Source organism: Saimiri boliviensis, chromosome 3, assembly GCF_048565385.1.
Source record: "Saimiri boliviensis isolate mSaiBol1 chromosome 3, mSaiBol1.pri, whole genome shotgun sequence".
NCBI lineage: Eukaryota > Metazoa > Chordata > Mammalia > Primates > Cebidae > Saimiri > Saimiri boliviensis.
The window spans coordinates 122,504,660-122,576,748 of NC_133451.1; positions in this window are offsets into that span (position 1 = coordinate 122,504,660).

Genomic DNA, 72,089 nt, shown 5'->3' on the forward strand with positions numbered 1-72,089 from the left:
TTGACAACCATTCTGCTAGATAGCTCCGTTTTGGTTTTAGAGCAAGGTATTTCTCTTTACAGCCTCTTCTCCCATCCACTCTGGATTGTCCAAGCGCAGCTTTTAGAAGAAACGTGTTTCTACCTCGCTGAATCTAAACATAGAAGCAACTTCCTAAAAGGAACCAACACACAGCAGATGAGTTTGTACGAAGCGGGTCATCTGTGTTTTAAACGCATTCTTACTGCTAATTCTCATATGAGTCTTTAGTGCTGGAAATGACTGTTTCTACATTCTCCAAAGAAAGGGTTTCTGAACTGCTACAAACACACAGCAGTTTATCTCTAGAAGTTGAATTCACAAATTGACGACCATTCTGCTAGATAGCTCCGTTTTGGTTTTAGAGCAAGGTATTTCTCTTTACAGCCTGTTCTCCCATCCACTCTGGAATGTCCAAACGCAGCTTTTAGAAGAAACGTGTTTCTACCTCGCTGAATCTAAACATATATGCAGCTTCCTAAAAGGAACCAACACACAGCAGATGAGTTTGTACGAAGCGGGTCTTCTGAGTTTTAAACATATTCTTACTGATAACTCTTATATGCACCTCTAGGGCTGGAAATGACTGTTTCTACATTCTCCAAAGAAAGGGTTTCTGAGCTGCTGCAAACACACATCAGTTTAACTCTGGAAGTTGAATACACACATTGAAAACCATTCTGCTAGATAGTTCCGTTTTGGTTTCAGAGCAAGGTATTTCTCTTTACAGCCTGTTCTGCCATCCACTCTGGAATGTCCAAGCGCAGCTTTTAGAAGAAACGTGTTTCTACCTCGCTGAATCTAAACATAGATGCAACTTCCAAAAATGAACCACCCCACAGAAGATGAGTTTGTATGAAGCGCACCTTCTGTGTTTTAAACGCATTCTTACTGCTAACTCTTACATGCGTCTCTGGGTTGTGGAAATGACTGTTTCTACATTCTCCAAAGAAAGGGTTTCTGAACTGCTGCAAGCACACATCTGTTTAACTCTGGAAGTTGAATACACAGATTGACAACCATTCTGCTAGAAAGCTCCGTTTTGGTTTTAGAGCAAGGTATTTCTCTTTACAGCCTCTTCTCCCATCCACTCTGGAATGTCCAAGCGCAGCTTTTAGAAGAAACGTGTTTCTACCTCGGTGAACCTAAACATAGATGCAACTTCCTAAATGGAACCAACACACAGCAGATGAGTTTGTACGAAGCGGGTATTCTGTGTTTTAAACACATTCTTACTGATAACTCTTATATGCGTCTCTAGGGCTGGAAATGACTCTCTCTACATTCTACAAAGAAAGGGTTTCTGAGCTGCTGGAAACACACATCAGTTTAACTCTGGAAGTTGAATACACACATTGACAACCATTCTGCTAGATAGCTCCGTTTTGGTTTTAGAGCAAGGTATTTCTCATTACAGCCTGTTCTCCCATCCACTCCGGAATGTGCAAACGCAGATTTTAGAAGAAAGGTGTTTCTACCTCGCTGAATCTAAACATAGATGCAACTTCCTAAAATGAACCACCCCACAGAAGATGAGCTTGTACGAAGCGGGTCTTCTGTGTTTTAAACGCATTCTTACTGCTAACTCTTATATGCGTCTTTACTGCTGGAAATGACTGTTTCTACATTCTCCAAATAAAGGGTTTCTGAGCTGCTGCAAACACACATCAGTTTAACTCTGGAATTTGAATACACACATTGACAGCAATTCTGCTAGATAGCTCCGTTTTGGTTTTAGAGCAAGGTATTTCTCTTTACAGCCTGTTCTCCCATCCACTCTGGAATGTCCAAACGCAGCTTTTAGAAGAAAGGTGTTTCTACCTCGCTGAATCTAAACATAGATGCAGCTTCCTAAAAGGAACCAACACACAGCAGATGAGTTTGTACGAAGCGGGTCTTCTGTGTTTTAAACGCATTCTTACTGCTAATTCTTACATGCGTCTCTAGGGGTGTAAATGACTGTTTCTACATTCTCCAAAGAAAGGGTTTCTGAACTGCTGCAAACCCACATCTGTTTAACTCTGGAAGTTGAATACACACATTGACAACCATTCTGCTAGATAGCTCCGTTTTGGTTTTAGAGCAAGGTATTTCTCTTTACAGCCTCTTCTCCCATCCACTCTGGATTGTCCAAGCGCAGCTTTTAGAAGAAACGTGTTTCTACCTCGCTGAATCTAAACATAGAAGCAACTTCCTAAAAGGAACCAACACACAGCAGATGAGTTTGTACGAAGCGGGTCATCTGTGTTTTAAACGCATTCTTACTGCTAATTCTCATATGAGTCTTTAGTGCTGGAAATGACTGTTTCTACATTCTCCAAAGAAAGGGTTTCTGAACTGCTACAAACACACAGCAGTTTATCTCTAGAAGTTGAATTCACAAATTGACGACCATTCTGCTAGATAGCTCCGTTTTGGTTTTAGAGCAAGGTATTTCTCTTTACAGCCTGTTCTCCCATCCACTCTGGAATGTCCAAACGCAGCTTTTAGAAGAAACGTGTTTCTACCTCGCTGAATCTAAACATATATGCAGCTTCCTAAAAGGAACCAACACACAGCAGATGAGTTTGTACGAAGCGGGTCTTCTGAGTTTTAAACATATTCTTACTGATAACTCTTATATGCACCTCTAGGGCTGGAAATGACTGTTTCTACATTCTCCAAAGAAAGGGTTTCTGAGCTGCTGCAAACACACATCAGTTTAACTCTGGAAGTTGAATACACACATTGAAAACCATTCTGCTAGATAGTTCCGTTTTGGTTTCAGAGCAAGGTATTTCTCTTTACAGCCTGTTCTGCCATCCACTCTGGAATGTCCAAGCGCAGCTTTTAGAAGAAACGTGTTTCTACCTCGCTGAATCTAAACATAGATGCAACTTCCAAAAATGAACCACCCCACAGAAGATGAGTTTGTATGAAGCGGACCTTCTGTGTTTTAAACGCATTCTTACTGCTAACTCTTACATGCGTCTCTGGGTTGTGGAAATGACTGTTTCTACATTCTCCAAAGAAAGGGTTTCTGAACTGCTGCAAGCACACATCTGTTTAACTCTGGAAGTTGAATACACAGATTGACAACCATTCTGCTAGAAAGCTCCGTTTTGGTTTTAGAGCAAGGTATTTCTCTTTACAGCCTCTTCTCCCATCCACTCTGGAATGTCCAAGCGCAGCTTTTAGAAGAAACGTGTTTCTACCTCGCTGAATCTAAAGATAGATGCAACTTCCTAAAAGGAACCAAGACACAGCAGATGAGTTTGTACGAAGCGGGTCTTCTGAGCTTTAAACATATTCTTACTGATAACTGCTATATGCACCTCTAGGGCTGGAAATGACTGTTTCTACATTCTCCAAAGAAAGGGTTTCTGAGCTGCTGCAAACGCACATTAGTTTAACTCTGGAAGCTGAATACACACATTGAAAACCATTCTGCTAGATAGTTCCGTTTTGGTTTCAGAGCAAGGTATTTCTCTTTAGAGCCTGTTCTACAATCCACTCTGGAATGTCCAAACGCAGCTTTTAGAAGAAACGTGTTTCTACCTCGGTGAACCTAAACATAGATGTAACTTCCTAAAAGGAACTAAAACTCAGTAGATGAGTTTGTACGAAGCGAGTCTTCTTTGTTTTAAACGCATTCTTACTGCTAATTCTTACATGCGTCTCTAGGGGTGGAAATGACTGTTTCTACATTCTCCAAAGAAAGGGTTTCTGAACTGCTACAAACACACAGCAGTTTAACTCTAGAAGTTGAATACACACATTGACGACCATTCTGCTAGATAGCTCCGTTTTGGTTTTAGAGCAAGGTATTTCTCTTTACAGCCTGTTCTCCCATCCACTCCGGAATGTGCAAACGCAGATTTTAGAAGAAAGGTGTTTCTACCTCGCTGAATCTAAACATAGATGCAACTTCCAAAAATGAACCACCCCACAGAAGATGAGTTTGTACGAAGCGGGTCTTCTGTGTTTTAAACGCATTCTTACTGCTAATTCTTACATGCGTCTCTAGGGGTGGAAATGACTGTTTCTACATTCTCCAAAGAAAGGGTTTCTGAACTGCTGGAAACACAAAGCAGTTTAACTCTAGAAGTTGAATACACACATTGACGAGCATTCTGCTAGATAGCTCCGTTTTGGTTTTAGAGCAAGCTATTTCTCTTTACAGCCTGTTCTCCCATCCTCTCCGGAATTTGCAAACGCCGATTTTAGAAGAAAGGTGATTCTACCTCGCTGAATATAAACATAGATGCAACTTCCTAAAAGGAACCACCCCACAGCAGATGAGATTGTATGAAGCTGGTCTTCTGTGTTTTAAACGCATTCTTACTGCTAACTCTTATATGCGTCTTTAGTGCTGGAAATGACGGTTTCTACATTCTCCAAATAAAGGGTTTCTGAGCTGCTGCAAACCCACATCTGTTTAACTCTGGAAGTTGAATACACACATTGACAACCATTCTGCTAGATAGCTCCGTTTTGGTTTTAGAGCAAGGTATTTCTCTTTACAGCCTCTTCTCCCATCCACTCTGGATTGTCCAAGCGCAGCTTTTAGAAGAAACGTGTTTCTACCTCGCTGAATCTAAACATAGAAGCAACTTCCTAAAAGGAACCAACACACAGCAGATGAGTTTGTACGAAGCGGGTCATCTGTGTTTTAAACGCATTCTTACTGCTAATTCTCATATGAGTCTTTAGTGCTGGAAATGACTGTTTCTACATTCTCCAAAGAAAGGGTTTCTGAACTGCTACAAACACACAGCAGTTTATCTCTAGAAGTTGAATTCACAAATTGACGACCATTCTGCTAGATAGCTCCGTTTTGGTTTTAGAGCAAGGTATTTCTCTTTACAGCCTGTTCTCCCATCCACTCTGGAATGTCCAAACGCAGCTTTTAGAAGAAACGTGTTTCTACCTCGCTGAATCTAAACATATATGCAGCTTCCTAAAAGGAACCAACACACAGCAGATGAGTTTGTACGAAGCGGGTCTTCTGAGTTTTAAACATATTCTTACTGATAACTCTTATATGCACCTCTAGGGCTGGAAATGACTGTTTCTACATTCTCCAAAGAAAGGGTTTCTGAGCTGCTGCAAACACACATCAGTTTAACTCTGGAAGTTGAATACACACATTGAAAACCATTCTGCTAGATAGTTCCGTTTTGGTTTCAGAGCAAGGTATTTCTCTTTACAGCCTGTTCTGCCATCCACTCTGGAATGTCCAAGCGCAGCTTTTAGAAGAAACGTGTTTCTACCTCGCTGAATCTAAACATAGATGCAACTTCCAAAAATGAACCACCCCACAGAAGATGAGTTTGTATGAAGCGGACCTTCTGTGTTTTAAACGCATTCTTACTGCTAACTCTTACATGCGTCTCTGGGTTGTGGAAATGACTGTTTCTACATTCTCCAAAGAAAGGGTTTCTGAACTGCTGCAAGCACACATCTGTTTAACTCTGGAAGTTGAATACACAGATTGACAACCATTCTGCTAGAAAGCTCCGTTTTGGTTTTAGAGCAAGGTATTTCTCTTTACAGCCTCTTCTCCCATCCACTCTGGAATGTCCAAGCGCAGCTTTTAGAAGAAACGTGTTTCTACCTCGGTGAACCTAAACATAGATGCAACTTCCTAAATGGAACCAACACACAGCAGATGAGTTTGTACGAAGCGGGTATTCTGTGTTTTAAACACATTCTTACTGATAACTCTTATATGCGTCTCTAGGGCTGGAAATGACTCTCTCTACATTCTACAAAGAAAGGGTTTCTGAGCTGCTGGAAACACACATCAGTTTAACTCTAGAAGTTGAATACACACATTGACGAGCATTCTGCTAGATAGCTCCGTTTTGGTTTTAGAGCAAGGTATTTCTCTTTACAGCCTGTTCTCCCATCCTCTCCGGAATTTGCAAACGCCGATTTTAGAAGAAAGGTGATTCTACCTCGCTGAATATAAACATAGATGCAACTTCCTAAAAGGAACCACCCCACAGCAGATGAGATTGTATGAAGCTGGTCTTCTGTGTTTTAAACGCATTCTTACTGCTAACTCTTATATGCGTCTTTAGTGCTGGAAATGACGGTTTCTACATTCTCCAAATAAAGGGTTTCTGAGCTGCTGCAAACCCACATCTGTTTAACTCTGGAAGTTGAATACACACATTGACAACCATTCTGCTAGATAGCTCCGTTTTGGTTTTAGAGCAAGGTATTTCTCTTTACAGCCTCTTCTCCCATCCACTCTGGATTGTCCAAGCGCAGCTTTTAGAATAAACGTGTTTCTACCTCGCTGAATCTAAACATAGAAGCAACTTCCTAAAAGGAACCAACACACAGCAGATGAGTTTGTACGAAGCGGGTCATCTGTGTTTTAAACGCATTCTTACTGCTAATTCTCATATGAGTCTTTAGTGCTGGAAATGACTGTTTCTACATTCTCCAAAGAAAGGGTTTCTGAACTGCTACAAACACACAGCAGTTTATCTCTAGAAGTTGAATTCACAAATTGACGACCATTCTGCTAGATAGCTCCGTTTTGGTTTTAGAGCAAGGTATTTCTCTTTACAGCCTGTTCTCCCATCCACTCTGGAATGTCCAAACGCAGCTTTTAGAAGAAACGTGTTTCTACCTCGCTGAATCTAAACATATATGCAGCTTCCTAAAAGGAACCAACACACAGCAGATGAGTTTGTACGAAGCGGGTCTTCTGAGTTTTAAACATATTCTTACTGATAACTCTTATATGCACCTCTAGGGCTGGAAATGACTGTTTCTACATTCTCCAAAGAAAGGGTTTCTGAGCTGCTGCAAACACACATCAGTTTAACTCTGGAAGTTGAATACACACATTGAAAACCATTCTGCTAGATAGTTCCGTTTTGGTTTCAGAGCAAGGTATTTCTCTTTACAGCCTGTTCTGCCATCCACTCTGGAATGTCCAAGCGCAGCTTTTAGAAGAAACGTGTTTCTACCTCGCTGAATCTAAACATAGATGCAACTTCCAAAAATGAACCACCCCACAGAAGATGAGTTTGTATGAAGCGGACCTTCTGTGTTTTAAACGCATTCTTACTGCTAACTCTTACATGCGTCTCTGGGTTGTGGAAATGACTGTTTCTACATTCTCCAAAGAAAGGGTTTCTGAACTGCTGCAAGCACACATCTGTTTAACTCTGGAAGTTGAATACACAGATTGACAACCATTCTGCTAGAAAGCTCCGTTTTGGTTTTAGAGCAAGGTATTTCTCTTTACAGCCTCTTCTCCCATCCACTCTGGAATGTCCAAGCGCAGCTTTTAGAAGAAACGTGTTTCTACCTCGGTGAACCTAAACATAGATGCAACTTCCTAAATGGAACCAACACACAGCAGATGAGTTTGTACGAAGCGGGTATTCTGTGTTTTAAACACATTCTTACTGATAACTCTTATATGCGTCTCTAGGGCTGGAAATGACTCTCTCTACATTCTACAAAGAAAGGGTTTCTGAGCTGCTGGAAACACACATCAGTTTAACTCTGGAAGTTGAATACACACATTGACAACCATTCTGCTAGATAGCTCCGTTTTGGTTTTAGAGCAAGGTATTTCTCATTACAGCCTGTTCTCCCATCCACTCCGGAATGTGCAAACGCAGATTTTAGAAGAAAGGTGTTTCTACCTCGCTGAATCTAAACATAGATGCAACTTCCTAAAATGAACCACCCCACAGAAGATGAGCTTGTACGAAGCGGGTCTTCTGTGTTTTAAACGCATTCTTACTGCTAACTCTTATATGCGTCTTTACTGCTGGAAATGACTGTTTCTACATTCTCCAAATAAAGGGTTTCTGAGCTGCTGCAAACACACATCAGTTTAACTCTGGAATTTGAATACACACATTGACAGCAATTCTGCTAGATAGCTCCGTTTTGGTTTTAGAGCAAGGTATTTCTCTTTACAGCCTGTTCTCCCATCCACTCTGGAATGTCCAAACGCAGCTTTTAGAAGAAAGGTGTTTCTACCTCGCTGAATCTAAACATAGATGCAGCTTCCTAAAAGGAACCAACACACAGCAGATGAGTTTGTACGAAGCGGGTCTTCTGTGTTTTAAACGCATTCTTACTGCTAATTCTTACATGCGTCTCTAGGGGTGTAAATGACTGTTTCTACATTCTCCAAAGAAAGGGTTTCTGAACTGCTGCAAACCCACATCTGTTTAACTCTGGAAGTTGAATACACACATTGACAACCATTCTGCTAGATAGCTCCGTTTTGGTTTTAGAGCAAGGTATTTCTCTTTACAGCCTCTTCTCCCATCCACTCTGGATTGTCCAAGCGCAGCTTTTAGAAGAAACGTGTTTCTACCTCGCTGAATCTAAACATAGAAGCAACTTCCTAAAAGGAACCAACACACAGCAGATGAGTTTGTACGAAGCGGGTCATCTGTGTTTTAAACGCATTCTTACTGCTAATTCTCATATGAGTCTTTAGTGCTGGAAATGACTGTTTCTACATTCTCCAAAGAAAGGGTTTCTGAACTGCTACAAACACACAGCAGTTTATCTCTAGAAGTTGAATTCACAAATTGACGACCATTCTGCTAGATAGCTCCGTTTTGGTTTTAGAGCAAGGTATTTCTCTTTACAGCCTGTTCTCCCATCCACTCTGGAATGTCCAAACGCAGCTTTTAGAAGAAACGTGTTTCTACCTCGCTGAATCTAAACATATATGCAGCTTCCTAAAAGGAACCAACACACAGCAGATGAGTTTGTACGAAGCGGGTCTTCTGAGTTTTAAACATATTCTTACTGATAACTCTTATATGCACCTCTAGGGCTGGAAATGACTGTTTCTACATTCTCCAAAGAAAGGGTTTCTGAGCTGCTGCAAACACACATCAGTTTAACTCTGGAAGTTGAATACACACATTGAAAACCATTCTGCTAGATAGTTCCATTTTGGTTTCAGAGCAAGGTATTTCTCTTTACAGCCTGTTCTGCCATCCACTCTGGAATGTCCAAGCGCAGCTTTTAGAAGAAACGTGTTTCTACCTCGCTGAATCTAAACATAGATGCAACTTCCAAAAATGAACCACCCCACAGAAGATGAGGTTGTACGAAGCGGGTCTTCTGTGTTTTAATCGCATTCTTACTGCTATTTCTTACATGCGTCTCTAGGGGTGGAAATGACTGTTTCTACATTCTCCAAAGAAAGGGTTTCTGAACTGCTGCAAACACACATCTGTTTAACTCTGGAAGTTGAATACACACATTGAGAACCATTCTGCTACATAGCTCCGTTTTGGTTTTAGAGCAAGGTATTTCTCTTTACAGCCTCTTCTCCCATCCACTCTGGAAAGTCCAAGCGCAGCTTTTAGAAGAAACGTGTTTCTACCTCGCTGAATCTAAACATAGATGCAACTTCCTAAAAGGAACCAAGACAAGGCAGATGAGTTTGTACGAGGCGGGTCTTCTGAGTTTTAAACATATTCTTACTGATAACTCTTATATGCACCTCTAGGACTGGAAATGACTGTTTCTACATTCTCCAAAGAAAGGGTTTCTGAGCTGCTGCAAACACACATCAGTTTAACTCTGGATGCTGAATACACACATTGAAAACCATTCTGCTAGATAGTTCCGTTTTGGTTTCAGAGCAAGGTATTTCTCTTTAGAGCCTGTTCTACATTCCACTCTGGAATGGCCAAACGCAGCTTTTAGAAGAATCGTGTTTCTACCTCGGTGAACCTAAACATAGATGTAACTTCCTAAAAGGAACTAACACTCAGCAGATGAGTTTGTACGAAGCGAGTCTTCTTTGTTTTAAACGCATTCTTACTGCTAATTCTTACATGCGTCTCTAGGGGTGGAAATGACTGTTTCTACATTCTTCAAAGAAAGGGTTTCTGAACTGCTGCAAACACACATCAGTTTAACTCTGGAAGTTGAATACACACATTGACAACCATTCTGCTAAATAGCTCCGTTTTGGTTTTAGAGCAAGGTATTTCTCTTTACAGCCTGCTCTCCCATGCACTCTGGAATGTCCAAACGCAGCTTTTAGAAGAAACGTGTTGCAACCTCGCTCTATCTAAACATAGATGCAACCTCCTAAAAGGAACCAACACACAGCAGATGAGTATGTACGAAGCGGGTCTTCTGTGTTTTAAACGCATTCTTACTGATAACACTTACATGCATCTCTAAGGCTAGAAATGACTGTTTCTACCTTCTCCTAAGAAAGGGTTTCTGAACTGCTGCAAACACAAAGCAGTTTAACTCTAGAAGTTGAATACACACATTTACGAGCATTCTGCTAGATAGCTCCGTTTTTGTTTTAGAGCAAGCTATTTCTCTTTACAGCCTGTTCTCCCATCGTCTCCAGAATGTGCAAATGCCGATTTTAGAAGAAAGGTGATTCAGCCTCGCTGAATCTAAACATAGATGCAACTTCATAAAAGGAACCACCCCACAGCAGATGAGTTTGTATGAAGCCGGTCTTCTGTGTTTTAAACGCATTTTTACAGCTAACTCTTATATGCGTCTTTAGTGCTGGAAATGACGGTATCTACATTCTCCAAATAAAGGGTTTCTGAGCTGCTGCAAACAGACATCACTTTAACTCTGGAAGTTGAATACACACATTGACAGCAATTCTGCTAGATAGCTCCGTTTTGGTTTTAGAGCAAGGTATTTCTCTTTACAGCCTGTTCTCCCATCCACTCTGGAATGTCCAAACGCAGCTTTTAGAAGAAATGTGTCTCTACCTCCCTGAATCTAAACATAGATGCAACTTCCTAAAAGGAACCAACACACAGCAGATGAGTTTGTACGAAGCGGGTCTTCTGTGTTTTAAACGCATTCTTACTGCTAACTCTTATATGCGTCTCTAGGGCTGGAAATGACTGTTTCTACATTCTCCAAAGAAAGGGTTTCTGATCTGCTGCAAACACACATCCCTTTAACTCTTTAAGTTGAATACACACATTGACAACCATTCTGCTAGATAGCTCCGTTTTGGTTTTAGAACAACATATTTCTCTTACAGCCTGTTCTCCCATCCACTCTGGAATGTCCATACGCAGCTTTTAGAAGTAACGTGTTTCTAACTCCCTGAATCTAAACATAGATGCAATTTCCTAAAAGGAACCAACACACAGCAGATGAGTTTGTACGAAGCGGGTATTCTGTGTTTTAAACGCATTCTTACTGATAACTCTTATATGCGTCTCTAGGGCTGGAAATGACTGTTTCTGCATTCTCCAAAGAAAGGGTTTCTGAGCTGCTGCAAACACACATCAGTTTAGCTCTGGAATTTGAATACACACATTGACAACCATTCTGCTAGATAGCTCTCTTTTGGTTTTAGAGCAAGGTATTTCTCTTTACAGCCTGTTCTCACATCCACTCTGGAATGTGCAAACGCAGTTTTTAGAAGAAACTTGTTGCAACCTCGCTGAATCTAAACATAGATGCAACTTCCTAAAAGGAACCACACAAAGCAGATGAGTTTGTACGAAGCGGGTCATCTGTGTTTTAAACGCATTCTTACTGATAACTCTTATATCCGTCTCTAGGGCTGGAAATGACTGTTTTTACATTCTCCAAAGAAAGGGTTTCTGAACTGCTGCAAACACACATCAGTTTAACTCTGGAAGTTGAAAACAAACACTGAAAAAGAATTTTGCTAGGTAGCTTCGTTTTGGTTTTAGAGCAAGGTATTTCTCTTTCCGGCCTGTTCTCCCATCCACTCTGGAATATACAAACGCAGCTTTTAGAAGAAACGTGTTTCTACCTCGCTGAATCTAAACATAGATGCAACTTCCTAAAAGGAACCAACACACAGCAGATGAGTTTGTACGAAGCGGCTCTTCTGAGTTTTAAACACATTCTTACTGCTAACACTTATAGGTCTCTAGGGCTGAAAATGACTGTTTCTACATTCTCCAAAGAAACAGTTTCTGAGCTGCTCCAAACACACAACACTTTAACTCTGGAAGTTGAATACTCACATTGACAACCATTCTGCTAGATAGTTCCGTTTTCGATTTAGAGCAAGGTATTTCTCTTTACAGCCTGTTCTCCCATCCACTCTGAAATGTCCAAACGCAGCTTTTAGAAGAAACGTGTTTCTACCTCGGTGAACCTAAACATAGATGCAACTTCCTAAATGGAACCATCACACAGCAGATGAGTTTGTACGAAGCGGGTCTTCTGTGTTTTAAACACATTCTTACTGATAACTCTTATATGCGTCTCTAGGGCTGGAAATGACTCTCTCTACATTCTACAAAGAAAGGGTTTCTGAGCTGCTGGAAACACACATAGCAGTTTAACTCTAGAAGTTGAATACACACATTGACGACCATTCTGCTAGATAGCTCCGTTTTGGTTTTAGAGCAAGGTATTTCTCATTACAGCCTGTTCTCCCATCCACTCCGGAATGTGCAAACGCAGATTTTAGAAGAAAGGTGTTTCTACCTCGCTGAATCTAAACATAGATGCAACTTCCTAAAATGAACCACCCCACAGAAGATGAGCTTGTACGAAGCGGGTCTTCTGTGTTTTAAACGCATTCTTACTGCTAACTCTTATATGCGTCTTTACTGCTGGAAATGACTGTTTCTACATTCTCCAAATAAAGGGTTTCTGAGCTGCTGCAAACACACATCAGTTTAACTCTGGAATTTGAATACACACATTGACAGCAATTCTGCTAGATAGCTCCGTTTTGGTTTTAGAGCAAGGTATTTCTCTTTACAGCCTGTTCTCCCATCCACTCTGGAATGTCCAAACGCAGCTTTTAGAAGAAAGGTGTTTCTACCTCGCTGAATCTAAACATAGATGCAGCTTCCTAAACGGAACCAACACACAGCAGATGAGTTTGTACGAAGCGGGTCTTCTGTGTTTTAAACGCATTCTTACTGCTAATTCTTACATGCGTCTCTAGGGGTGGAAATGACTGTTTCTACATTCTCCAAAGAAAGGGTTTCTGAACTGCTACAAACACACAGCAGTTTAACTCTAGAAGTTGAATACACACATTGACGACCATTCTGCTAGATAGCTCCGTTTTGGTTTTAGAGCAAGGTATTTCTCTTTACAGCCTGTCCTCCCATCCACTCTGGAATGTCCAAACGCAGTTTTTAGAAGAAACGTGTTGCAACCTCGCTGAAACTAAACATAGATGCAGCTTCCTAAAAAAAACCAACACATAGTAGATGAGTTTGTACGAAGCACGTCTTCTGTGTTTTAAACGCATTCTTACTGCTAACTCTTATATGCGTCTTTAGTGCTGTAAATGACTGTTTCTACATTCTCCAAAGAAAGGGTTTCTGAGCTGCTGCAAACACACATCAGTTTAACGCTGGAAGTTGAATAAACACATTGAGAACCATTCTGCTAGATAGCTCCGTTTTGGTTTTAGAGCAAGGTATTTCTCTTTACAGCCTGTTCTCCCATCCACTCTGGAATGTCCAAACGCAGCTTTTAGAAGAAACGTGTTGCAACGTCGCTGAATCTAAACATAGATTCAACTACCTTAAAGGAACCAACACACAGCAAATGAGTTTGTACGAAGCGGGTCTTCTGTTTTTTAAACGCCTTCTTACTGCTAATTCTTATATGAGTCTTTAGTGCTGGAAATGACTGTTTCTACATTCTCCAAAGAAAGGGTTTCTCAACTGCTACAAACACACAACAGTTTAACTCTAGAAGTTGAATACACACATTGACGACCATTCTGCTAGATAGCTCCGTTTTGGTTTTAGAGCAAGGTATTTCTCTTTACAGCCTCTTCTCCCATCCACTCCGGAATGTGCAAACGCAGATTTTAGAAGAAAGGTGTTTCTACCTCGCTGAATCTAAACATAGATGCAACTTCCAAAAATGAACCACCCCACAGAAGATGAGGTTGTACGAAGCGGGTCTTCTGTGTTTTAATCGCATTCTTACTGCTATTTCTTACATGCGTCTCTAGGGGTGGAAATGACTGTTTCTACATTCTCCAAAGAAAGGGTTTCTGAGCTGCTGCAAACACACATCAGTTTAACTCTGGAAGTTGAATACACACATTGACAACCATTCTGCTAAATAGCTCCGTTTTGGTTTTAGAGCAAGGTATTTCTCTTTACAGCCTGCTCTCCCATGCACTCTGGAATGTCCAAACGCAGCTTTTAGAAGAAACGTGTTTCTACCTCGCTGAATCTAAACATAGATGCAACTTCCTAAAAGGAACCAAGACAAGGCAGATGAGTTTGTACGAGGCGGGTCTTCTGAGTTTTAAACATATTCTTACTGATAACTCTTATATGCACCTCTAGGACTGGAAATGACTGTTTCTACATTCTCCAAAGAAAGGGTTTCTGAGCTGCTGCAAACACACATCAGTTTAACTCTGGATGCTGAATACACACATTGAAAACCATTCTGCTAGATAGTTCCGTTTTGTTTTCAGAGCAAGGTATTTCTCTTTAGAGCCTGTTCTACATTCCACTCTGGAATGGCCAAACGCAGCTTTTAGAAGAATCGTGTTTCTACCTCGGTGAACCTAAACATAGATGTAACTTCCTAAAAGGAACTAACACTCAGCAGATGAGTTTGTACGAAGCGAGTCTTCTTTGTTTTAAACGCATTCTTACTGCTAATTCTTACATGCATCTCTAGGGGTGGAAATGACTGTTTCTACATTCTTCAAAGAAAGGGTTTCTGAACTGCTGCAAACACACATCAGTTTAACTCTGGAAGTTGAATACACACATTGACAACCATTCTGCTAAATAGCTCCGTTTTGGTTTTAGAGCAAGGTATTTCTCTTTACAGCCTGCTCTCCCATGCACTCTGGAATGTCCAAACGCAGCTTTTAGAAGAAACGTGTTGCAACCTCGCTCTATCTAAACATAGATGCAACCTCCTAAAAGGAACCAACACACAGCAGATGTGTTTGTACGAGGCGGGTCTTCTGTGTTTTAAACGCATTCTTACTGATAACTCTTATATGCATCTCTAAGGCTAGAATTGACTGTTTCTACCTTCTCCTAAGAAAGGGTTTCTGAGCTGCTGCAAACACACATCAGTTTAACTCTGGATGCTGAATACACACATTGACGAGCATTCTGCTAGATAGCTCCGTTTTTGTTTTAGAGCAAGGTATTTCTCTTTAGAGCCTGTTCTCCCATCGTCTCCAGAATGTGCAAACGCCGATTTTAGAAGAAAGGTGATTCAGCCTCGCTGAATCTAAACATAGATGCAACTTCATAAAAGGAACCACCCCACAGCAGATGAGTTCTCCCATCCACTCTGGAATGTCCAAACGCAGCTTTTAGAAGAAACGTGTTTCTACCTCGGTGAACGTAAACATAGATGCAACTTCCTAAAGGGAACCAAGACACAACAGATGAGTTTGTACGAAGCAGGTCTTCTGAGTTTTAAACATATTCTTACTGATAACTCTTATATGCCTCTCTAGGGCTGGAAATGACTGTTTCTACATTCTCCAAACAAAGGTTTTCTGAGCTGCTGCAAACACACATCAGGTTAACTCTGGAAGTTGAATGCACATATTGACAACCATTCTGCTAGATAGCTCCGTTTTGGTTTTAGAGCAAGGTATTTCTCTTTACAGCCTGTTCTCCCATCCACTCTGGAATGTCCAAACGCAGCTTTTAGAAGAAACGTGTTGCAACCTCGCTCTATTTAAACATAGATGCAACGTCCTAAAAGGAACCAACACACAGCAGATGAGTTTGTACGAGGCGGGTCTTCTGTGTTTTAAACTCATTCTTACTGATAACTCTTATATCCGTATCTAGGGCTCGAAATGACTGTTTCTACAGTCTCCAAAGAAAGGGTTTCTGAGCTGCTGCAAACACACATCAGTTTATCTCTGGAAGTTGAATATACACACTGACAACCATTCTGCCAGATAGCTGCGTTTTGGTTTTAGAGCAAGGTATTTCTTTTTACAGCCAGTTCTCCCATCCACTCTGGAATGTCCCAACGCAGCTTTTAGAAGAAACGTGTTTCTACCTCGCTGAATCTAAACATAGATGCATCTTCTTAAAAGGAACCAACACACAGCAGATGAGTTTTTACGAAGCGGGTGTTCTGTGTTTTAAACGCATTCTTACTGTTAACTCTTATATGTGTCTCTAGGGATGGAAATGACTGTTTCTACATTCTCCAAAGAAAGGGTCTCTGAACTGCTGCAAACACACATCAGTTTAACTCTGGAAGTTGAATACACCCATTGACAACCATTCTGCTAGATAGCTCCGTTTTGGTTTTAGAGCAAGGTATTTCTCTTTACAGCCTGTTCTCACATCCACTCTGGAATGTCCAAACGCAGCTTTTAGAAGAAACGTGTTGCAATCTCGCTCTATTTAAACATAGATGCAACGTCCTAAAAGGAACCAACACACAGCATATGAGTTTGTACGAAGCGGGTCTTCTGTGTTTTAAACGCATTCATACTGATAAGACTTACATGCATCTCCAGGGCTGCAAATGACTGTGTCTACATTCTCCAAAGAAAGGGTTTCTGAGCTGCTGCAAACACACATCTGTTTAACTCTGGAAGTTGAATACACACATTGAAAACCATTGTGCTAGATAGCTCCGTTTTGGTTTTAGAGCAAGATATTTCTCATTACAGCCTGTTTTCCCATCCACTCTGGAATGTCCAAACGCAGCTTTTAGAAGAAACGTGTTTCTACCTCGGTGAATCTAAACATAGATGAAACTTTCTAAAAGGAACAAACACACAGCAGATGAGTTTGTACGAAGCGGGTATTCTGTGTTTTAAACTCATTTTTATTGATAACTCTTATATCTGTCTCTAGAGTTGTAAATGACTGTTTCTACATTCTCCAAAGAAAGGGTTTCTGAGCTTCTGCAATCACACATCAGTTTAATTCTGAAAGATGAATACACACATTGAAAACCATTCTGCTAGATACCTCCGTTTTGGTTTTAGAGCAAGGTATTTCTCTTTACAGCTTGTTCTCCCATCCACTCTGGAATTTCCAAATGCAGTTTTTAGAAGAAACGTGTTGCAACTTCGCTGAATCTAAACATAGATGCAACATCCTAAAAGGAACCACCCCACAGCAGATGAGTTTGTACGAAGCACGTCTTCTGTGTTTTAAACGCATTCTTACTGCTAACTCTTATATGCGTCTCTAGGGCTGGAAATGACTGTTACCACATTCTCCAAAGAAAGTGTTTCTTAACTGCTGCAAACACACATCAGTTTAACTCTGGAAGTTGAATACAGACATTGAAAACCATTCTTCTAGATAGCTCCGTTTTGGTTTTAGAGCAAGGTATTTCTCTTTACAGCCGGTTCTCCCATCCACTCTGGAATGTCCAAACGCAGCTTTTAGAAGAAACGTGTTGCAACGTCGCTGAATCTAAGCATAGATTCAACTTCCTAAAAGGAACCAACACACAGCAAATGAGTTTGTACGAAGCGGGTCTTCTGTGTTTTAAACGCATTCTTACTGCTAATTCTCATAAGTGTCTTTAGTGCTGAAAATGACTCTTTCTACATTCTCCAAAGAAAGGGTTTCTGAACTGCTACAAACACACAGCAGTTTAACTCTAGAAGTTGAATACACACATTGACGACCATTCTGCTAGATAGCTCCGTTTTGGTTTTAGAGCAAGGTATTTCTCTTTACAGCCTGTTCTCCCATCCACTCCAGAATGTGCAAACGCAGATTTTAGAAGAAAGGTGTTTCTACCTCGCTGAATCTAAACATAGATGCAACTTTCTAAAATGAACCACCCCAGAGAAGATGAGCTTGTACGAAGCGGGTGTTCTGTGTTTTAAAAGCATTCTTACTGCTAACTCTTAAATGCGTCTTTAGTGCTGTAAATGACAGTTTCTACATTCTCCAAAGAAAGGGTTTCTGAGCTGCTGCAAACCCACATCTGTTTAACTCTGGAAGTTGAATACAGACATTGAAAACCATTCTGCTAGATAGTTCCGTTTTGGTTGTAGAGCAAGGTATTTCTCTTTACAGCCTGTTCTGCCATCCACTCTTGAATGTCCAAACGCAGCTTTTGGAAGTAACGTGTTTCTACCTCGGTGAACCTAAACATAGATGCAACTTCCTAAAAGGAACCAAGACACAGCAGATGAGTTTGTACGAAGCGGGTCTTCTGAGTTTTAAACATATTCTTACTGATAACTCTTATATGCGTCTCTAGGGCTGGAAATGACTGTTTCTACATTCTCCAAACAAAGGGTTTCTGAGCTGCTCCAAACACACATCAGTTTAATTCTGAAAGTTGAATACACTCATTGAAAACCATTCTTCTAGATAGCTTCGTTTTGGTTTTAGAGCAAGGTATTTCTCTTTACAGCCTGTTCTCCCATCCACTCTGGAAGGTCCAAATGCAGTTTTTAGAAGAAACGTGTTGCAACCTCCCTGAAACTAAACATAGATGCAGCTTATTAAAAAATACCAACACACAGCAATGAGTTTGTACGAAGCACGTCTTCTGTGTTTTAAACGCCTTCTTACTGCTAATTCTCATATGAGTCTTTAGTGCTGGAAATGACTGTTTCTACATTCTCCAAAGAAAGGGTTTCTGAACTGCTACAAACACACAGCAGTTTAACTCTAGAAGTTGAATACACACCTTGACGACCATTCTGCTAGATAGCTCCGTTTTGGTTTTAGAGCAAGGTATTTCTCTTTACAGCCTCTTCTCCCATCCACTCTGGAATGTCCAAGCGCAGCTTTTAGAAGAAACGTGTTTCTACCTCGCTGAATCTAAACATAGATGCAACTTCCAAAAATGAACCACCCCACAGAAGATGAGTTTGTATGAAGCGGATCTTCTGTGTTTTAAACGCATTCTTACTGCTAACTCTTACATGCGTCTCTAGGTTGTGGAAATGACTGTTTCTACATTCTCCAAAGAAAGGGTTTCTGAACTGCTGCAAACACACATCTGTTTAACTCTGGAAGTTGAATACACAGATTGACAACCATTCTGCTAGAAAGCTCCGTTTTGGTTTTAGAGCAAGGTATTTCTCTTTACAGCCTCTTCTCCCATCCACTCTGGAATGTCCAAGCGCAGCTTTTAGAAGAAACGTGTTTCTACCTCGCTGAATCTAAAGATAGATGCAACTTCCTAAAAGGAACCAAGACACAGCAGATGAGTTTGTACGAAGCGGGTCTTCTGAGTTTTAAACATATTCTTACTGATAACTCCTATATGCACCTCTAGGGCTGGAAATGACTGTTTCTACATTCTCCAAAGAAAGGGTTTCTGAGCTGCTGCAAACGCACATTAGTTTAACTCTGGAAGCTGAATACACACATTGAAAACCATTCTGCTAGATAGTTCCGTTTTGGTTTCAGAGCAAGGTATTTCTCTTTAGAGCCTGTTCTACAATCCACTCTGGAATGTCCAAACGCAGCTTTTAGAAGAAACGTGTTTCTACCTCGGTGAACCTAAACATAGATGTAACTTCCTAAAAGGAACTAAAACTCAGTAGATGAGTTTGTACGAAGCGAGTCTTCTTTGTTTTAAACGCATTCTTACTGCTAATTCTTACATGCGTCTCTAGGGGTGGAAATGACTGTTTCTACATTCTCCAAAGAAAGGGTTTCTGAACTGCTACAAACACACAGCAGTTTAACTCTAGAAGTTGAATACACACATTGACGACCATTCTGCTAGATAGCTCCGTTTTGGTTTTAGAGCAAGGTATTTCTCTTTACAGCCTGTTCTCCCATCCACTCCGGAATGTGCAAACGCAGATTTTAGAAGAAAGGTGTTTCTACCTCGCTGAATCTAAACATAGATGCAACTTCCAAAAATGAACCACCCCACAGAAGATGAGTTTGTACGAAGCGGGTCTTCTGTGTTTTAAACGCATTCTTACTGCTAATTCTTACATGCGTCTCTAGGGGTGGAAATGACTGTTTCTACATTCTCCAAAGAAAGGGTTTCTGAACTGCTGGAAACACAAAGCAGTTTAACTCTAGAAGTTGAATACACACATTGACGAGCATTCTGCTAGATAGCTCCGTTTTGGTTTTAGAGCAAGCTATTTCTCTTTACAGCCTGTTCTCCCATCCTCTCCGGAATTTGCAAACGCCGATTTTAGAAGAAAGGTGATTCTACCTCGCTGAATATAAACATAGATGCAACTTCCTAAAAGGAACCACCCCACAGCAGATGAGATTGTATGAAGCTGGTCTTCTGTGTTTTAAACGCATTCTTACTGCTAACTCTTATATGCGTCTTTAGTGCTGGAAATGACGGTTTCTACATTCTCCAAATAAAGGGTTTCTGAGCTGCTGCAAACCCACATCTGTTTAACTCTGGAAGTTGAATACACACATTGACAACTATTCTGCTAGATAGCTCCGTTTTGGTTTTAGAGCAAGGTATTTCTCTTTGCAGCCTGTTCTCCCATCCACTCTGGAATGTCCAAACGCAGCTTTTAGAAGAAACGTGTTTCTACCTCGGTGAACCTAAACATAGATGCAACTTCCTAAAAGGAACCAAGACACAGCAGATGAGTTTGTACGAAGCGGGTCTTCTGAGTTTTAAACATATTCTTACTGATAACTCTTATATGCGTCTCTAGGGCTGGAAATAACTGTCTCTACATTCTCCAAAGAAAGGGTTTCTGAGCTGCTGCAAACACACATCAGTATAACTCTGGAAGTTGAATACACACATTGACAACCATTCTGCTAGATAGCTCCGTTTTGTTTTTAGAGCAAGGTATTTCTCATTACTGCCTGTTTTCCAACCACTCTGGAATGTCCAGACGCAGCTTTGAGGAGAATCGTGTTTCTACCTCGCTGATTCTAAACATAGATGCAACATCCTAAGAGGAACCAACACACAGCAGATGAGTTTGTACGAAGCAGGTGTCCTGTGTTTTAAACGCATTCTTACTGCTAACTCTTATATGCGTCTTTAGTGCTGTAAATGACTGTTTCTACATTCTCCAAAGAAAGGGTTTCTGAGCTGCTGCAAACACACATCAGCTTAAATCTGGAAGTTGAATACACACATTGAAAACCATTCTGCTAGATAGCTCCGTTTTGGTTTTAGAGCAAGGCATTTCCCTTTACAGCCTGTTCTCCCATCCACTCTGGAATGTCCAAACGCAGCTTTTAGAAGAAACGAGTTGCAACCTCGCTCTATTTAAACATAGATGCAACGTCCTATAAGGAACCAACACACAGCAGATGAGTTTGTACGAAGTGGGTCTTCTGTGTTTTAAATGCATTCTTAATGATAAGACTTACATGCATCTCTAGGGCTGCAAGTGACTGTGTCTACATTCTCCAAAGAAAGGGTTTCTGAGCTGCTGCAAACACACATCAGTTTAAATCTGGAAGTTGAATGCACCCATTGACGACCATTCTGCTAGATAGCTCCGTTTTGGTTTTAGAGCAAGGTATTTCTCTTTACAGCCTGTTCTCCCATCCTCTCCGGGATGTCCAAACGAAGCTTTTAGAAGAAACGAGTTGCAACCTCGCTCTATTTAAACATAGATGCAACGTCCTAAAAGGAACCAACACACAGCAGATGACTTTGTACGAAGCGGGTCTTCTGTGTTTTAATCGCATTCTTACTTCCAACTCTTATATGCGTCTCTAGTGCTGGAAATGACTGTTTCTACATTCTCCAAAGAAAGGGTCTCTGAACTGCTGCAAACACACATCAGTTTACCTCTGGAAGTTGAATACACACATTGACAACCATTCTGCTAGATAGCTCCGTTTTGGTTTTAGAGCAAGGTATTTCTCTTTACAGCCTGTTCTCCCATCCACGCTGGAATGTCCAAACGCAGCTTTTAGAAGAAACGTGTTGCAACGTCGCTGAATCTAAACATAGATTCAACTTCCTAAAAAGAAACAACACACATCAGATGAGTTTGTAAGAAGCGGCTCTTCTGTGTTTTAAACGGATTCTTACTGCTAACTTTTATATGCGTCTCTAGGGCTGGAAATAACTGTTTCTAAATTCTCCAAAGAAAGGGTTTCTGAACTGCAGCAAACACACATCAGTTTAACTCTAGAAGTTGAATACACACATTGACAACCATTCTGCTAGATAGCTCCGTTTTGGTTATAGAGCAAGGTATTTCTCTTTACAGCCTGTTCTCCCATCCACTATGGAATGTCCAAACGCAGTTTTTAGAAGAAACGTGTTTCTACCTCGCTGAATCTAAACATAGATGCAACATCCTAAAAGGAACCAACACACAGCAGATGAGTTTTTACGAAGTGGGTCTTCTGTGTTTTAAACGCATTCTTACTGCTAACTCTTATATGCGTCTCTAGGGCTGAAAATGAGTGTTTCTACAGTCTCCAATGAAAGGGTGTCTGAACTGCTGCAAACACACATCAGTTTAACTCTGGAAGTTGAATACACACATTGAGAAACATTCTGCTAGATAGCTCCGTTTTGGTTTTAGAGCAGGGTATTTCTTTTTACAGCCTTTTCTCCCATCCACTCTGGAAGGTCCAAACGCAGTTTTTAGAAGAAACGTGTTTTTACCTCGCTGAATCTAAACATCGATGCAACGTCCTAAAAGGAACCAACACACAGCAGATGAGTTTGTCGGAAGCGGGTCTTCTGAGTTTTAAACGTATTCTTACTGATAACAGTTATACGCATCTCTAGGGCTGGAAATGACTGTTTCAACATTATCCAAAGAAAGGGTTTCTGAGGTGCTGTAAACACACATCAGTTTAACCCTGGAAGTTGAATATACACATTGAAAACCCTTCTGAGAGATAGCTCCGTTTTGGTTTTAGAGCAAGATATTTCTCTTTACAGCCTGTTCTACCTTCCTCTCTGAAATGTCCAAACGCAGCTTTCAGAAGAATCGTGTTTCTACCTTGGTGAACCTAAACGTAAATTCAACATCCTAAAAGGAATTAACACACAGCAGATGAGTTTGTACGAAGCGGATCTTCTGTGTTTTAAACGAATTGTTACAGATAACCCTTATATGCGTCTCTAGGTCTGGAAATGACTGTTTCTACATTCTCCAAACAAACGGTTTCTGAGCTGCTGCAAACGCACATCAGTTTAATTCTGAAAGTTGAATACACACATTGAAAACCATTCTGCAAGATAGCTCCGTTTTGGTTTTAGAGCAAGGTATTTCTCTTTACAGCCTGTTCTCCCATCCACTCTGGAATGTCCAAACGCAGCTTTTAGAAGAAACTTGTTGCAACCTCGCTCTATTTAAACATAGATGCAACGTCCTAAAAGGAACCAACACACATCAGATGAGTTTGTACGAAGCGGGTCTTCTGTGTTTTAAACGCATTCTTACTGATAAGACTTACATGCATCTCTAGGGCTGCAAATGAGTGTGTCTACATTCTCCAAAGAAAGGGTTTCTGAGCTGCTGCAAACACACAGCAGTTTAACTCTAGAAGGTGAATACACACATTGACGACCATTCTGCTAGATAGCTCCGTTTTGGTTTTAGAGCAAGGTATTTCTCTTTACAGCCTGTTCTCCCATCCTCTCCGGGATGTCCAAACGCAGCTTTTAGAAGAAACGTGTTTCTACCTCGCTGAATCTAAACATAGATACAACTTCCTAAAAGGAACCCACACACAGCAGATCAGTTTGTAAGAAGCGGGTCTTCTGTGTTTTTTACACATTCTTACTGCTAACTCTTATATGCGTCTCTAGGGCAGGAAATGACTGTTTCTACATTCTCCAAAGAAAGGGTGTCTGAACTGCTGCAAACACACATCAGTTTAACTCTGGAAGTTGAATGCACACATTGGCAACCATTCTGCTAGATAGCTCCGTTTTGGATTTAGAGCAAGGTATTTCTCTTTACAGTGTGTTCTCCCATCCACTTTGGAATGTCCAAACACAGCTTTTAGAAGAAACGTGTTTCTACCTCGCTGAATCTAAACATAGATGCAACTTCCTAAAAGGAACCAACACAGAGCAGATCAGTTTGTAAGAAGCGGGTCTTCTGTGTTTTAAACGCATTCTTACTGCTAACTCTTATATGTGTCTGTAAGGCTGGAAATGACTTTTTCTACATTCTCCAAAGAAAGAGTTTCTGAACTGCTGCAAACACACATCAGTTTAACTCTGGAAGTTGAATGCGCACTTTCACAACCATTCTGCTAGATATCTCCGTTTTGGTTTTAGAGCAACGTATTTCTCCTTACAGCATGTTCTCTCATCCACTCTGGAATGTCCAAACGCAGCTTTTAGAAGAAACGTGTTTCTACCTCGATGAATCTAAACATAGATGCAACTTCCTAAAAGGAACCAACACATAGCAGATCAGTTTGTAAGAAGCGGGTCTTCTGTGTTTTAAACGCATTCGTACTGCTAACTTTTATATGCGTCTATAGGGCTGGAAATGACTGTTTCTGCATTCTCCAAAGAAAGAGTTTCTGAACTGCTGCAAACACACATCAGTTTAACTCTGGAAGTTCAATGCACACATTGACAATCATTCTGCTAGATAGCTCTGTTTTTGTTTTAGAGCAAGGTAATTCTCTTTACAGTCTGTTCTCCCATCCACTCTGGAATGTCCAAACACAGCTTTTAGAAGAAACGGGTTTCTACCTCGCTGAATCTAAACATAGATGCAACTTCCTAAAAGGAACCAATACACAGCAGATCAGTTTGTAAGAAGCGGGTCTTCTGTGTTTTAAACTCATTTTTACTGCTACCTCTTATCTGCATCTCTAGCGCTGGAAATGACTGTTTCTACATTCTCCAAAGAAAGGGTTTCTGAACTGCTGCAAACACACATCAGTTTAACTCTTGAAGTTGAATGCACACATTGACAACCATTCTGCTAGATAGCTCCGTTTTGGTTTTAGAGCAAGGTATTTCTCTTTACAGCCTGTTCTCCCATCCACTGTAGAATATAAAAAAGCAGCTTTTAGAAGAAACGTGTTTCTACCTTGCTGAATCTAAACATAGATGCAACTTCCTAAAAGGAACCAACACACAGCAGATCAGTTTTTAAGAAGCTGGTCTTCTGTGTTTTAAACGCATTCTTACTGCTAACTCTTATATCCGTCTCTAGGGCTGGAAATGACTGTTTCTACATTCTCCAAAGAAAGGGTTTCTGAACTGCTGCAAACACACATCAGTTTACCTCTGGTAGTTGAATGCACACATTGACAACCATTCTGCTAGATAGCTCCGTTTTGGTTTTAGAGCAAGGTACTTCTCTTTACAGCCTGTTCTCCCATCCACTCTGCAATGTCTAAACGCAGCTTTTAGAAGAAACGTGTTTCTGCCTCGCTGAATCTAAACATAGATGCAACTTCCTAAAAGGAACCAACACACAGCAGATCAGTTTGTAAGAAGCGGGTCTTCTGTGTTTTAAACGCAATCTTACTGCTAACTCTTACATGCGTCCCTTGGGCTTTAAATGACTGTTACTTCATTCTCCAAAGAAAGGGTTTCTGAACTGCTGCAAACACACATCAGTTTACCTCTGGAAGTTGAATACACACATTGACAACCATTCTGCTAGATAGCTCCGTTTTGGTTTTAGAGCAAGGTATTTCTCTTTACAGCCTGTTCTCCCATCCACGCTGGAATGTCCAAACACAGCTTTTAGAAGAAACGTGTTGCAACGTCACTGAATCTAAACATAGATTCAACTTCCTAAAAAGAACCAACACACATCAGATGAGTTTGTAAGAAGCGGCTCTTCTGTGTTTTAAACGGATTCTTACTGCTAACTTTTATATGCGTCTCTAGGGCTGGAAATAACTGTTTCTAAATTCTCCAAAGAAAGGGTTTCTGAACTCCAGCAAACACAAATCAGTTTAACTCTAGAAGTTGAATACACACATTGACAACCATTCTGCTAGTTAGGTCCGTTTTGTTTATAGAGCAAGGTATTTCTCTTTACAGACTGTTCTCCCATCCACTCTGGAATGTCCAAACGCAGCTTTTAGAAGAAACGTGTTTCTACCTCGCTGAATATAAACATAGATGCAACATCCTAAAAGGAACCAACACACAGCAGATGAGTTTCTACGAAGCGGGTCTTCTGTGTTTTAAACGCATTCTTACTGCTAACTCTTATATGCGTCTCTAGGGCTGGAAATGAGTGTTTCTACATTCTCCAAAGAAAGGGTTTCTGAACTGCTGCAAACACACATCAGTTTAACTCTGGACGTTGAATGCACACTTTGACAACCATTCAGACAGATAGCTCCGTTTTGGTTTTAGAGTAAGGTATTTCTCTCTACAGCCTGTTCTTGTATCCAGTCTGGAATGTCCAAAGGCAGCTTTTAGAAGAAACGTGTTTCTACCTTTCTGAATCTAAACATAGGTGCAACTTACTAAAAGGAACCAACACACAGCAGATCAGTTTGTAAGAAGCGGGTCTTCTGTGTTTTAAACATATTCTTTCTGCTAACTCTTATATTCGTCTCTAAGGCTGGAAATGACTGTTTCTACATTCTCCAAAGAAAGGGTTTTTGAACTGCTGCAAACACACACCAGTTTTACTCTGGAAGTTGAATGAGCATATTGACAACCATTCTGCTAGATATCTCCGTTTTGGTTTTAGAGCAACGTATTTCTCTTTACAGCCTGTTCTCCCATCCACTCTGGAATGTCCAAACGCAGCTTTTAGAAGAAACGTGTTTCTACCTCGCTGAATCTAAACATACATGCAACATCCTAAAAGGAACCAACACACAGCAGATCAGTTTGTAAGAAGCGGGTTTCTGTGTTTTAAACTGATTCTTAATGTTAACTCTTATCCGCATCTCTATGGCTGGAAATGACTGTTTCTACATTCTTCAAAGAAAGGGTTTCTGAACTGCTGCAAACACACATCAGTTTAACTCTGGAAGTTGAATGCACACATTGACAACCATTCTGCTAGATAGCTCCGTTTTCGTTTTAGAGCAAGGTATTTCTCTTTACAGCCTGTTTTCCCATCCACTCTGGAATGCCCAAACGCAGCTTTTAGAAGAAACGTGTTTCTACCTCGATGAATCTAAACATAGATGCAACTTCCTAAAAGGAACCAACACGCAGCAGATCAGTTTGTAAGAAGCGGGTCTTCTGTGTTTTAAACGCATGCTTACTGCTAACTCTTATATGCGTTCCTAGGGCTGGTAATGACTGTTTCTACATCCTCCAAAAAAGGGTTTCTGAACTGCTGCAAACACACATCAGTTTAACTCTGGAAGTTGAACGCACACATTGACAACCATTCTGCTAGGGAGCTCCGCTTTGGTTTTAGAGCAAGGTGTTTCTTTTTACAGTCTGTTCTCGCATCCACTCTGGAATGTCCAAACACAGCTTTTAGAAGAAACGGGTTTCTACCTCGCTGAATCTAAACATAGATGAAACTTCCTAAAAGGAACACAGGAGATCAGTTTGTAAGAAGCGGGTCTTCTGTATTTTAAACTCATTCTTACTGCTAACTCTTATCTGCATCTCTAGGGCTGGAAATGACTGTTTCTACATTCTCCAAAAAAAGGGTTTCTGAACTGCTGCAAACACACATCAGTTTAACTCTTGAAGTTGAATGCACTCATTGACAACCATTCTGCTAGATAGCTCCGTTTTGGTTTTAGAGAAAGGTATTTCTCTTTACAGCCTGTTCTTCCATCCACTGTAGAATATAAAAAAGCAGCTTTTAGAAGAAACGTGTTTCTACCTCGCTGAATCTAAACATAGATGCAACTTTCTAAAAGGAACCAATACACAGCAGATCAGTTTCTAATAATCGGGTCTTCTGTGTTTTAAACTCATTCTTACTGCGAACTCTTATCTGCATCTCTAGGGCTGGAAATGACTGTTTCTATATTCTCCAAAGAAGGGTTTCTGAACTGCTGAAAACACACATCAGTTTATCTCTGGAAGTTGAATGCACACATTGGCAGCCATTCTGCTAGGTAGCTCCGTTTTGGTTTTAGAGCAAGGTATTTCTCTTTACAGCCTGTTCTCCCATACACTCTGGAATGTCCAAACGCAGCTTTTAGAAGAAACGTGTTTCTGCCTCGCTGAATCTAAACATAGATTCAACTTCCTAAAGGGAAGCAACACACAGCAGATCAGTTTGTAAGAAGCGGGTTTTCTGTGTTTTAAACGCATTCGTACTGCTAAAACTTATATTCGACTCTTGGGCTCGAAATGACTGTTTCTACATTCTGTAAAGAAAGGATTTCTGAACTGCTGTAAACACACATCAGTTTACCTCTGGAAGTTGAATGCACACATTGAAAACCATTCTGCTAGAGAGCTCCGTTTTGGTTTTAGAGCAAGGTATTTCTCTTTACAGCCTTTTCTCCCCTCCACACTGGAATGTCCAAACGCAGCTTTTAGAAGAAACGTGTTTCTGCCTCGCTGATTCCAAACATAGATGCAACTTCCTAAAAGGAACCAACACAAAGCAGATCAGTTTGTAAGAAGCAGGTCTTCTGAGTTTTAAAAGCATTCTTACTGCAAACTCTTACATGCGTCTCTAGGGCTGGAAATGACTGTTTCTACACTCTCCAAAGAAAGGGTTTCTGAACTGCTGCAAACACACATCAGTTTAACTCTGGAAGTTGAAGGCACACATTGACAACCATTCTGCTAGATAGCTCCGTTTTGGTTTTAGAGAAAGGTATTTCTCTTTACAGCCTGTTCTCCCATCCACTGTAGAGTATAAAAAAGCCTCTTTTAGAAGAAACGTGTTTCTGCCTCGCTGAATCTAAAAATAGATGCTACTTCCTAAAAGGAACCAACACACAGCAGATCACTTTGTAAGAAGCGGGTCTTCTGTGTTTTAAACGCATTTTTACTGCTAACTCTTATATGCGTCTCTAGGCCTGGAAATGACTCTTTCTACATTCTCCAAAGAAAGGGTTTCTGAACTGCTGCAAACACACCTGAATTTAACCCTGGAAGTTGAATGGACACATTGACTACCATTCTGCTAGATAGCCCCGTTTTGGTTTTAGAGCGAGGTATTTCTCTTTACAGACTGTTCTCCCATCCACTCTGGAATGTCCAGACGCAGCTTTTAGAAGAAACGTGTTTCAACCTAGCTGAATCTAAACATAGATGCAACTTCCTAAAAGGAACCAACACACAGAAGATCAGTTTCCAAGAAGCGGGTATTCTGTGTTTTAAACACTTTCTTACTGCGAACTCTTATATGCGTCTCTAGGGCTGGAAATGACTGTTTCTACATTCTCCAGAGAAAGGGTTTCTTAACTGCTGCAAACACACATTAGTTTAACTCTGGAAGTTGAATGCACACATTGACAACCATTCTGCTAGATAGCTCCGTTTTTGTTTTATAGAAAGGTATTTTTCTTTACAGCCTGTTCTCCCATCCACTGTATAATATAAAAAAGCAGCTTTTAGAATAAACGTGATTTTACCTCGTTGAATCTAAACATAGATGCAACTTCCTAAAGGGAACCAACACACAGCAGATCACTTTGTAAGAAGCGGGTCTTCTGTGTTTTAAACGCATTCTTACTTCTAACTCTTATATGCGTCTCTAGGGCTGGAAATGACTTTTTCCACATTCTCCAAAGAAAGGGTTTCTGAACTGCTGCAAACACACATCAGTTTAACTCTGGAAGTTGAATGCGCACATTGACAACCATTGTGCTAGATATCTCCGTTTTAGTTTTAAAGCAAGGTATTTCTCTTTAAAGCCTGTTCTCCCATCCACTGTAGAATATAAAAAAGCAGCTTTTAGAAGAAACGTGTTTCTACCTCGCTGAATCGAAACATAGATGCCACTTCCTAAAAGGAACCAACACACAGCAGATCAGTTTGTAAGAAGTGGGTCTTCTTTGTTTTAAACCCATTCTTACTTCTAACTCTTATATGCATCTCTAGGGCTGGAAATGACTGTTTCTACCTTAACCAAAGGAAGGGTTTGTGAACTGCTGCAAACACCCATCAGTTTAACTCTGGAAGTTGAATGCGCACATTGACAACCATTCAGCTAGATAGCGCCGTTTTGGTTTTAGAGCAAGGTATTTCTCTTTACAGCCTGTTCTCCCATCGACTCTGGAATGTCCAAACGAAGCTTTTAGAAGAAACGTGTTTCTGCCTCGCTGAATCTAAACATAGACGCAACTTCCTAAAAGGAACCAACACACAGAAGATCAGTTTGTAAGAAGCGGGTCTTCTGTGTTTTAATCTCATTCTTACTGCGAACTCTTATATGCGTCTCTAGGGCTGGAAATGACTGTTTCTACATTCTCCAGAGAAAGGGTTTCTGAACTGCTGCAAACACACATTAGTTTAACTCTGGAAGTTGAATGCACACATTGACAACCATTCTGCTAAATAGCTCCTTTTTGGTTTTAGAGCAAGGTATTTCTCTTTACAGCCTGTTCTCTAATCCACTCTGGAATGTCCATACGCAGCTTTTAGAAGAAACGTGTTTCTACCTCGCTGAATCTAAACATAGATGCAACTTCCTAAAAGGAAGCAACACAGAGCAGATTAGTTTGTAGGAAGCGGGTCTTCTGTGTTTTAAACTCATTCTTACTGCTAACTATTATCTGCATCTCTAGGGCTGGAAATGACTGTTTCTACATTCTCCAAAGAAAGTGTTTCTGAACTGCTGCAAACACACATCAGTTTAACTCTGGAAGTTGAATGCACACATTGACAACCACTCTGCTAGATAGCTCCGTTTTCGTATTAGAGAAAGGTATTTCTCTTTACAGCCTGTTCTCCCTTCCACTGTAGAATATAAAAAAGCAGCTTTTAGAAGAAACGTGTTTCTACCTCGCTGAATCTAAACATAGATGCAACTTCCTAAAAGGAACCAATACACAGCAGATCAGTTTGTAAGAAGCGGGTCTTCTCTATTTTAAACTCATTCTTACTGCTAACTGTTATCTGCATCTCTAGGTCTGGAAATCATTGTTTCTACATTCTCCAAAGAAAGGGTTTCTGAACTGCTGCAAACACACATCAGTTTAACTCTGGAAGTTGAATGCGCACATTGACAACCATTGTGCTAGATATCTCCGTTTTCGTTTTAGAGCAAGGTATTTCTCTTTAAAGCCTGTTCTCACATCCACTCTGTAATGTACAAACGCAGCTTTTAGAAGAAACGTGTTTCTACCTCGCTGAATCTAAACATAGATGAATCTTCCTAAATGGAACCAACACAGAGCGGATCCGTTTGTCAGAAGCGGGTCTTCTGTGTTTTAAACGCATTCTTACTGCTAACTCTTATATGAGTCTCTAGGGCTGGAAATGACTGTTTCTACATTCTCCAAAGAAAGGGTTTCTGAACTGCTGCAAACACACATCAGTTTAACTCTGGAAGTTGAGTGCGCACATGGACAACCATTCAGCTAGATAGCGCCGTTTTCGTTTTATAGCAAGGTATTTCTTTTTACAGCCTGTTCTCCCATCCACTCTGGAATGTCCAAACGCAGCTTTTCGAAGAAACGTGTTTCTGCCTCGCTGAATCTAAACATAGACGTAACTTCGTAAAAGGAACCAACACACAGAAGATCAGTTTGTAAAAGCGGGTATTCTGTGTTTTAAACTCTTTCTTACTGTGAACTCTTATATGCGTCTCTAGGGCTGGAAATGACTGTTTCTACATTCTGCAGAGAAAGGGTTTCTGAACTGCTGCAAACACAAATTAGTTCAACTCTGGAAGTTGAATGCACACATTGACAACCATTCTGCTAGATAGCTCCGTTTTCGTTTTAGAGCAAGGTATTTCGCTTTACAGCCTGTTCTCCCATCCACTTTAGAGTATAAAAAAGCAGCTTTTAGAAGAAACGTGTTTCTGCCTCGCTGAATCTAAACATAGATGCAACTTCCTAAAAGGAACCAACACACAGCAGATCAGTTTGTAAGAAGCGGGTCTTCTGTGTTTTAAACGCATTCTTACTGCTAACTCCTATATGCCTCTCTAGGGCTGGAAATGACTCTTTCTACATTCTCCAAAGAAAGGGTTTCTGAACTGCTGCAAACACACCTGAGTTTAACCCTAGAAGTTGAATGGACACATTGACAACCATTCTGCTAGATAGCCCCGTTTTGGTTTTAGAGCAAGGTATTTCTCTTTACCGCCTGTTCACCCATCCACTCTGGAAGGTCCAAACGCAGATTTGAGAAGAAACGTGTTTCTACCTCGCTGAATCTAAACATAGTTGCAACTTCCTAAAAGGAACCAACAGACAGACGATCAGTTTGTAAGAAGCGGGTCTTCTGTGTTTTAAACGCATTCTTACTGCAAACTCTTATATGCCTCCCTAGGGCTGGAAATGGCTGTTACTACATTCTCCAAAGAAAGGGTTTCTGAACTGCTGCAAACACATGTCAGTTTAACTCTGGAAGTTGAATGCACACATTGACAACCATTCTGCTAGGTAGCTCCGTTTCGGTTTTAGAGCAAGGTATTTCTCTTTACAGTCTGTTCTCCCATCCACTCTGGAATGTCCAAAAGCAGAATTTAGAAGAAACGGGTTTCTACATCGCTGAATCTAAACATAGACGCAACTTCCTAAAAGGAACCAATACACAGGAGATCAGTTTGTAAGAAGCGGGTCTTCTGTGTTTTAAACGCATTCTTACTGCTAACTCTTATCTGCATCTCTAGGGCTGGAAATGACTGTTTCTACATTCTCCAAAGAAAGGGTTTCTGAACTGCTGCAAACACATGTCTGTTTAACTCTGGAAGTTGAATGCACACATTGACAACCATTCTACTAGATAGCTCCGTTTTGGTTTTAGAGAAAGGTATTTCTCTTTACAGCATGTACTCCCATCCACTGTAAAATATAAAAATGCATCTTTTAGAAGATACGTGTTTCTACCTCGCTGAATCTAAACATAAATGCAACTTCCTAAAAGGAACCAATACACAGCACATCAGTTTGTAAGAAGCGGGTCTTCTTTGTTTTAAACTTATTCTTACTGAGAACTCTTATCTGCATCTCTAGGGCTGGAAATGACTGTGTCTACATTCTCCAAAGAAAGGGTTTCTGAACTGCTGCAAACACACATCAGTTTAATTCTTGAAGTTGAAAGCACACATTGACAACCATTCTGCTAGGTAGCTCCGTTTTGGTTTCAGAGCAAGATATTTCTATTTACAGCCTTTTCTCACATTCACTGTAGAATATAAAAAAGTAGCTTTTGGAAGAAATGTTTTTCTACCTCACTGAATCTATACATTGATACAAGTTCCTAAAAGGAACCAACACACAGCAGATCAGTTTGTAAGAAGCGGGTCTTCTGTGTTTTATACGCATTCTTACTGCTAACTCTTATATGCGTCTGTAGGGCAGGAAATGACTGTTTCTACATTATCCAAACAAAGGGTTTCTGAACTGCTGAAAACACACATCAGTTTAACTCTGGAAGTTGAATGCACACATTGACAACCATTCTGCTGGATAGTCCCGTTTTGGTTTTAGAGCAAGGTATTTCTCTTTACAGCCTGTTCTCCCATCCACTCTGGAATGTCCAAACGCTGCTTTTAGAAGAAACGTGTTTCTACCTCGCTGAATCTAAACATAGATGCAGGTTCCTAATAGGAACCAACACACAGCAGATCAGTTTGTAAGAAGCTTGTCTTCTGTGTTTTAAACGCATTCTTACTACTAACTCTTATATGCATCTCTAGGGCTGGAAATGACTGTTTCTACATCTTCCAAAGAAAGGGTTTCTGAACTGCTGCAAGCACACATCAGTGTAACTCAGTAACTTGAATGCACACATTGACAAACATTCTGCTAGATAGCTCCGTTTCGGTTTTAGAGCAAGGTATTTCTCTTTACAGCCTGTTCTCCCAACACTCTGGAATGTCCAAACGCAGCTTTTAGAAGAAACGTGTTTCAACCTCGCTAAATCTAAACATAGATGAAACTTCCTAAAAGGAACCAACCCACAGCAGATCAGTTTGTAAAAAGCGAGTCTTCTGTGTTTTATACGCATTCTTACTGCTAACTCTGTATGCGTCTCTCGGGCTGGAAATGACTGTTTCTACATTCTACAAGGAAAGGGATTCTGAACTGCTGCAAACACACATCATTTTACCTCTGGAAGTTGAATGCACACATTGACAACCATTCTGCTAGATAGCTCCGTTTTGGTTTTAGAGCACGGAATTTCTCTTTACAGCCTGTTCTCCCATCCACTCTGGAATGTCCAAACGCAGCTTTTAGAAGAAACGTGTTTCTACCTCGCTGAATCTAAACATATTTGCAACTTCCTAAAAGGAACCAACACACAGCCGATCAGTTTGTAAGAAGCGGGTCTTCTGTGTTTTAAACGCATTCTTACTGCTAACTCTTATATGCCTCCCTAGGGCTGGAAATGACTGTTACTACATTCTCCAAAGAAAGGGTTTCTGAACTGCTGCAAACACATGTCAGTTTAACTCTGGAAGTTGAATGCACACATTGACAACCATTCTGCTAGGTAGCTCCGTTTTGGTTTTAGAGCATGGTATTTCTGTTTACAGTCTATTCTCCCATCCACTCTGGAATGTCCAAACGCAGATTTTAGAAGAAACGTGTTTCTGCCTCGCTGATTCCAAACATAGATGCAACTTCCTAAAAGGAACCAACACAAAGCAGATCAGTTTGTAAGAAGCGGGTCTTCTGAATTTTAAACGCATTCTTACTGCAAACTCTTACATGCGTCTCTATGGCTGGAAATGACTGTTTCTACACTCTCCAAAGAAAGGGTTTCTGAACTGCTGAAAACACACATCAGTTTAACTCTGGAAGTTGAAGGCACACATTGACAACCATTCTGCTAGATAGCTCCGTTTTGGTTTTAGATAAAGGTATTTCTCTTTACAGCCTGTTCTCCCATCCACTTTAGAGTATAAAAAAGCAGCTTTTAGAAGAAACGTGTTTCTGCCTCGCTGAATCTAAACATAGATGCAACTTCCTAAAAGGAACCAACACACAGCAGATCAGTTTGTAAGAAGCGGGTCTTCTGTGTTTTAAACGCATTCTTACTGCTAACTCTTATATGCGTCTCTAGGGCTGGAAATGACTCTTTCTACATTCTCCAAAGAAAGGGTTTCTGAACTGCTGCAAACACACATCAGTTTAACCCTGGAAGTTGAATGGACACATTGACAACCATTCTGCTAGATAGCCCCGTTTTGGTTTTAGAGCAAGGTATTTCTCTTTACCGCCTGTTCTCCCATCCACTCTGGAATGTCCAAACGCAGATTTTAGAAGAAACGGGTTTCTGCATCGCTGAATCTAAACATAGACGCAACTTCCTAAAAGGAACCAATACACAGGAGATCAGTTTGTAAGAAGCAGGTCTTCTGTGTTTTAAACTCATTCTTACTGCTAACTCTTATCTGCATCTCTAGGGCTGGAAATGACTGTTTCTACATTCTCCAAAGAAAGGGTTTCTGAACTGCTGCAAACACATGTCAGTTTAACTCTGGAAGTTGAATGCACACATTGACAACCATTCTGCTAGGTAGCTCCGTTTTGGTTTTAGAGCAAGGTATTTCTCTTTACAGTCTGTTCTCCCATCCACTCTGGAATGTTCAAACGCAGATTTTAGAAGAAACGGGTTTCTGCATCGCTGAATCTAAACATAGACGCAACTTCCTAAAAGGAACCAATACACAGGAGATCAGTTTGTAAGAAGCGGGTCTTCTGTGTTTTAAACTCATTCTTACTGCTAACTCTTATCTGCATCTCTAGGGCTGGAAATGACTGTTTCTACATTCTCCACGGAAGGGTTTCTGAACTGCTGCAAACACACATCAGTTTAACTCTGGAAGTTGAATGCACACATTGAGAACCATTCTGCTAGGTAGCTTTGTTTTGGTTTTAGAGAAAGGTATTTCTCTTTACAGCATGTTCTCCCATCCACTGTAAAATATAAATAAGCATCTTTTAGAAGAAACGTGTTTCTACCTCGCTGAATCTAAACATAGATGCAACTTCCTAAAAGGAACCAACACACAGCAGATGAGTTTGTAAAGAGCGGGTCTTCTGTGTTTTAAACTTATTCTTACTGAGAACTCTTATCTGCATCTCTAGGGCTGGAAATGACTGTGTCTACATTCTCCAAAGAAAGGGTTTCTGAACTGCTGCAAACACACATCAGTTTAATTTTTGAAGTTGAATGCACACATTGACAACCATTCTGCTAGATAGCTCCGTTTTGGTTTCAGAGCAAGGTATTTCTATTTACAGCCTGTTCTCCCATTCACTGTAGAATATAAAAAAGCAGCTTTTGGAAGAAACGTGTTTCTACCTCGCTGAATCTAAACATAGATACAACTTCCTAAAAGGAACCAACACACAGCAGATCAGTTTGTAAGAAGCGGGTCTTCTGTGTTTTATACGCATTCTTACTGCTAACTCTTATATGCGTCTCTAGGGCAGGAAATGACTGTTTCTACATTATCCAAACAAAGGGTTTCTGAACTGCTGAAAACACACATCAGTTTAACTCTGGAAGGTGAATGCACACATTGACAACCATTCTGCTAGATAGTCCCGTTTTGGTTTTAGAGCAAGGTATTTCTCTTTACAGCCTGTTCTCCCATCCACTCTGGAATGTCCAAACGCTGCTTTTAGAAGAAACGTGTTTCTACCTCGCTGAATCTAAACATAGATACAACTTCCTAAAAGGAACCCACACACAGCAGATCAGTTTGTAAGAAGCGGGTGTTCTGTGTTTTAAACGCATTCCCACTCCTAACTCTTCTATGCCTCTCTATGGCTGGAAATGACTCTTTCTCCGTTCTCCAACGAAAGGGTTTCTAAACTGCTGCAAACACACATGAGTCTAACTCTGGAAGTTGAATACACAACTATTCTGCTAGATAGCTCCATTTTGGTTTTAGAGCAAGGTATTTCTCTTTACAGCCTGTTCTCCCATCCACTCTGGAATATCCAAACGCAGCTTTTAAAAGAAACGTGATTCTACCACGATGAATCTAAACATAGATGCAACTTCCTAAAAGGAACTAACACACAGCAGATTGGTTTGTAAGAAGCAGGTCTTCTGTGTCTTCAACGCATTCTTACTGCTAACTCTTCTATGTGTCTCTAGGGTGGGAAATGACTGTTCCTATATTCTGTAAAGAAAGGGTTTCTGATCTGCTGCAAACATACATCAGTATAACTCTGAAAGTTGAATACACACATTGACAACCATTCTCCTAGAATGCTCCATTTTGGTTTTAGAGCAAGGTATTTCTCTTTACAGCCTGTTTTCCCATCCACTCTGGAATGTCCATACGCAGCTTTTAGAAGAAACGTGTTTCTACATCGCTAAATCTTAATGTAGATGCAACTTCATAAAAGGAACATACACACAGCAGATGAGTTTGTAAGAAGCGGGTCTTCTGTGTTTAAAACACATTCTTACTGCTAACTCTTATATGCGTCTCTAGGGCAGGAAATGACTGTTTCTACAGTATCCAAAGAAAGGGTTTCTGAACTGCTGCAAACACACATCAGTTTAACTCTGGAAGTTGAATAAACACATTGACAACCATTCTGCTAGATAGCTCCGTTTTGCTTTTAGAACAAGGTATTTCTCTTTACAGCCTGTTCTCCCTTCCAATCTGGTATGTCCAAACGCAGCTTTTAGAAGAAACATGTTTCTACCACGCTGAATCTAAGCATAGATGCAGCTTCCTAGAAGTAACCAACGCACAGCACATGAGTTTGTCAGAAGCGGGTCGTCTGTGTTTTAAACGCATTCTTACTGTTAACTCTTATATGTGTCTCTAGGGCGGGAAATGACTGTTTCTACATTCTCCAAAGAAAGGGTTTCTGAACTGCTGCAAACACACATCAGTTTAACTCTGGAAGTTGAATGCACACATTGACAACCATTCTGCTAGATAGCTCCGTTTTGGTTTTAGAGTAAGGTATTTCTCTTTACAGCCTGTTCTCCCATCCACTGTGGAATGTTCAAATGAAGCTTTTAGAAGAAACGTGTTTCTACCTCGCTGAATCTAAACATAGGTGCAACTTCCTAAAAGAAACCAACACACAGCAGATGAGTTTGTAAGAAGCCCGTCTTCTGTGTTTTAAACGCATTCTTACTGCCAACTTTTATATACCTCTCCTGGGCGGGAAATGACTGTTTCTACATTCTCCAAAGAAAGCGTTTCTGAACTGCTGCAAACACACATCAGTTTAATTGTGGAAGTTGAATACACACATTGACATCCATTCTGCTAGATAGCTCCGTTTTGGTTTTAGAGCAAGGTATTTCCCTTTACATCCTGTTCTCCCATCCACTCTGGAATGTCCAAACGCAGCTTTTAGAAGAAACGTGTTTCTACCTCGCTGAATCTAAACAGACATGCAACTTCCTAAAAGGAACCAACACACAGCACATGTGTTTGTAAGAAGCGGGTCTTCTGTGTTTTAAACGCATTGTCATTGCTAACTCTTATATGCGTCTCTAGGGCGGGAAATGACTGTTTCTACATTCTCCAAAGAAAGGGTTTCTGAACTGCTGCCAACACACATCAGTTTAACTCTGGAAGTTAAATACACACGTTTAGAATCATTCTGCTAGATAGGTCCGTTTTGGTTTTAGAGCAAGGTATTTCTCTTTACAGCCTGTTCTCCCATCCACTCTGGAATGTCCAAACGTAGCTTTTAGAAGAAACGTGTTTCTACTTCGCTGAATCTAAACATAGATGCAACTTCCTAAAAGGAACCAACACACAGCAGATCAGTTTGTAAGAAGCGGGTCTTCTGTGTTTTAAACGCATTCTTACTGCTAATTCTTATAAGCCTCTCTAGGGCGGGAAATGACTGTTTCTACATTCTCCAACGAAAAGGTTTCTGAACTGCTGCAAATAGACATCAGTTTAACTCTGGAAGTTGAATGCACATTTTGACAACCATTCTGCTAGAGAGCTTCTTTTTTGTTTTAGAGCAAGGTATTTCTCTTTACAGCTTGTTCTCCCATCCACTCTGCAGTGTCCAAATGCAGCTTTTACAATAAACGTGTTTCTACCTTGCTGAATTTACACATAGATGCAACTTCCTTAAAGGAACCAAAACACAGCAGTTCAGTTTGTAAGAATCGGGTCTTCTGTCATATAAACGCATTCTTACTGCTAAGTATTATATGCCTCTCTAGGACTGGAAATGACTGTTTCTACATTCTCTAAGGAAAGGTTTTCTGAACTACTGGAAACACACGTCAGTTTAACTCTGGAAGTTGAATGCACACATTGACAAGCATTCTGCTAGATAGCTCCGTTTTTGTATTAGAGCAAGGTGTTTCTCTTTACAGCCTGTTCTCCCATCCACTCTTTAATGTCCAAATGCAGCTTTTAGAAGAGACGTGTTTCTGCCTCGCTGAATTTAAACATAGATGCAACTTCTTAAAAGAAACCAACACACTCAGATCAGTTTGTAAGAAGCGGGTCTTCTGTCATATAAACGCATTCTTTCTGCTCTTACATGCTTCTCTTGGCCTGGAAATGACTGTTTCTACATTCTCCAAGGAAAGGGTGTCTGAACTGCTGCAAACACATATCAGTTTAAATCTGGAAGTTCAATGCACTCATTGACAACCATTCTGCTAGATAGCTCCGTTTTTGTTTTAGAGCAATGTATTTCCCTTTATAGCGGGTAATCCCATCCACTCTGGAATGTCCAAACGCAATTTTTGAAGAAAGGTGTTTCTATCTTGCTGAATCTAAACATAGATGCAGCTTCCTAAAAGGAACCAACACAGAGCAGATCAGTTTGTAATAAGCAGATCTTCTGTGTTTTAAACGCATTCTTACAGCTAATTCTTATATGCCTCTCTAGGGCTGGAAATGACTGTTTCTACATTCTCCAAGGAAAGGGTTTCTGAACTGCTGCAGACACACATCGGTTTAACTCTGGAAGTTGAGTGCACACATTGACAAACATTCTGCTAGATAGCTCCGTTTTTGTTTTAGAGCAAGTTATGTCTCTTTACAGCCTGTACTCCCATTCACTCTGGAATGTCCAAACGGAGCTTTAAGAAGAAACGTGTTTCTCCTTCGCTGAATCTAAACATAGATGCAACTTCCTAAAAGGAACCAAGACACAGCTGATCAGTTTGTAAGAAGCGGGTGTCCTGGGTTTTAAACGCATTCTTACTGCTAACTCTTATAAGCCTCTCTAGGGGTGGAAATGACTGTTTCTACATTCTCCAAGGAAAGGGTATCTGAACTGCTGAAAAGAGACATCAGTTTAACTCTGGAAGTTGAATGCACCCAATGAAAACCATTCTGCTAGATAGCTCCTTTTTTGTTTTAGAGCAAGGTATTTCTCTTTACAGCCTGTACTGCCAACCACTCTGAAATGTCCAAGCGTACATTTTAGAAGAAACGTGTTTCTACCTCTCTGAATCTAAACATAGATGCAATTTCCAAAAGGAACCAACACACAGCAGATCAGTTTGTAAGAAGTGGGTCTTCTGTGTTTTAAACGCATTCTTACTGCTAACTCTTATATGCCTCGCTAGGGCTGGAAATGACTATTTCTACATTCTCAAAGGAAAGTGTTTCTGAACTGCTGCAAACACACATCTGTTCATCTCTGGAAGTTGAATGCACATATTGACAACCATTCTGTTAGATATCTCCGTTTTTGTTTTAGAGCAACATATTCCTCTTTACAGCCTGTACTCCCATCCACTCTAGAAGGTCCAAACGCAGCTTTAGAAGAAACGTGTTTCTACCTCGCTGAATCTAAACATAGATGCAACTTCCTAAAAGGAACCAACACACAGACGATGAGTTTGTAAGAAGCGGGTCTTCTGTGTTTTCAACGCATTCTGACTGCAAACACTTAAATGTCTCTCTAGGGCTGGAAATGACTGATTCTACATTCTCCAAGGAAAGGGTTTCTGAACTGCTGCAAGCAAACATCTGTAATGAGATATTTAGAGCCAGATATTTCTCATTGCAGCCTATAGTCCCATTCACTCTGTAACATCCAAACCTTGCTTTTAGAAGAAAAGTGCTAGTAACTCACTGAATCTAAACATACATGCAGCTTCCTAAGTTGAATGAACTCATTGCAGTGCAATTTGAGTGAAACGTTTCTTTTGTGTTTAAAACGTAGTCTTACTGGTAATTCTCATATGGCAGTATACGGCTGGAAAACATCTCTTTCTAGACTCTCCAAATAAAGGGTTTCTGAATCACCTCATAAACATATCAGTTTACCTCTGTAAGTTGAATGGACACTTTGACAACTATTCTGCTAGATAGCTTCGTTTTTGTTTTAGAGACACATATTTCTCATTAAAGTCTATAGTCCAATTCACTCTGGAATATACAAACCCAACTTTGAAAGGCCCGTGATACTAACTCACTGAATCTAAGCATAGACGCAGGTTCCTAAGGTGAATCAACTCAGAGCAGAGTCATTTGAAAGAAACGTTTCTTCTGTGTTTAAAACCCAGTCTTACTGCTAATTCTCATAAGGCAGTATACGGCTGGAAACATCTATTGCGAGACTCTCCAAAGAAAGGGTTTCTGAAACGCTTCATACACACATCAGTTTACCTCTGCAAGTTGAATGTACACTTTGACAACCGTTCTGCTACATAGCTCGGTTTTTGCTTTAGAGCCTGATAGTTCTCATTTTAGCCTATAATCCCATTCATTCTTGAATGTCCAAACACAGCTTTTAGAAGAAACGTGTAACCAACTCACTGAATATAAACATAGATGCAGCTCCCTAACATGAATGAACTCGCAGCAGAGCAATTTGAGAGAAACTTTTCCTCTGTATTTAAAACGCAGTCTTACTGCTAATTCTCATATGGCCAGATTCGGTTCGAAACATCCGTTTCTAGACTTTTCAAAGAAAGGGTTTCTGAAATGCTTCATACAAACATCAGTTAAACTCTGTAAGTTGATTGTACACAGTGACAATGATTTTCCTAGATAGCTCCGTTTATGTTTTTGAGCCAGATGTTTCACAGTATAGCCTATAGTCCCATTCACTCTGGAATATCCAAACACAGCTTTTAGAAGTAACGTGATATTAACTCACTGAAACTAATCATAGATGTAGGTACGGAAGGTTAACATATTCACAGCAGAACAATTTGAGATAAACATTTCTTCTGTGTTTAAAACGCAGTCTTACTACTAACTCTCATATGGCAGTATTTGGCTGGAAACATCTATGTCTATACTCTACAAAGAAAGGGTTTCTGAAATGCGTCATAGACATATCAGTTTCATTCTGTAAGTTGAATGTACACTTTGAGAATCACTCTGCTAGATAGCTCCGTTTTTGTTTTAGAGCCAGAAATTTCTCATTACAGCCTATAGTCCCATTCACTCTGGAATATCCAAATGCAACTTTTAGAAGAAACGTATTACTACCTCACTGAATCTAAACATAAATGCAGCTTCCTAAGGGGAATGAACTCAGCACAGAGAATTTGAGGGAAACTTTTCTTCTGTGTTTCAAACCCAATCTTATGGCTAATTATCATATTGCAGTATACGGCTGGAAACATCTCTTTCTAGACTCTCCAAAGAAAGGGTTTCTGAATCGCTTCCTAATCACATCAGTTTACCTCTCTAAGTTGAATGTACACTTTGACAACCATTTTGCTAGATAGCTCCGTTTTTGTTTTAGAACCACCTATTTCTCATTACACCCTATAGTACCATTCACTCTGCAATATCCAAACGCAGCTTTTAGAACAATGTGTTACAAACTCACTGAATATAAACATAGTTGAAGTTCCCTAAGGTGAACGAATTCACACAGAGCAATTTGAGAGAATCATTTCTTCTATGTTTAAAACACAGTCTTACTGCTAATTCTCTTATGGCAGGATACGGCTGGAAACATCTACTTCTAGACTCTCCAAAGAAAGGGTTTATGAAATGATTCTTACACACCTCAGTTTATCTCTGTATGTTGAATGCACACTTTGAAATCCATTCTCCTAGATAGCTCCGTTTTTGTTTTAGAGCCACATTTTTCTCATTACAGACTATAGTCCAATTCATTCTTGAATGTCCAAACACAGCTTTTAGAAGAAACGTGTAACTAACTCAGTGAATCTAAACATACATGCAGCTTCCTAAAATGAACGAACTCACAGCAGAGCAATTTGAGGGAAACTTTTCTTCCGTGTTTAAAACGAAGTCTTACTGCTAATTCTCATATGGCCGGATTCGGTTGGAAACATCTGTTTCGAGACTCTCCAAAGAAAGGTTTTCTGAAATGCTTCATACACACATCAGTTAAACTCTTTAAGTTGAAAGTACACTTTACCAACCATTCTTCTAGATAGCTCCATTTCTGTTTTAGAGACAGATAATTCTCATTACAGCCTGTGGTCCCATTCCCTCTGTAATATCCAAGCGCAGCTTTTAGAAGAAACCTGTTACTAAGTCACTGAATAGAAACATAGATGAAGCTTCCTAAGGTGAACGAACTCACAGCAGAGCAATTTCAGAGAAACGTTTCTTCTGTATTTAAAACGCAGTCTTACTGCTAATTCTCATATGTCCGGATCCGGGTAGAAACATCTATTTCTCGAGTCTACAAAGAAAGGGTTTCTGAAACGCTTGACACAAACTTATCAGTTTAACTCTGTATGTTGAACGTACACTATGAAATCCATTCTGCTAGATAGCTCCATTTTTGTTTTAGAGCCAGATGTTTCTTATTACAGCCTATACTCTCATTCACTCTGGAATATCGAAACGCATCTTTTAGAAACGTGTTACTAACTCACTGAATATAAACATAGGTGCAGCTTCCTAAGGTGAACAAACTCACAGAAGATCAATTTGAGAGAAACGTTTCTTCTTTGTTTAAATCGTAGTCTTACTGCTACTTCTCATATGGCGGTATTCGGCTGGAAACATCTATTTCTAGACACTGCTATGAAACGGTTTCTGAAACGCTTCATACACACATCAGTTTATCTCTGTAAGTTGAATGTACACTATGACAACCATTCTGCTAGATAGCTTCGTTTTTGTTTTAGAGCCAGATATTTCTCATTACAGCCTATAGTCCCATTCACTCTGGAACATCCAAACGCTGCTTTTAGAAGAAACGTGTTACTAACTCACTGAATCTAAACATACATGCAGCTTCCTAAGTTGAATGAACTCACGGCAGTGCAATTTGAGTGAAACGTTTCTTCTGTGTTTAAAACGTAGTCTTACTGCTAATTCTCATATGGCAGTATACGGCTGGAAACATCTCTTCCTAGACTCTCCAAAGAAAGGGTTTCTGAATAGCTTCATAAACACATCAGTTTACCTCTGTAAGTTGAATGGACACTTTGACAACCATTCTGCTAGATAGCTCCATTTTTGTTTTAGAGACACATATTTCTCATTACAGTCTATACTCCAATTCACTCTGGAGTATACAAACGCAACTTTGAAAAGACCCGTGATACTAACTCACTGAATCTAAGCATAGACGCAGGTTCCTAAGGTGAATCAACTCAGAGCAGAGTCATTTGAAAGAAACGTTTCTTCTGTGTTTAAAACCCAGTCTTACTGCTAATTCTCATAAGGCAGTATACGGCTGGAAACATCTATTGCGAGACTCTCCAAAGAAAGGGTTTCTGAAATGCTTCATACACACATCAGTTTACCTCTGTAAGCTCAATGTACACTTTGACAACCGTTCTGCTACATAGCTCGGTTTTTGCTTTAGAGCCAGATAGTTCTCATTTTAGCCTATAATCCCATTCATTCTTGAATGTCCAAACACAGCTTTTAGAAGAAACGTGAAAACAACTCACTGAATCTAAACATAGTTGCAGCTTCCTAACATGAACGAACTCACAGCAGAGCAATTTGAGAGAAACTTTTCTTCTGTATTTAAAACGCAGTCTTACTGCTAATTCTCATATGGCCGGATTCGGTTGGAAACATCCGTTTCAAGACTTTTCAAAGAAAGGGTTTATGAAATGCTTCATACACACATCAGTTAAACTCTGTAAGTTCATTGTACACTTTGAGAACGATTTTGCTAGATAGCTCCGCTTATGTTTTAGAGCCAAATGTTTCTCACTATAGCCTATAGTCCCATTCACTCTGGAATATCCAAACACAGCTTTTAGAAGAAACATGATACTAAATCACTGAAACTAATCATAGATGTAGGTACGTAAGGTTAACAAATTCACAGCAGAACAATTTGAGAGAAACATTTCTTCTGTGTTTAAAACGCAGTCTTACTACTAACTCTCATATGGCAGTATTTGGCTGGAAACATCTATGTCTATACTCTACAAAGAAAGGGTTTCTGAAACGCTTCATAGACATATCAGTTTCACTCTGTAACTTGAATGTACACTTTGAGAATCATTCTGCTAGATAGCTCCGTTTTTGTTTTAGAGCCAGAAATTTCTCATTACAGCCTATAGTCCCATTCACTCTGTAATATACAAACCCAACTTTGAAAAGACCCGTGATATTAACTCTCTGAATCTAAGCATAGACGCAGGTTCCTAAGGAGAATTAACTCACAGCAGAGTCATTTGAAGGAAACGTTTCTTCTGTGTTTAAAACCCAGTCTTACTGCTAATTCTCATAAGGCAGTATACGGCTGGAAACATCTATTGCGAGACTCTCCAAAGAAAGGGTTTCTGAAACGCTTCATACACACATCAGTTTACCTCTGTAAGTTCAATGTACACTTTGACAACCGTTCTGCTACATAGCTCGGTTTTTGCTTTAGAGCCAGATAGTTCTCATTTTAGCCTATAGTCCCATTCATTCTTGAATGTCCAAACACAGCTTTTAGAAGAATCGTGAAACCAACTCATTGAATCTAAATATAGATGCAGCTTCCTAACATGAACAAACTCACAGCAGAGCAATTTGAGAGAAACTTTTCTTCTGTATTTAAAACGTAGTCTTACTGCTAATTCTCATATGGCCGGATTCGGTTGGAAACATCGGTTTCTAGACTTTTCAAAGAAAGGGTTTCTGAAATGCTTCATACACACATCAGTTAAACTCTATAAGTTCATTATACACTTTGAGAACGACTTTGCTAGATACCTCCATTTATGTTTTAGAGCCAGATGTTTCTCACTATAGCCTATAGGCCAATTCACTCTGGAATATCCGAACACAGCTTTCATAAGAAACGTGATACTAACTGACTGAAACTAATCATAGATGTAGTTACCTAAGGTGAACAAATTCACAGCAGAACAATTTGAGAGAAACACTTCTTCTGTGTTTAAAATGCAGTCTTACTACTAACTCTCATATGGCAGTATTTGGCTGGAAACATCTATGTCTATACTCTACAAAGAAAGGTTTTCTGAAACGCTTCATAGACATATCATTTTCACTCTGTTACTTGAATGTACACTTTGAGAATCATTCTGCTAGATAGCTCCGTTTTTGTTTTAGAGCCAGAAATTTCTCATTACAGCCTATAGTCCCATTCACTCTGGAATATCCAAACGCAACTTTTAGAAGAAACGTGTTACTACCTCACTGAATCTAAACATAAATGCAGCTTCCTAAGGGGAATGAACTCACAGCAGAGCAATTTGAGAGAATCATTTCTTCTGTGTTTAAAACGCAGTCTTACTGCTAATTCTCATATGGCAGTATACGGCTGGAAACATCTCTTTCTAGACTCTCCAAAGAAAGGGTTTCTGAATCGCTTCATAAACACATCGGTTTACCTCTGTAAGTTGAATGTACACTTTGACAACCATTCTGCTAGATAGCTCCGTTTTTGTTTTAGAGCCACCTATTTCTCATTACAACCTAGAGTACCATTCACTCTGCAATATCCAAACGCAGCTTTTAGAAGAACGTGTTACAAACTCACTGAATATAAACATAGATGAAGCTTCCTAAGGTGAACATACTCACAGCAGAACAATTTGAGAGAATCATTTCTTCTGTGTTTAAAACGCAGTCTTACTGCTAATTCTCATATGGAAGTATACAGCTGGAAACATCTACTTCTGGAATTTCCACAGTAAGGGTTTCAGAAAAGCTTCATTCACACATCTATTTATGTCTGTATGTTCAATGAACGCTTTGACAACCGTTCTGCTAGATAGCTTTGTTTCTGTTTTAGAGCCAGATATTTCTCATTACAGCCTATAGTCCCATTCAGTCTGGAACATCCAAAAGCTGCTTTTAGAAGAAATGTGTTACTAATTCACTGAATCGAAACATAGATACAGCTTCCAAAGGTGAACGAATTCACACAGAGCAATTTTAGATAAACGTTTCTTCTGTGTTTAAAACGCAGTCTTACTGCTATTTCCATATGGCAGGATAGGGCTGGAAACATCTATTTCTAGACTTCTCCAAAGAAAGGGTTTATGAAATGATTCTTACACACCTCAGTTTATCTCTGTAAGTTGAATGCACACTTTGAAACCCATTCTCCTAGATAGCTCCGTTTTTGTTTTAGAGCCACATTTTTCTCATTACAGACTATAGTCCCATTCATTCTTGAATGTCCAAACACAGCTTTTAGAAGAAACGTGTAACTAACTCAGTGAATCTAAACATACATGCAGCTTCCTAAAATGAACGAACTCACAGCAGAGCAATTTGAGGGAAACTTTTCTTCCGTGTTTAAAACGAAGTTTTACTGCTAATTCTCATACGGCCGGATTCGGTTGGAAACATCTGTTTCGAGACTCTCCAAAGAAAGGGTTTCTGAAATGCTTCATACACACATCAGTTAAACTCTTTAAGTTGAAAGTACACTTTACCAACCATTCTTCTAGATAGCTCCGCTTCTGTTTTAGAGACAGATAATTCTCATTACAGCCTGTGGTCCCATTCCCTCTGTAATATCCAAGCTCAGCTTTTAGAAGAAACCTGTTACTAAGTCACTGAATTGAAACATAGATGAAGCTTCCTAAGGTGAACGAACTCACAGCAGAGCAATTTCAGAGAAACGTTTCTTCTGTATTTAAAACGCAGTCTTACTGCTAATTCTCATATGTCTGGATCCGGGTAGAAACATCTATTTCTCGAGTCTACAAAGAAAGGGTTTCTGAAACGCTTGACACAAACTTATCAGTTTAACTCTGTATGTTGAACGTACACTATGAAATCCATTCTGCTAGATAGCTCCGTTTTTGTTTTAGAGCCAGATATTTCTCATTACAGCCTATAGTCCCATTCAGTCTGGAACATCCAAAAGCTGCTTTTAGAAGAAACGTGTTACTAACTCACTGAATCTAAACATACATGCAGCTTCCTAAGGTGAATGAACTCACGGCAGTGCAATTTGAGTGAAACGTTTCTTCTGTGTTTAAAACGTAGTCTTACTGCTAATTCTCATATGGCAGTATACGGCTGGAAACATCTCTTTCTAGACTCTCCAAAGAAAGGGTTTCTGAATAGCTTCATAAACACATCAGTTTACCTCTGTAAGTTGAATGGACACTTTGACAACCATTCTGCTAGATAGCTCCATTTTTGTTTTAGAGACACATATTTCTCATTACAGTCTATACTCCAATTCACTCTGGAGTATACAAACGCAACTTTGAAAAGACTCGTGATACTATCTCACTGAATCTAAGCATAGATGCAGGTTCCTAAGGTGAATCAACTCAGAGCAGAGTCATTTGAAAGAAACGTTTCTTCTGTGTTTAAAACCCAGTCTTACTGCTAATTCTCATAAGGCAGTATACGGCTGGAAACATCTATTGCGAGACTCTCCAAAGAAAGGGTTTCTGAAACGCTTCATACACACATCAGTTTACCTCTGTAAGTTGAATGTACACTTTGACAACCGTTCTGCTACATAGCTCGGTTTTTGCTTTAGAGCCTGATAGTTCTCATTTTAGACTATAGTCCCATTCATTCTTGAATGTCCAAACACAGCTTTTAGAAGAAACGTGTAACCAACTCACTGAATCTAAACTTAGATGCAGCTTCCTAACATGAACGAATTCACAGCAGATCAATTTGAGAGAAACTTTTCTTCTGTATTTAAAATGCAGTCTTACTGCTAATTCTTATATGGCCGGATTCGATTGGAAACATCCATTTCTAGACTTTTCAAAGAAAGGGTTTATGAAATGCTTCATACACACATCAGTTAAACTCTGTAAGTTGATTGTACACTTTGAGAACGATTTTGCTAGATAGCTCCGTTTATGTTTTAGAGCCAGGTGTTTCTCACTATAGCCTATAGTCCCATTCACTCTGGAATATGCAAACACAGCTTTTAGAAGAAACGTGATACTAAATCACTGAAACTAATCATATATGTGGGTACCTAAGGTGAACAAATTCACAGCAGAACAATTTGAGATAAACATTTCTTCTGTGTTTAAAACGCAGTCTTACTACTAACTCTCATATGGCAGTATTCGGCTGGAAACATCTATGTCTATACTCTACAAAGAAAGGGTTTCTGAAACGCTTCATACACATGTCAGTTTCACTCTGTAACTTGAATGTACACTTTGAGAATCATTCTGCTAGATAGCTCCGTTTTTGTTTTAGAGCCAGAAATTTCTCATTACAGCCTATAGTCCCATTCACTCTGGAATATCTAAACGCAACTTTTAGAAGAAACGGTGTTACTAACTCACTGAATCTAAACATAAATGCAGCTTCCTATGGTGAATTAACTCACAGCAGAGAATTTGAGAGAAACATTTCTTCTGTGTTTAAAACCCAGTCTTACGGCTAATTCTCATATGGCAGTATACGGCTGGAAACATCTCTTTCTAGACTCTCCAAGGAATGGGTTTCTGAATCGCTTCATAAACACATCAGTTTACCTCTGTAAGTTGAATGTACACTTTGACAACCATTCTGCTAGATAGCTCCGTTTTTGTTTTAGAACCACATATTTCTCATTACAGCCTAGAGTACCATTCACTCTGCAATATCCAAACGCAGCTTTTAGAAGAACGTGTTACAAACTCACTGAATATAAACATAGATGAAGCTTCCGAAGGTGAACATACTCACAGCAGAACAATTTGAGAGAATCATTTCTTCTGTGTTTTAAACGCAGTCTTACTGCTAATTCTAATATGGAAGTATGCAGCTGGAAACATCTACTTCTGGACTCTCCACAGTCAGGGTTTCTTAAAAGCTTCATGCACACATCTGTTTAAGTCTGTACGTTGAATGTACACTTTGACAACCATTCTGCTGGATAGCTTTGTTTCTGTTTTAGAGCCAGATATTTCTCATTACAGCCTATAGTCCCATTTCCTGTGGAATATCCAAACGCAGCTTTTAGAAGAAATGTGTTACTAATTCACTGAATCGAAACATAGATACAGCTTCCTAAGATGAACTAATTCACACAGAGCAATTTTAGATAAACGTTTCTTCTGTGTTTAAAATACAATCTTACTGCTATTTCTCATATGGCAGGATACGGCTGGAAACAACTATTTCTAGACTCTCCAAAGAAAGGGTTTATGAAATGATTCTTACACACTTCAGTTTATCTGTGTAAGTTGAATGTACACTTTGAAACCCATTCTCCTAGATAGCTCCGTTTTTGTTTTAGAGCCACATTTTTCTCATTACAGACTATAGTCCCATTCATTCTTGAATGTCCAAACACAGCTTTTAGAAGAAACGTGTAACTAACTCAGTGAATCTAAACATACATGCAGCTTTCTAAAATGAACGAACTCACAGCAGAGCAATTTGAGAGAAACTTTTCTTCTGTGTTTAAAACGAAGTCTTACTGCTAATTCTCATATGGCCGGATTCGGTTGGAAACATCTGTTTCGAGACTCTCCAAAGAAAGGTTTTCTGAAATGCTTCATACACACATCAGTTAAACTCTTTAAGTTGAAAGTACACTTTACCAACCATTCTTCTAGATAGCTCCATTTCTGTTTTAGAGACAGATAATTCTCATTACAGCCTGTAGTCCCATTCCCTCTGTAATATCCAAGCGCAGCTTGTAGAAGAAACCTGTTACTAAGTCACTGAATCGAAACATAGATGAAGCTTCCTAAGGTGAATGAACTCACAGCAGAGCAATTTGAGAGAAACGTTTCTTCTGTATTTAAAACGCAGTCTTACTGCTGATTTTCATATGGCCAGATTCGGGTAGAAACATCTATTTCTCGAGTCTACAAAGAAAGGGTTTCTGAAACGCTTGACACAAACTTATCAGTTTAACTCTGTATGTTGAACGTACACTATGAAATCCATTCTGCTAGATAGCTCCGTTTTTGTTTTAGAGCCAGATATTTCTTATTACAGCCTATACTCTCATTCACTCTGGAATATCCAAACACAGCTTTTAGAAACGTGTTACTAACTCACTGAATATAAACATAGGTGCAGCTTCCTAAGGTGAACAAACTCACAGAAGATCAATTTGTGAGAAACGTTTCTTCTTTGTTTAAATCGTAGTCTTACTGCTACTTCTCATATGGCGGTATTCGGCTGGAAACATCTATTTCTAGACACTGCTATGAAACGGTTTCTGAAACGCTTCATACACACATCAGTTTCTCTCTGTAAGTTGAATGTACACTATGACAACCATTCTGCTAGATAGTTTCATTTTTGTTTTAGGGCCAGATATTTCTCATTACAGCCTATGCTTCCATGCACTTTGGAATTTCCAGACGCAGCTTTTAGAAGAAATGGGTTTGTAACTCGCTGAATCTAAACACAGATTTAGCTTACAAAAGTGAACAAACACCCAGTGGAGCTGTTTGAATGATATGTTTTTTCTGTGCTTTAGATGCAGTCTTACTGCTAATTCCTATATGCCTTTATACGGCTCTAAATATCTGATTCTAGATTCTCCAAGAAACGGTTACTGAACTGCTGCCTACACATCAGTTTATCTCTGTGAGTTGAATTCAACCCTTGACAACCGTTCTCCTAGATAGTCTGTATATGTTTTAGAGCCAGATATTTCTCATTACAGCCATTCAGAGTGAACTCTCTTTAACTCTGGAATATCCAAATGCAGCTTCTAGAGGAAACATGTTTCCAACTCGCTCGATCTAAACATAGATGCAGCGTCTTAAGGTGAACGAACACACAGCAGAGCAGTATGAAAAATACATTTCATCTGTGTTTTTGAGGCAGTTTTACTGCTAATTCTTATATTTCTGTATATGGCCGGAAATATCTGTTTCCAGATTCTCCAAAGAAAGAGTTTCTTAACTGTAGCATACACACATCAGTTTAACTCTGTATGTTGAATGTGCACCTTGACAACCATTCTGCTAGATCGCTTTACTTTTGTTTTAGAGCCAGATATTTCTCATTACAGCCTATACTCCCATTCACTCTAGAATATCCAACCATAGCTTCTGGAAGAAACGTGTTTCTAAGTAACCAAATCTAAACATAGATGCACCTTCCTAATGTGAATGAACCTACAGCAGTGGAGTTTGAAAGATACGCTTCTTTTGTGTTATAGACACAGTCTCACTGCTAATTCTTATATGATTGTATATGGCTGGAAATATGTGTTTCTAGATTCTCCAAAGAAAGGGTTTCTGAACTGCAGCATACACAAATCAGTTTAACTCTGTAATTTGAATTCACAGCTTGACAACCACTCTGCTAGATAACGCCATTTTTGTTTTAGATCCAGATATTTCTCATTACAGCTGATATTCCAGTTCACTCCGGAATATCTAAATGCAGCTTCTGAAGAAACGTGTTTCTAACTGGCTAAATTTAAACATAGATGCAACCTCATAAGGTGCACAAACACACAGTAGAGCAGTTTGAAAGATACGTTTCTTCTGTGTTTTAGACACAGTCTAAATGCTAATTCATATATGCCTGTATACAGCTGAAAATATCTGTTCCAAGATTCTCCACAGAAAGGGTTTCTGAGCTGCTGCATGCAAACATCCGTTTATCTTTGTAAGTTGAAATCAAATCCTGAAAACCATTCTGCTACATAACACCATTTTTGTTTTAGAGCCAGATATTTGTAATTAATGCCTATAATCCCATTCACTCTGCAATATCCAAACGCAGCATCTAGAAGAAAAGTGTTTCTAACTCGCTGAATCTAAACATAGGTTCAACTTCCTAAGGTGAATGAACACACAGCCTAACAGTTTGAAAGATATGTTTCTTCTGTGTTTTAAATGAAGCTTTACTTCTAGTTCTTATATGCCTTTATATGGCTTGAAATATCTGATTCTAGATTCTCCAAAGAAAGGGTTTCTGAACTGCTGTATACACAGGTCAGTTTAACTCTGTAAGCTGAATGCACACCTTGACAACCATTCTGCTAGATAGCTCCGTTTTTTTTTTTTTTTTTTTTTTTTTTTTTTTTTTTAGAGCCAGATATTTCTCATTACAGCCATTCAGAGAGAACTACCATTCACTTTGGAATATCCAGATGCAGTGTCTAGAAGAAACATGTTTCTAACTCACTTGATCTTAACATAGATGCAACTTCTTAAGGTGAACGAACAAACAGCAGAGCAGTATGAAATATTCGTTTTGTCTGTGTTTACGAGGCAGTCTTACTGCTAATTATTATATGCCTGTATATAGCTGAAAATACCTGTTTCTAGATTCTCCAAAGAAAGAGTTTCTGAGCTGCTGCATACACACATCAGTTTAACTCTGTAACTTGAATGAACTCCTTGACAACCATTCTCCCAGATAGCTCCTTTTGGGTTTTAGAGCCAGATAGTTTTCATTACAGCCATTCAGAGAGAACTCCCATTCACTCTGGAATATAAAAACACAGCTTCTAGGGAAAAGGTGTTTCCAAATCACTGAATAGAAACATATATGCAAATTCCTAAGGTGAACGAACACACAGCAGATCAGTTTGCAAAATATGTTTCATCTGTGTTTTAGATGCAGACCTACTTCTGATTCTTATATGCCTGTATATCGCTGGAAATATCTGTTTCTAGATTCTCCAAAGAAAGGGTTTCTGAACTGCTGCATACACACATCAGTTTAACTGTGTAAGTTGAATGCACACCTTGTCAACTCTTCTGCTAGTTATCTCCATTTTTTGTTTTAAAGCCAGATATTTCTCATTACAGCCTATGCTTTCATTCACTCTGGAATATCCAAATGCGGCTTCTCGAAGTAACGTGTTTCTAACTCGCTGAATCTAAACAGAGTTGCAACTTCCTAAGGTGAACGAATACACGGTAGTGCAGTTTGACAGATAAGTTTCTTCTGTGTTTTAAACACAGTCTTACTGCTAATTCTTATATGCCTGTATATGGCTGGAAATATCTGTTTCTAGATTCTTTGAAGAACAGGTTTCTGAACTGCAGCATACACACATGGATTTCCTCTATATGAAAGCCTGCAAAATAGGTTTCACAATATGGATGGTTGAGCCCAGACTGAGTGTCTCAGGGAAGAAGGAACTCGAGATTTGGGAACTTTAACGTGGAACCTAGTAAAAAGATAACCAGACCCAATATGTAAAAAGAAGGAACAATGCTTCCTACATAAGCATGTTTATGAGATCCTAAAATAATCATTAACCTGTTTTGTACTAAGTTAGTAAATAGCTTGTGATCTATCAGATAAGCAACAGCTATGCATATTTTTTTTCGAGAAACTGTATATATATATATATATATATATATATATATATGTATATATATATATATATATGTATATATATATATATATATATGTATATATATATATATATCCTGACTTGAAGAACAAAGTTGTTGTTGGAGCACTGACTCCTTAATTCTCCTGACCCTGCTTGTATGTCTCCTTTACTTCTTGCACACCCCCATTCATGTTGGAATCCTCTTGCTGGTCAAGAGTTCCCAGTAGATGTGGCACCTGAACAGGGACCTGAGATCAGGGATTTTGGTGACGCTTATCTAAGTGGCTTCCACAGTAAGTACTAAAGATTTAAAGAGTTTTTGTAAATACAAAGTTTTGGGAGGTTTTTGTGAAAATCAATGTTACTGAGTGTGAAAAATCAGGAGTAAATATGGGGCAACTTGAATCAAAAGAACATAGGTTGTTTGTTCATTTATTGCAATCCATGATAAAGGCTCAAGGTCATAATATAAAATTTAGTCAAGTACAGAAGTTTTTACAAATTATTAGTGAATTGTGTCCCTGGGTCCCTAAATGTGGAATTTTGGATGAAAAGGCTTGGGGACTTATTCAGGAAAAAAATTAGTCATTTTTGTTCTCATAATAACAATCTACCTCAAACGGCTATACTAACCACTGTTTGGAGTAAGCTTGGTGGATGTGTTTGTCCTTCCCCATTATCCTCTGCTCCTCCTTATCCTTCTCCTCTTCCTCAAGTGCCTGTGCTGTCACCTCTTCCTCCCTGTGCTCCACCTACCTATCAAGTGCAGGTGTGTTTTGCACCAGGGGATTCAGATTTTCCCCTGAAACTGCCTGAACAAGAAGAAATTGTCAAAAGAGGTTCTTATAGTCACCAGAGTGAGTGTGATTCTAATCCTTATGATGTTCCTCTGGATGAGGTCATAGTGCAATCCAGTAAGCCTCCAGAAACTGTACCTAATTGGCAAACTGGTCCCATTATGCTTACCTTATCCCCTGATTTTTTAAAACAGTTTCAGGATTTACTTTCACTTTGCTCCTGTGCAATTTCTAATCAACAGTGTTTTCCTGTAGTGCAGGGAAACGAAACAGGTATGGGATGTTTTCCTACTAGGGGTATGCCTGTAAATTTATGAGCCATGAACACTGCTCCCATGACTCCTTTAACTCACGCCTTGCCTATAAAATTGGATTCACTGATGTAGATAGTATGTTCCTTTCCCTTTTCCCTCTTGTAGAAGTTCAAAATGCCCAAGGACAGACAGTTCGTAGATATCAGCCTATCCCTCCTAAAACGTTGAAGAAGTTAAAGGAGGCTGTTGCTCAATATGGTCCTACTGCCCCTTATACTGTCTCCCTCTTAGAAAATTTAACCACAGAAGCTTTGCTTCAACATGATTGGGGCTGCCTTGCAAAGGCCTGCCTCTCTGGTGGAGATTATCTCCTTTGGGGAGCTGATTATGAGGACTGCGCTTTTGATCAAGTGCAAAGAAATCATGCTCATCAAATTCCTGTTCCTTTTGATACACTCACTGTTAAAGGGCAGTATGAACACCTTAATGTTCAAACTCAGTTCCCAGAGATAGCATATGGACAAATAAATATTTTAGCCTTACACGCCTGTGAACAGTTGCTTACTATGGGGGCTAAGACTGAGGAATTGACTAAAGTCAAACAAGGCCCTGGTAAGCCATATCAGGATTTTGTATCCCGCCTATTACAGGCTGTAGGCAGGTTAGTCCAAGATGAAGAAGCTGGCAGTCTATTGGTTAAGCAATTGGCATATGAAAATGCTAATCCAGCCTGTCAAGCAGCTATATGGCCATCGAAAAAGAAGGGCGTGCTTGCTGATTATATTCATTTATGTGCCGATTTAGGGCCTGCTTATCAACAGGGGCTGGCTATAGCTGCTGCTCAAGCAGGAATGTCTGTTGCTGCTTATGTAAAAAATAAATTTAATAATAAAGGAGGACAGGGGCCCAAGTGCTTTAAATGTGGAAATTCTGGCCATATACCTTGACAATGTACAGAAGAATTGCCAGAAGGAAAGAAAATCCTTGTTGCAGGAACAAATAATGGTTCTGGGCTGCACCTTGGAGAATGTCCTCGTTGTTGTCGAGAAAATCACTGGACTAATGAATGCTGATCTAAGCAGGATGCACAAGGAAATTAGGGCACCTGTCCTCCAGGAGATACCAAATCCAGGAATGGCCAATTCATTTCTCAGCTCTATAGGGCAACACCAGGCAGTGCAGGACTTGACCTCTGTCCCTCCTCCCGAGAAGTATTGACTCCAGAGATGGGTTCTCAAGCTATTTCAACAGAAATTTTTGGTCCATTACCTCAACGTCATTTTGGTCTCCTGTTAGGCAGGAGTGAATGGACTATGAAAGGACTACAAGTCCTTCCTGTGGTCATAGATGCAGATTATACAGGGGAAATTAAAGTTATGGCCTGGGCACCTCGTGGAATATTTACTTTAACTCCTGAAAAGTCTATAGCACAGCTTCTTCTTGTGCCTGTAAATACTTCCATAGGCAATTGCCTTTCCACCGAGACGTAGAGATGCTGAGGTTTTGAATCCTCAGATCGAGCTTACTGGGTGCAATCTATTACTGCTTCCCGCCCAATATTAGCATTATGGATTAATGGCAAGCCTTTTAAAGGACTGCTAGATACTGGAGCTAATGTTTTTATTCAGCTAATCATTGGCCTTTACAATGGCCTTGTTCTCCTTCAATGACATCCTTACAAGGCATTGGAATAAGTAAGAATCCTGAACAATCTACTCTGTTATTAAAATGGACTAATGATGAAGGACATGAAGGGCATTTTCATCCTTATGTTCTCCCTAGACTCCCAATTAATCTATGGGGTCAAAAATGTTTAAAAGCAATGAGAGCTAAACTTACTACAAGAAATATTGCTTGGCAACTCATGAAAAATCAAGGTTATCAAGAAGGAAAAGGCCTGGGTAAAAACTTACAGGGAATACCGGAACCTATTTGTCCTTCTCCAAAACATGACAGGTGAGGTATAGGGTATTTTTCCTAGGGGCCACTAATCCTCCCGGTGCCCATGCTGATGCCATTTGCTGGAAATCTGACTCCCCAGTGTGGGTACAGCAGTGGCCCTTATCCAAAGAAAAAATTTCTGCCGCTCGTGAGTTGTTTTGGGAACAACTTTAGGCAGGACATATCCGACTTACTCAAAGCCCTTGGAATTCTCCAATTTTGGTTATTAAGAAAAAATCTTGTAAATGGAGACTCTTACAGGATTTAAGAAAAGTTAACGAACTTTGTAGGGACATGGATGAACCTGGAAACCATCATTCTCAGCAAACTGACACAAGAGCAGAAAATCAAACACCGCATATTCTCACTCATAGGCGGGTGTTGAACAATGAGAACACATGGACACAGGGAGGGGAGCACTACACACTGGGGTCCGTTGGGGGGAAATGGGGGAGGGATGGGGGTGGGGAGGTGGTAAGAGATAGCATGGGGAGAAATGACAGATACAGGTGAGGGGAAGGAAGGCAGCAAACCACACTGCCATGTGTGTACCTATGCAACAATCTTGCATGTTCTTCACATGTACCCCAAAACCTAAAATGCAATAAAAAAAAAAGAAAAAAGAAAAGTTAATGAAACTATGGAAATAATGGGACTTCTCCAACCTGGTCTGCCATCCCGCACAAGAATGGAAATTGATTGTTGTTGATTTAAAAGATTATTATTATTATTATTTTACTATACCTCTTGCCCCACAAGATTGTAAAAGATTTGCTTTTAGTGTCCCATCTACTAATTATGAACAACCTTGGGACAGATATGAATGTGTAGTGTTGCCTCAGGGCATGGCTAATAGCCCTACACTTTGTCAAACTTTTGTTGCAAAGGCTATTCTTCCCATAAGACAACAACATCCTAATATTCTCATCCATTACATGGATGATATACTAATTGCTGCTTTATCTAATGTTCTTTTACAACCTGCCTTTGTGCAATTACAAAGTTGTTTGGCTAATGCTGGATTGGTTATTGCCCCAGAAAAAATTCAATCTTCTGTCCCTTACCACTATTTGGGATGAATAATTGAATCAAAAAAAATCTTATGAAATTCCAAAACTAAATACTTCTCAAGTGAAAACTCTTAATGATTTCCAAAAATTTCTAGGTGATTTGAATTCGATTAGACCTAGTCTCAAACTTACCACTGGAGATTTAAAACCCTTATTTGATATTTTAAAAGGACCTTCTAACCCTGCTTCCCCACACCAGCTTACTCCTGAAGCTATAGAAACACTCTAGATTGTCCAAAGAGCCTTGGTGGAACAAAAATTAAATAGAGTACAGAACAAAGCACCCTGGAGCTTTTGTGTGTTACGTACACAGTACACACCTACAGGTGTTTTCTGGCAGCAAGGAATATTAGAATAGCTACACCTTTCTACCAGTCATGGAAAAGTAGTAACTCCTTATTATGATTTTGTTGCTGCCCTGGTTGCTAAAGGCAGAACTCGTGCTGTTGCACTGTTTGGATATGAGCCTCCAGAAATTGTTCCCTATATAGACCCTCAACAAACTTGGCTTTGGCAATTTTCAGAAACTTGGCGAATTGCTTTTGCTGGATTTCCAGGAAATGTTGGCTATCATCTTCCAGCTGATAAAAGTTTACAATTTTATACTCTTAATTCTCTCATTTTTCCTCAAAAATGTGTTAAAACCCCTTTGACACAGGCACAACTGGCATTCATGGACAGATCTTCATCTGGTATTGCTGCTGCCTCTGTTAATAAACAACCTTTTTCTTTTTAAACTCAGGAAACCTTAGCCCAACGAGTTGAACTTCTTGCAGTACAATTTGTTTTATCTCACTAGGATGTTCCCCTTAACATTTATTCTGATAGCCAATATGTTGTTCAACTTGTACAAAACCTAGAGACTAATCCATTATATTCTACCGATTCCTACACTATCATTCACCTTTTGATTTCTCTACAGGAATATCTTTGATGGTGCTCTCATCATTTTTTTCATAGGTCACATTTGGGCTCATCCCAACCTACCTGGACCTCTTAGTGAAGGGAATCAACAGGCAGATCTTCTTAATCTATTTTTCCAGTTCTAACTCCCCTCCAACAGGCACAAGCATCTCATGCTTTACATCACCAAAATGCACGCTGTCTTTGCTTACAATTTAAACTTACTAAAGAACAGGCTCGACAGGTTGTTAAACAATGCTCTGCATGTCTCCCCCATTTGCCAGCTCCTTTTCATTGTGGAGTTAATCCTCAAGAACTGCAAAGTGGCCATGTATATCAAATAAATGTCACCCATTTTGCACCTTTGGGTAAATTTCAATATATACATACAACCATTAATACTTTTTCTCATTTTTAATGGCTTCTGCTCATACTGAAGAAGCTGTCAAAAATGTTATAGCCCATTGCTTATTGGTCTTTTCAATTCTAGCCCCCCCTCCTAAAATCTTTAAAACTAATAATGCTCCTGCTTACACCAGCAAAAGATTTAATCATTTTTGTTCTCAGTTTCATATCCAACTCACACAGGTATACCCTGTAATCCACAAGGACAAGGAATTGTCGAATACGCGCATTCAATTTTAAAATTGACTTTACAGAAACTAAAAAAGAGGGAGTCAGGAGCTGATCTGCATAGGACTCCTCATACTTGGCTTAGACATGCTCTTTATGTTTTAAATTTTTTGACTCTTGATGCAGAAGGACATTCTGTTGCTGAGCATTTTTGGCACCCCAATCGTAGAGCACAAGTTGAGGTGTCATGGAAAGATGTACTGACTAACAAATGGATGGGCCTGATCCAGTCCTTATATGGGGACGAGGACAAGTCTGTGTTTTTTCTAGATCTGCTGAGAGCCCTTCGTGGATCCAAGAACAGTTGGTGAAACATGGAGTTTGGCCCGATGGGAAATCCCAGGACTTTAATCTCATTACTGAGACGACTGCATCTGACTCCTCCAACACCCCGACACCGTCAAAAGAAGCGTCGTCTGGCACAAAACATCCAGCATTTTACTTTACCTACTTGGGATCAAATGAAGTGCCTTTGTGCTGAAGCAGCTCAACTTGTGGACTCACAGGGTACCCCAAAAACTCCAGCTGTAATGTTTATAGCCATTTAGCTATAAATGTTTATAGCCATGTTAGCTATGCTACCTTGTCAGGTTCCAGAGGGAAGGGCAGAAGAACAATTCTTGTGGGCCTATGTACCAGATCCCCCTGTGTTGCACCCAGTTACTTGGAATGATACCCCATTTACTGTATACATAAATGATACCACTGTTTTTGGGCTCCCTTCGTCTTCACATATCACTTCCCAATAGGCAACATATGCATTTACTGCTCAAGCTGCTGCACCTCCTGTGTGCTTTTATACCTCCAGAATTTGGGCTGGGGCATTGTCAAGTCAATCATTAGACAGTAATTCCCACTCAGGGTTTAATTGCCTCGACTTGGGGAGTAGACAACAGTATGCTTTTGAGGGAGAGCCTGACTTCAGACCAGGAGAAGAAACTTATGCCAATCGAGATTCGGGAATATATTATGCAGGAATTAAGGAATTAAAGAATCTATCAACTCTGTTGCCTCCTCTCTCACCAAAAATTCCTCATGGCATTCCTTTTTTGCAAGCGTTTTCAGAATCTCCCCCATGGAGACTGTGTTATCAGAAACAAACCATTATGCATACTTTGCCTACTGGATTTGTATTGTATGACTGCTCTGTGTCTAATCCCTCTACAACAGATTTTGATGATCATTATGAGAGTCCCGGAGGTTGGACTATGCCCTTTTTGACAAGTCCTTCTGGTCAAACTCATTCCTCTATTTGGAGAATACTTTTAGCTTTAACCCCTAGTATTATAAGAGCTGGTAAGAGAACCAACTATTCCCCACAAAAGCAAACAATTTTTGTACAAGCTTGTGTAGCCTCCCCTTATGCTATTCTTTATGGAAACATATCTATAAGTGAAATAACTGGACATGGTTCTATAACTTGCCCCAATTGTGTTCTCACTAATTGTATTGATTCAACTGTCTCTCCTACTCCAGTTATTATGATTGTACATCAATCCCCTTATATTATGCTTCCTGTTAATATCTCTGGGCCTTGGTAGGATGATAGAGGATTACAAGTTATACAACAAGTTAGGGAAGTTAGGGATTTGATGATGCATCCAAAAAGACTTTCGGGAATGCTTATTGCTAGTATTGTTGCAATTGCTATTGTCCCTGCTACTGCAGCCACTGCTGCTGCCAGTTTGGCATGTAATATACAAACTGCTACATATGTAAATCTTTGGGCCAAAAATGTTTCTGTATCCATTGGAACTCAAATTGATATAGATAAAAAATTAGAAGCAAAATTAGACACCTTGGAAGAAACTGTTACTCTTCTTGGGGATAAAGTGTATAATATTCAAAATCATCTCATACTCTGGTGCCATGCTGAATTTACTTTTATTTGTGTTACCAATAAAGAATATAATGCTTCTGAATGGCAATGGCCTTTAGTTAAGGCCGATTTGCACGGTATATGGTCACATAATCATCTGTCTTTGAATATTAATAAATTATAAATATATATATGCAATTGATGCTTCCAGAGAGCAACTCCCTCAAGATGCTACAATAGCAAAGATATCGTTAATACTTTGTCTTCTTGGATGCATTGGTCCAGGTGGTGCCATCCTTATTGTCTTTGATTAGCTTGGGGGTTTTTGCCCTTCTCTTGGTTCTTTTATTACCTTTGGTTGTCCGAGTCCTGTTCTCTCCCCTTCGTCAGTTGCAACTTAAATTGTTTAAACTGTAACAAGAAAATAAAAAAGGAGGACCTGTTGAGAGAATGTCTGTGTGAAAGCCTGCAAAACATGTTTCACAATACGGATGGTTGAGCCCAGACTCAGTGTCTCAGGGAATAAGGAACTCGAGATTCAGGAACTTTAAAAAGGAACCTAGTAAAAAGATAACCAGATGGAGGATGTAAAAAAAGGAAAAATGCTTCCTACATAAGCATGTTTATGAGTGCCTAAAATAATCATTAACCTGTATGTGCTGTTAGTAAATAGCATGTGATCTACCAGAGAAGCAACAGCTATACATATATTTTTTTTGAGAAACTGTATATATATCCGGAGTGGCAGAATAAAGTTGTTGTTGGAACACTGACTCCTAAATACTTCTGACTTTGCTTGTCTGTCTCCTTTTCTTCTTGCACACCCCCACTCATGTTGTAATCCTCTTGTTGGTCAAGAGTTCCTGGCACACATCACTTTAAATCTGTATGTTGAATGAACACTTTGAAAACCATTTTGCTAGATAAATATGTCTTTGTTTTAGAGCCAGATAATTTTCATTATAGCCTACACTCACATTCACTCTGGAATATCCAAATGCAGCTTCTGGAAGAAACGTGTTTCTAACTCACTGAATCTAAACATAGATGCAACTTCCTAAGGTGAAAGAAAACACAGGAGAGCAGTTTGAAAGATACGTTTCTTCTGTGTTTTAGACGCAGCCTTAAAGCAAACTTTTATATTCCTGTATATGGCTGGAAATATCTCTTTCTAGATTCTCCAAAGAAAGGGTTTCTGAACTGCTGCACACACACATCAGTTTAACTCTGTAAGTTGAATGCACACCTTGGCAATCATTCTGCTAGATAGCTCGGTTTTTGTTGTAGAGCAAGATATTTCTCGTTACAGCCCATCAGAGCAAACTCCCATTCACTCTGCTATACCCAAATGCAGCTTCTGGAAGAAACGTGTTTCTAACTCGCTGAATCTAAACATAGATGCCACTTCCTAAGGTAAACGAACACACAGGAGAGGACTCTGAAAGATATGTTTATTCTATGTTTTAGAGGCTGTCTTACTGCTATTTCTTATAGGCCTGTATATGGCTGAAAATATCCATTTCTAGATTATCCAAAGAAAGGGTTTCTGAACTGCTGCACACACACATCCTTTTCACTCTGTAACTTGAATGCACAGCTTGACAACATCCTGCTAGGTAGCTCCATTTTTGTTTTAGAGACAGATATTTCTCCTTACAACCCGTACTCCCATTCATTCGGGAATGTCTAAACACAGCATTTAGAGGAAACTTGTTTCTAACTCGCTGAATCTAAAAATAGATGCAACTTCCTAATAGGAACCAACACACAGCGTATCATCTTGTAAGAAATGGTCTTCTGTGTTTTAAGCGCATTCTTACAGCTAATTCTTAAATGCCAGTATAGGGCTGGAATTACCTGTTTCGACATTCTCCAGGGAAAGGATTTCTGAACTGCTGCAAACACACATCAGTTTAACTGCAAATTAAATGGACACATGGACAACCATTCTGCTAGATCACTCCGTTTTTGTTTTAGACCCAGATATTTCTTCTTACAGCCTGTACTAACATTCACTCTGGAATGTCAAAATGCAGCTTTTAGAGTAAACATGCTTCTAACTCACGGAATCTAAACATAGATGCACCTTCCTAAGTGAACCAACACACAGCAGATCAATTTGTAAGAAACGGGTGTTCTGTGTTTTAAACGCATTCTTACTGCCAATTTTTATATGCCAGTATAGGGCTGGAAATACCTGTTTCTACATTCTCCAAAGAAAGGGTTTCTGAACTGCTGCAAACACACATCAGTTTATTTCTGTAAGTTGAATGCACACATTGACAACCATTCTTTTAGATCACTATGATTTTATTTTACAGCCCGTTATTTCTCATTACAGCCTGTACTCCCATTCACTCTGGAATGCACAAACACAAGCTATTAGAAGAAATGTGTTTCTATGTCACTGAATCTAAACATAGATGCAACTTCCTAAGGTGAGCCAACACACAGCAGATCAGTTTGTAAGAAATGGGTCATCTTTGCTTTAAATGCATTCTTACTGATAATTCTTATATGCCAGTATAGGCCTGGAAATACCTGTTTCTACATTCTCCAAAGAAAGGGTTTATGAACTGCTGCAAACACCTGTCAATTTAATTCTGAGTTGAATGCACACATTGACAACCATTCTGCTAGATAGCTCCGTTTTTGTTTTAGAGCCAGATATTTCTCATTACAGTCTGTACTCCCATTCCCTCTGGAATGTCCAAACGCAGCTTTTAGAAGCAATGGGTTTCCAGTTGTTGAATTTATACATAGATGCAACTTTCCAAGGTGAACCAACGCACAGCAGATCGGTTTGTAAGAAACAGGTCTTCAGTGTTTTAAACCAATTCTTACTGCTCATTCTTTTATGCCAGAATAGGGATGGAAATACCTGTTTGTACATTCTCCAAGGAAGGGGTTTCTGAACTGCTGCAAACACACATCAGTTTAACTCTGTAAGTTGAATGCACATGTTGACAATCTGCTAGATAGCTCCATTTTTGTTTTAGAGCCACATATTACAGCCATTCAGAGTTAACTCCCATTCACTCTGGAATATCCAAAAGCAGCTATCTGCTTTTTTTTTATCTGAAAGAAACGTGTTTCTAACTCCCTGAATCTAGTTATAGATGAAACTTCCTTAGGTGAAGGAAAACACAGCAAAGCAGTTTGAATGATACGTTTCTTTTGTGTTTTAGACACAGTCTTACTGCTAATTCTTATATGCTTGTATATGGCTGGAAATATTTGTTTCTAGATTCACCAAGGAAAGCCTTTCTGAACTTCTGCATACACACAGCACTTTATCTCTGTAACTTGAATTCATGCCTTGTCAATCATTATGCCAGATAGGTTTATTTTTGTTTTAGAGCCAGATATTTCTCATTACAACCTATAATCCCATTCAGTCTTGAATATCCAAAAGCAGCTTCTAGAAGAAATGTGTCTCTAAATCACTGAATTTAAACATAGACGCAACATCCTCAGTTGAACAAACTCCTAGCCAAGAGGTGGGAATGATACATTTCTTCTGTGTTTTAGATGCAGTCTTACTGCTAATTCTTATATGCTTGCATATTGCTGTAAATATTTGTTTCTAGATTTTTCAAGGAAAGGGTTTTTGAACTGTGGCATACAAACATCAGTTTAACTCTGTAAGTTGAATGCACACTTTGACAACCATCATGCTAGAAAGCTCCATTGTTGTTTTAAAGCCAGATATTTCATCTTACAGCCATTCAGAGTGAACTCCTTTTCGCTTTTGTATATCCAAATGCAGCTTCTAGAAGAAACGTGTTTCTAACTCACTGAATCTAAACACACATGCAACATTCTAAGGTGAATGAACACACAAGGGAGGAGTTTGAAAGATACATTTCTTCTGTTATTTAGACACATTCTTACTGCTAATTCTTATGTGCCTGTTCATGACTGGAAATATCTGTTTCTAGATTCTCCAAAGAAAGGGTTTCTGGAATGCTGCATAAACACATTTGTTTAACTCTGTAACTTGAATGCACACCTTGGCAATCATTCTGCTTGATAGTTCCATTTTTGTTTTAAAGTCAGATATTTCTCATTACAGCCTATACTCCCATTCACTCTGGAATATCCAAATGTAGCTTCCAGATGACACGTCTTTTTAACTCGCTGAATCTAAATATAGATGCAACTCTCTACGTTGAACTGACACACAGCAGAGCAGTTTGAAAGATACGTTTCTTCTGTTTTTTAGACACAGACTAGCTGCTAATTCTGATATGCCTGTATACGGCTGGAAATATCTGTTACTAGATTCTCCAAAGAAGGTGTTTCTGAACTGCTGCATACACACATCAGTTTAACTGTGTAAGTTGAATGCACACATTGACAACCATTCAGCTAAATAGCTCCGTTTCTGTTTTAGAGCCAGGTATTTATCATTACAGCCTATAATCCCATTCACTCTGGAATATCGAAATGCCACCTCTAGAAGAAATGTGTATATAACTCTCTGAATCTAAACATAGATGCAACTTTCTAGATGAACGAAGACACAGCAGAGCAGTGTGAAAGATAGGTTTCTTCTGTGTTTTAGACACAGTCTTACTGCTAATTCCTATATACCTGTATATGGCTGGAAATATGTGTTTCTAGATTCTCCAAGGAAAGTGTTTCTAAACTGCAGCATACACACATCAGTTTAACTCTGTAAGTTGAATGCACATCTTGACAACCATTCTGCTAGTTAGCTCTGTTTTTGCTTTAGAGCCAGACATTTAGCATTACAGACTATACTCCCATTCACTCTGGAATATTTAAACTCAGCCCCTATAAGAAACGTGTTTCTAACACCCTGAATCTAAATATAGATGCAACTTCCTAAGGTGAATGAACACACAGCAGATCAGTTTGAAAGATATGTTTCTTCCTTGTTTTAGATGCAGTCTTAGTGCTAATTCTTTTATGCCTGTTTATGTCTGGAGGTATCAGTTTCTAGATTCTCCAAAAATGGGTTTCTGAACTGCTGCATACACACATCAGTTTAACTCAGTACGTTGAATGCACACCTTGATAACCATTCTGCTATTTAGATCCGTTTTTGTTTTAGAGCCAGATATTTCTCATTACAACCATTCAGAGTGAACTAGCATTGACTCTGGAATATCCAAACGCAGCTTCTCGAAGAAACGTATTTCTAACTCACTGAATCTAAACAACTTCCTAAGGTTAATGAATGCACAGCAGAGCAGTGTGAAAGATACGTTTCTTCTTTGTTTTAGATGGAGTCTTACAGCTTATTCTCATATGCCTGTACATGGTTGGAAATATCTGTTTCTAGATTCTCCAAAGAAAAGTTTCTCAACTGCTGCATACACACATCAGTTTATCTCTGTAAGTTGAATGCATACCTGGTCAATCATTCTGCTTGAGAGCTTCGTTTTTGTTTTACAGGCAGATATTTCTCATTTCAGCCATTCAGATTGAAATTCCATTCCCTCTGAATATCCAAACACAGCTTCTAGAAGAAACGTGTTTCTAACTCGCTGAATGTAAACGAAGATGCAACTTCGTAAGGTGAACGAACACACAGGAGAGCAGTTTGAAAGATACGTTTCTTCTTTGTTTTAGGCACAGTTTTACTGCTCATTTTTTTATGCCTGTATATGGCTGGAAATATCTGTTTCTAGATTCTCCAAAGAAAGGAATTCTGAACTGCTGCATACACGCAGCAGTTTAACTCTTTAAGTTGAATGCTCACCTTAATAACCATTCTGCTAGATAGCTCTGTTTTTGTTTTATAACCAGATATTTCTCAATACATCCTATGCTTTCATTCACACTGGAAGATCCAAACGCTGCTTCTAAAAGAAACGTGTTTCTAACTCGCTGAATCTAAACATAGGTGCACCTTCCTAAGGTGAAGGAACACCCAGCAGAGCATTTTGAATGATACATTTCTTCTATGTTTCAGCCGCAGTCTTACTGCTAACTGTTGTATTCCTGTATATTGCTGGAAATATCTATTTCTAGACTCTCTTAAGAAAGGGTTTCTAATCTGCTGCATACACACATCAGTTTACCTGGGTAAGTTGAATGTACACCTTGGCAACCATTCTGCTAGATAGCTCCGTTTTTGGTTTAGAACCAGATATTCTTCATTACAGCAATTCAGAGTGAACTCCCATTCACTCTGGAATATCCAAACACAGCTACTAGAAGAAACGTGTGTCTGACTCGCTGAATCTAAACATAGATGCAACTTCCTACAGTGAACGAACACAGCATAGCAGGTTGAAAGATACGTTTCTGCTGTGTTTTAGACGCACTCTTACTGTTAAATCTTGTGTCATTCTATATGGTTGGAAATATCTTTTTCTAGATTCTCCAAAGAAAGTGTTTCTGTAATTCTGCATACACACATCTGTTTAACTCTGTAAGTGGAATGCACACCTTGACAAACCTTCTGCTAGCTAGCACTGTTTTTGTTTTAGAGCCAGATGTTTTTCATTACAGTCTATACTTTGATTCACTCTGGAATATCTAAACACAACTTCTAGAGGAAACGTGTTTCTAATTCACTGAATGTAAACATAGATGTGACTTCCTAAGGTGAAGTAACACACAGCAGAGTAGTGTGAAAGATAAGTTTCTTCTGTGTTTTAGACACAATCTTACTAATAATTCTTAAATGCCTGTATATGGCTGGAAACATCTGTTTCTAAATTCCTTAAAGAAGGGGTTTCTGATTTGCTGCATACACACCTCTGCTTAGGTCTGTAAGTTGAATCCACACCTTGACAACCATTCTGCTTAATACCTTTGGTTTGTTTTAGAGCCCGATGTCTCTCCTTACAGATATTCAGAATGAACTCCCAGTCACTCTTGTATATCCAAAAGTAGCTTCTAGCAGAAACGTGTGTCTAACTCGCTCAATCTAAAGACAGATGCAACTTCCTTAAGAGAAAGAACACACAGCAGAGCAGTTTGAAAGATACGTTTCTTCTATTTTACATACAGTCTTACTGCTAATTCATTTATACCTGTATATGGCTGGAAATATCTGTTTCTAGATTCTCCAAAGAAAGGGTTTCTAAACTTCTGCATACACACATCAGTTTAACTCTGTAAGTTGAAGGTACACCCTGCCTACCATTTTGCTAGATAGCTTCACTTTGGTTTTAGAGCCAGCTATGTCTCATTACATCCATTCAGAGGGAACTCCCTTTCAATCTGGACTATCCAAACACAGCTTCTATAAGAAACATGTGTCTAACTTGCTGAATGTAAATATAGATGCAACTTCCTAAGGTTAAGAAACACACAGCAGAGTCCTGTGAAAAATACATTTCATTTGTGTTTTAGATGCAGTCATACTGCTAATTCATATATGCCTCTATATGGCTGAAAATGTCTGTATCTAGATTCACCAAAAAAAAAGGGTTTCTGATCTGCTGCATACACATCTCAGTTTCACTTTATATATTGAATGCACAACTTGACAACCATTCTGCTAAATAGCTCCGTTTTTGTTTTAGAACCAGATATTTCTCATTACAGGCATTCACAATGAACTCCCAGTCACTCTGGAATATTCAAACATAGCTTCTAGAAGAACCGTGTGTCTAACTCGCTGAATCTAAACACAGATGCAACTTCCTAAGGAGAAAGAAAACACAGCAGAGCAGTTTGAAAGATACATCACTTCTGGGTTTCGGACGCTGCCTTACTGCTAACTCTTATATACCTGTATATGGCTGGAAATATTTCTTTCTAGATATTCCACAGAGAGGGTTTTAGAACTACTGCAAACACGCAGCAGTTTAACTGCATAAGATGAATACACACCTGGACAACCACTCTGCTAGATACGTCTGTTTTCGCTTAGAGCCCGATATTTCTCATATCAGCCATTCAGAGTGAACTCCCATTCACTCTACAGTATCCAAACACAGCTATTAGAAGAAACGTGTTTCTAACTCGCTTAATCAAAACATAAATGCAACTTCCAAAGGTGAACAAACACACAGCATAGCAAATTTAAACATACCTTTCTTCTGTGTTTCAGACATCGTCTTGCTGCTAATTCTTATATGCCTGTATATGGCGGGAAATATTTGTTTCTAGTTTCTCCAAGAAAAGAGTTTCTAACTGCTGCATACACAAGTAAGTTTAACTCTGTAAGTTGAAAGCACAATGTGACAACCATTCTGCTAGATCCCTCAGCTTTTGTTTTAGAGTAAGGTATTTCTTATTAAAGCCTATACTCCCATTCAATCTGGAATATCCAAATGCATCTTCTTTAAGGAATGTGTTTCTAACTCGCAGAATCTAAACATAGATGCAATTTCCTAAGGCAAATGAAGACAAAGCAGAGCAATTTGTAAGATACGTTTCTTTTGTGTTTTAGACACAGTCTTACTGCTACTTTTTATATGCCTTTATATGGTTGGAAATACCTGTTTCTAGATTCTCCAAAGAAAGGGTTTCACAACTGCTGCATACACAAATCAGTTTAACTCTGTAAGCTGAATGCACACCTTGGCAACCACTCAGTTAGATAGCTCCATTTTTGTTTTAGAGTCACATATTTCTCACTGCAGCCATTCAGTGTGGACTCCCATTCACTCTGGAATATAAAAACGAAGCTTCTAAAAGAAAAGTGTATCTAACTCACGGAATCTACACATAGATGCAACTTCCTAAGGTGAACTAACACACAGGAGAGCATTTTGAAAGATACATTTCCTCTATGTTTTAGACACAGTCTTATTGCTAAATCTTATATGCCTGTATACGGCTAGAAATATCTGTTTCTAGATTCTCCAAAGAAAGGGTTTCTAAACTGCGGCACACACACACATAAGTTTAATTCTGTAAGTTGAATGCATACCTTGAAACCATTCTGCAAAGAATCTCCATTTCAGTTTTAGAGCCAGATATTTCTCATTGCAGCCTATACTTTGATTCACTCTGGAATATCCAAATGCAGGTTCTAAAAAAACAAAAAACAAAAACAAACAAACAAACAAACAAACAAACAAAAAAACGTGTTTCTAACTCACTGAATCTAAACATAGATGCAACTTCCTAAGGTGAACGGAGACCCAGCATAGCAGTTTGAAAGATACGCTTCTCCTGTGTTTTAGGCACGGTCTTACTGCTAATTTTTGTATGCCAGTATGTGGCTGGAAATATCTGTTTCTAGATTCTCCAAAGTAAGTGTTTCTGATCTGCTGCATACGCACATCAGTTTAACTCTGTAACTTGAATGCCCACCTTGACAACCATTCTCCTTGATAGATCCATTTTTGTTTTAGAGCCAGGGATTTCTCCTTACAGCCTATGCTCCCATTGACTCTGGAATATCCAAATGCAGCTTCTAGAAGAAACGTGTTTCTAACTCGCTGAATCTAAACATAGATGCAATTTCCTAAAATGAACAAAGACACAGCAGAGGAATTTGAAAGATATGTTTCTACTGGGATTTAGATGCAGTCTTACTGCTAATTCTTACATGCCAGGATTTGTTTGGAATTATCTCTTTAGATTGTTTACAGAAAGAGTTTCTAAACTGCTGCACACACAAGTCAGTTTAACTCTATAAGTTCAATGCACACTTTGAAAACCATTCTGTCAGATAGCTTTGTTTTCGTTTTAGAGCCATATATTTCTCATTACAACATATAGCCCCACTCACTCTGGAATGTCGAAATGCAGTTTCCAAAAATAAGGTGTTTCTAACTCGCTGAATCTAAGCATAGATGCAACTCCCTAAGGTGAACAAACACACAGCAGAGCAGTTTGAAAGATGTGTTTCTTCTATGTTTTAGACACAGTCCTATTGCTAATTCCTCTATGCCTGGATTTGGCAGAAATTATCTGTTTTTATATTCTCCACAGAAAGGATTTCTGAACTGCTGCATACACATTTCACTTTAACTCTATAAGCTGCATTCACACATTGACAACCATTCTGTTAGATAGCTTCATTTTTGTTTTAGTGCCAGAAATTTCTCATTACATCATAAACTCCCATTCACTCTGGAATGTCCAAATGCAGCTTCTAGAAGAAACATGTTTCTAACTCGCTGAATCTAAACATAGATGCAACTCCCTATGGTGAAGAAAGACGCAGCAGAGCAGTTTGAAAGATACGTTTCTTTTGTGTTTTAGAT